This window comes from Mya arenaria, chromosome 12 (genome assembly GCF_026914265.1).
Source record: "Mya arenaria isolate MELC-2E11 chromosome 12, ASM2691426v1".
In the NCBI taxonomy this organism is placed as follows: Eukaryota; Metazoa; Mollusca; class Bivalvia; order Myida; family Myidae; genus Mya; species Mya arenaria.
Window position 1 is genome coordinate 56972694 of NC_069133.1, and position 60948 is coordinate 57033641.

General features: G+C 35.2%; 2 protein-coding genes across 17 annotated transcripts in view; both read right to left on the minus strand.

The window, feature by feature from the left end:
* The window catches only part of LOC128211964 (uncharacterized), a 21319-nt gene extending 4307 nt beyond the window's left edge, over positions 1-17012 (minus strand). Inside the window, exons 1-8 of one of the 16 annotated variants that reach the window (XM_052917137.1) lie at positions 16857-17012; positions 10428-10514; positions 9666-9752; positions 8895-8972; positions 8013-8090; positions 7117-7203; positions 6233-6319; positions 5346-5432 (exon numbers count right to left, since the gene is read on the minus strand). In XM_052917137.1, the coding sequence (XP_052773097.1) occupies positions 5346-5432; positions 6233-6319; positions 7117-7203; positions 8013-8090; positions 8895-8972; positions 9666-9752; positions 10428-10514; positions 16857-16923 (658 nt within the window). In that variant the 5' untranslated portion in view covers positions 16924-17012. Of the gene's footprint in view, positions 1-5345; positions 5433-6232; positions 6320-7116; positions 7204-8012; positions 8091-8885; positions 8973-9665; positions 9753-10427; positions 10515-16856 lie in introns of all 16 variants that reach the window. The other 15 variants (XM_052917139.1, XM_052917138.1, XM_052917136.1 and 12 more) reach the window with 15 other exon arrangements.
* Positions 17013-34305: 17293 nt separating this feature from the next.
* On the minus strand, positions 34306-59044 carry LOC128210825 (low-density lipoprotein receptor-related protein 4-like). Its single transcript, XM_052915179.1, has 22 exons — positions 58945-59044; positions 56542-57016; positions 55578-55830; positions 54058-54121; positions 53944-54024; positions 49128-49232; positions 48654-48827; positions 48117-48227; positions 47738-47891; positions 47258-47398; positions 46619-46742; positions 45157-45313; positions 44950-45069; positions 44165-44395; positions 42491-42677; positions 42075-42202; positions 38278-38437; positions 38042-38154; positions 35579-35710; positions 35179-35458; positions 34818-34995; positions 34306-34656 (listed from the first exon to the last, which is right to left on the minus strand). The coding sequence occupies exons 1-22, from the start codon at positions 59009-59011 to the stop codon at positions 34306-34308; spliced, it is 3786 nt and encodes a 1261-aa protein (XP_052771139.1). The 5' UTR covers positions 59012-59044.
* Positions 59045-60948: the final 1904 nt, after the last annotated feature.

Below are 60948 nucleotides of genomic sequence, written 5' to 3' on the forward strand. Positions count from 1 at the left end.
ACCCCAAAAAATGGTTTGACCACCTAGTGCAGTGTATAATGAATATAAATTCCCTGTAGTTGAAGTTGTTAGCACCATTTCATCATTGAATATAACAATGTATGCAGAAAGTATGAACATATTTAATTATTTAAAGTATGAGACTTTAAACTGAATAATAAACATTCAACAACAATGCATCTATAACATTTAAAAAACAAGCACATAGATTATTCAACAAAACATGAGTTATCGATATTAATATAATATATATATATATACATATATATATGTTGTAAACTTGTAAAATATTCACAATATAGCATTTTAACAGTTCACAACATAATCAGAACAAGAATGTACTATACTTATGCTTACATTAGCTCATTCATTAGCTCATTCAGTTAAAAAATCAATCCCTTTGAGCCCAGCTGTGGGGCTTAAGCCCTAAAGCCCAGGGCGATCGGTCCCATATTTCAACTCTGGTGTCCTGGATAAAACGTTACTGCTGAATACAGTACTGAAGTGATCAATCCCTGATGCGACTCTGGTATCCTGGATAAAGCGTTACTTGTGAATACGGTACTGAAGAGATCAATCCCTGATGCCACTCTGGTATCCTGGATAAAACGTTACTGCTGAATACAGTACTGAAGTGATCAATCCCTGATGCGACTCTGGTATCCTGGATAAAACGTTACTTGTGAAAACGGTACTGAAGAGATCAATCCCTGATGCCGCTCTGGTATCCTGGATAAAACGTTACTGGTGAACAGTTCTGAAGAGATCAATCCCAGATGCCAGTCTGGTATCCTGCGTTACTGGTGAATACGGTACTGAAGTGATGGATCCCGATCTGAAACAGATTAACACCAAATAAAGTAATACACAAGGGTCAATTTGTTCACATTGACACAGATGAAGAGGCTATCACACTAACAAATGAAGTCACCTTTGTTAAAAGTATGTAAATATGGCCCAAGACCACAATTGGTTTTTAGTATATGTTTCATATAAACACTAACCTGGCTTTTCTCTGGTTTTTCAGAACAGTCATTGCATATAATGTTTTTTTTTGCAATTTAAACAGACTTCAAAATCAATTTCAGGCTGTATGCAACCCTGTGGTGTTTTCTTGAAAGGCAGAAATAGCCTTTTTCATCAAATGGTTAACCGCAAACGTTTTTAAAAGCCATTGTTTCCTCATGCATTGGAATAATCTGACCAAGTAAAGTTCTCCTTGTAACTTTCAATGGTGTCTATAAAACAGCACCACAAAAATGGCCTGCCTACTCTTATAAGATTTTTCTAAGCAAAATAAGATTTTTCCACTTTACCGGCTTAGCGTTTTATATAACAAGAGCCGTCGTAAGACAGCGCGCTAGACTACGCCGCTTTGACTTAAAATACAATAACGATGTAATAATACCAAGTTTGGTCTCTTTATGTCAAACCTAACTAAAATGATTCGAAACATAAGGTGACTGATGCTGCCCTCCCACCAGCCCGCCCAAACAATGACGCAAGTTATTCAAATAACTTGAGTTCCCATTATGAAAATGTGGTTAAGAATATACAAATATGCCTTTCAAAAGAAATTAAAAAATCAAAAAAAATCAAGGGCCATAATTTGTATTTAGGCTTAAACGGAGTTATGTTACTTGGTGTAAGATGGTCGTTAATAATTTTGAATTTTATTAAGTGCATTTAATGAACGGTATAGAAGTTTTTTTTTATTAAAATTCCAACCTGCCCTTAATTTTTACTTGCCTAAAACTTTAACCAGGGGCCATAACTTGTATTAAAGATATGGAGTTATGTAACCTCATTGGGTGATGGTCCTGAACAATTGTGTGAAGTATTTGGTCAATTGAATGAGGGGTATAGAAGTGATTAAACAATATCCCAACCTGCCCTTAAACTTTAACCTAAGTTCCATAGTCAATCAGGGGCCATAATTTGTATAAAAGATAATATGGAGTTGTCTAACCTTATTATGTGATGGCTCAGAACATCAGTGTGAAGTATTAAGTCAATTGAATGAATGGTATTGGAGTTTTAAATGAAAATCCCAACTTGCCCTAAAACTTTAACCTGTCCTATAACTTTAACCTAAGTCAATCAGGGACCATAACTTGTATTAAGGATAATATGGAGTTATGTAACCTCATTGTGTGATGGTCCTGAACAACTGTGTGAAGTATTAAGTCAATTGAACAAAGGATATAGAAGTTATCAATAAATATTCCAACTTGCCCTAAAACTTTAACCTAAGTTCCATAGTCAATCAGGGGCCATAATCTGTGTAAAGAATGAAATGGAGTTATCTAATCTCATCATGTGATGGCCCTGAACAACTGCGTGAAGTATTAAGTCAATTGAATGTAGGGTATTGGACTTATAAGTGAAAATCCCAACTTGCTCTAAAACTTTAACCAGACGCCGACGCCGACGCTGTGGCGAGTAGTTTAGCCCACCTATTCTTCGAATAGTCGAGCTAAAAATAACATAGCGCCAAACTGAAATCCCTCAACTTGTCAAATTTATGCTTTTCTGGTCCAGTTATATACAAAGGTAACAGAAATTAAGTTTAACAAAAATAAACAAGTGATAATGTGTTTATGGACATTCTAAACAACACTAATTGCCAAATTAATTGCTTCCGGTACAAATTGCGCAACAAAAGAAATGGCTTAAAACCCCACCAAAACTGAAAGATTCATGACAACTGCTAGTGTTTTCATGAATGAGGTGGCTACATGATGTAGAAAATGCAGCGATAGCATTAATATGGCCTAGTTTAAAAAAAAAAATTGTATCAAGTATCTTTTTTGAAGACTAGATTTGGCTTAAATCAAGAGTACACTTTACCATTGTCTATAAGTTGCTTATTTACACCTGCTTTGCTATAAATCTCACTCTTTGGAATCATTTACACAAGCAAGTACTATATAGTTGACTTACTTTATTCTTCTGAACTATCGGATTCATAGCTGCATCTCCTGGATGCCAAGGGCGAAAAGCCGCAGCTACATGTAACTGGAGCTTATTGGGACAACATAATCTGCAAGCAAGACACAAAATCAGTATTTGACACAGAATAAAAGTATCTGCTTATACTGTTAAAGTATGAAAAATGCCTGTAAACACTCATTTGAGGCATACACAACCTTTTATGTAGGCATTTATGTGATAATTATGCAGAAAAAATCATTAATTCAAAGATTTTCATGACAAAATTATTAAATATTTATATAGTCTTTTAGACATTTTGGACATTAAATCAGTTTTTAACAACTCAAAGGTTAATCTCAACTAATTGAGTACCTGGATGCATTTTGAAAGCGTTGAAACATACATACTTAGAATTATTTCTTACTTGGAGAGGATATTCCTTTCTCGAAAATCATTGCCAAGAACCGGTATGGAATTCCATCACAAGACCACGTTTTGATCAGCATTGGTTCTTGTCCTTGAAAATACTTATGTGGCTTCAGCAACCAGACTGGCTATAGAAATAAACAAAAAAGTGTTTTTAAAGCTGCACTCTCACTGATTGAACGTTTAGACAACATTTGATTAAACAATTGTCCTGAGATTCGATACATAAAAAAGATTTTTGGTGCCAATCTGGTGTTCAGTCCCTTTAAGACATTTTGGGTGTATTTAGGTGTTTTCTTTAATGCATAAAGGGAAAAGGATCTAATCTCAATGACACCGGATCACCTTTTTTCTTTTGCCTTCAGAAATGTCAAGTATTTCAATGTATAAACTTCAAATAAATGAATAAACCCCTCCCGCACCTTCCCTTCCAACTTCTTAATTTAATAACATCTGTCACAAAAATGTAGTGTTGCAATTCAGTTACCTGGTATTCGGTCTGCAGTTGTTGCCAGTCGAGCAATCTGATTGGGGCGATTCGGTTCCTTGGGTGATCTCTTGGTCTGAGAATTATAAAAAATGTGCTGTGTACTCTATGATACATATAATAAACAAATATTCCACTTTTGGTCGTATATCTTTACATATTAAATATTTAAATATTACATACAATCTTCATCATTTTCATGGTGTCGGACCGCAACCGTCCATTGATCTTTTCAGTCATAATCTTGCGCTCCGCCATAGTTTCACTTGGCAGGAGGGGATACCCCTCCCGCACCCTCCCCGACCAACTTCTTAATTTACACAAAAGTGGTGTTGCATGGTACAAGAGTTTACCTGTCACACAATTCCTGTATATCTTTTTAGTTTCAACCCCTCAACCAGCGTGTTGGTAATTGAAAGGTGTTCCCATCCTTTGATCTCAGTCAAAACATCTCACATATCCAATGTTGAGGCTCACAGACGGTACACCCCATTCATCTTTTCAGTGACAATATCTCGCTCAATCATAGCGATTTCTGAACTGGTCAACCGCATGTCATAAGTATATGAAATTGATATCTTCATTGTATGATTAACTGAAGAGTGTTTTTTTACAAAATAATCATACTGTACCTGGCTGACGTGACAAGCTCTGCTATGTGTACTGTACCGGTATAATCCATGGTCGTAATAAAATCGGTAATCCAACAGGAATTAATTCTCCGCAATTTCTATCCGATCAACAACTGTCAAACATCTAAATAGTATCGATATTGTAAAGCCTGAAATGACAACTACTAACTGTCAAGTGTGACCTTCGTATAGAATGGTAAACAATGCGTATGAATATCTTTAAAAAACAAAGTACAGTATACTGGTATATCTCAGACAGTATATAGAAATATGTTTTATTTGTCTTTGTGACTTTACCACAAGTATTCATAGTTATTGTTTAAAAACATATTTTGAATTATTTTAATACCTAGTGGGGCGCTATTTCGCATCTCATAATTTCATGAGCCTGTTTTCTTCCGTGTCGTCACGCTCTGATGATTTTGGTGTCCGGCATGCACGCGCTCAATATAGTTTATGAACAGAAAAAAAACTGGTTCCATCACCTTTCCGTCTTTTTTTCAGGCTGATAGTATGTGCAACTTTTGAACGAAAGTAGTGCTATGTGTGACGGTAATAGGGCTCTGCCGAGCTTCGCTCGGTTTAGAGCCCGTAATAATTATGCTTTTAAAATAGTTATATTGGGTAAAGCAATACCATGTCCAACTTTTCCTTTTGTCTACAAACATAAGTTACAATACAAAGAACGATACCCACGCAATTGTGTACTTGCTTCTACACAAAGTAAAGATATTGACACCACCTCAGTCAAGAACATCATTACACATTTATAATTCGTAAAATAATTGAAAGGGAAATTTACTGGAGTTGTCAGAATAATTACTACCAACAAACAAAACATCACAAACAACATCAACACTATTTACCGAATGTACCTGATAACGCTGGATCTAAAGTTGATGAAGAATCTCCAGTATGACCATCACTGTAGTTTCCATCTTGTCCATTGGCGACTGATATTCATGTATTAACAAAAAAAACAACATGTTTTCATAATTGCATATGCTTTGTAAGGTATCCTACTTCTTAAACGAAACATGAGTGTGACATCAAGATAAAACGTGACAGGTTAATAGACTATTGTACAAGTAGAATATTGAGCGTAGTAGCTTTAAAGTCATACAATAAGACCTTTAATGTTTCCAGCGAAAATGGAGGATATAATCGATGCACTATCCGTGAAATGTAATTGATTTACGAAGGTTGTTCCATATGTAATGTTAAAACAAATGGACAACTCAGGTACTCATTAAAGTGCCATTTCTAGTATAACAATGGTTAATTGCAACACTTTTAGATATGTCTGCAGCGCTTTAGCCTTTAAATGTATTTTTAAACTAATTTTAAACACAGAATTATTATCACCGATCAACTACAAACTTTGTAAAAAAGCAGAATTAACAAAATATTGATAAAATGACATAAGCCAAAAAAGCAAATTTCACACAGAAAGGCTCATATTTCAGTACACATTTAAATAATAATTTTGCTTTTAAACAGTTATATTGTGGGTAAAGCAATACAAAGTCCAACATTTCCTTTTGTCTCCAAACATAAGTTACGATACAAAGAACGATACCCACGCAATTGTGTACTTGCGTCTACACAAAGTAAAGATATTGACACCACCTCAGTCAAGAACATCATTACACATTTATAATTCGTAAAATAATTGAAAGGGAAATTTACTGGAGTTGTCAGAATAATTACTACCAACAAACAAAACATCACAAACAACATCAACATTATTTACCGAATGTACCTGATAACGCTGGATCTAAAGTTGATGAAGAATCTCCAGTATGACCATCACTGTAGTTTCCATCTTGTCCAGTAGCGACTGATATTCATGTATTAACAAAAAAAACATGTTTTCACAATTGCATATGCTTTGTAAGGTATCCTACTTCTTAAACGAAACATGAGTCTGACATCAAGATAAAACGTGACAGGTTAATAGACTATTGTACAAGTAGAATATTGAGCGTAGTAGCTTTAAAGTCATACAATAAGACCTTTAATGTTTCCAGCGAAAATGGAGGATATAATCGATTCACTATCCGTGAAATGTATTTGATTTACGAAGGTTGTTCCATATGTAATGTTAAAACAAATGGACAACTCAGGTACTCATTAAAGTGCCATTTCTAGTATAACAATGGTTAATTGCAACACTTTTAGATATGTCTGCAGCGCTTTAGCCTTTAAATGTATTTTTAAACTAATTTTAAACACAGAATTATTATCACCGATCAACTACAAACTTTGTAAAAAAGCAGAATTAACAAAATATTGATAAAATGACATAAGCCCAAAAAGCAAATTTCACACAGAAAGGCTCATATTTCAGTACACATTTATATAATAATTGTGCTTTTAAACAGTTATATTGTGGGTAAAGCAATACAAAGTCCAACATTTCCTTTTGTCTCCAAACATAAGTTACAATACAAAGAACGATACCCACGCAATTGTGTACTTGCTTCTACACAAAGTAAAGATATTGACACCACCTCAGTCAAGAACATCATTACACATTTATAATTCGTAAAATAATTGAAAGGGAAATTTACTGGAGTTGTCAGAATAATTACTACCAACAAACAAAACATCACAAACAACATCAACACTATTTACCGAATGTACCTGATAACGCTGGATCTAAAGTTGATGAAGAATCTCCAGTATGACCATCACTGTAGTTTCCATCTTGTCCATTGGCGACTGATATTCATGTATTAACAAAAAAAACAACATGTTTTCATAATTGCATATGCTTTGTAAGGTATCCTACTTCTTAAACGAAACATGAGTGTGACATCAAGATAAAACGTGACAGGTTAATAGACTATTGTACAAGTAGAATATTGAGCGTAGTAGCTTTAAAGTCATACAATAAGACCTTTAATGTTTCCAGCGAAAATGGAGGATATAATCGATGCACTATCCGTGAAATGTAATTGATTTACGAAGGTTGTTCCATATGTAATGTTAAAACAAATGGACAACTCAGGTACTCATTAAAGTGCCATTTCTAGTATAACAATGGTTAATTGCAACACTTTTAGATATGTCTGCAGCGCTTTAGCTTTTAAATGTATTTTTAAACTAATTTTGAACACAGAATTATTATCACCGATCAACTACAAACTTTGTAAAAAAGCAGAATTAACAAAATATTGATAAAATGACATACGCCCAAAAAGCAAATTTCACACAGAAAGGCTCATATTTCAGTACACATTTAAATAATAATTTTGTTTTTAAACAGTTATATTGTGGGTAAAGCAATACAAAGTCCAACATTTCCTTTTGTCTCCAAACATAAGTTACGATACAAAGAACGATACCCACGCAATTGTGTACTTGCTTCTACACAAAGTAAAGATATTGACACCACCTCAGTCAATAACATCATTACACATTTATAATTCGTAAAATAATTGAAAAGGAAATTTACTGGAGTCGTCAGAATAATTACAACCAACAAACAAAACATCACAAACAACATCAACATTATTTACCGAATGTACCTGATAACGCTGGATCTAAAGTTGATGAAGAATCTCCAGTATGACCATCACTGTAGTTTCCATCTTGTCCATTGGCGACTGATATTCATGTATTAACAAAAAAACATGTTTTCACAATTGCATATGCTTTGTAAGGTATCCTACTTCTTAAACGAAACATGAGTCTGACATCAAGATAAAACGTGACAGGTTAATAGACTAGTGTACAAGTAGAATATTGAGCGTAGTAGCTTTGAAGTCATACAATAAGACCTTTAATGTTTCCAGCGAAAATGGAGGATATAATCGATGCACTATCCGTGAAATGTATTTGATTTACGAAGGTTGTTCAATATGCAATGTTAAAACAAATGGACAACTCAGACACTCATTAAAGTGCCATTTCTAGTATAACAATGGTTAATTGCAACACTTTTAGATATGTCTGCAGCGCTTTAGCCTTTAAATGTATTTTTAAACTAATTTTGAACACAGAATTATTATCACCGATCAACTACAAACTTTGTAAAAAAGCAGAATTAACAAAATATTGATAAAATGACATAAGTCCAAAAAGCAAATTTCACACAGAAAGGCTCATATTTCAGTACACATTTAAATAATAATTGTGCTTTTAAACAGTCATATTGTGGGTAAAGCAATACAAAGTCCAACATTTCCTTTGTCTCCAAACATAAGTTACGATACAAAGAACTATACCCACGCAATTGTGTACCTGCTTCTACACAAAGTAAAGATATTGACACCACCTCAGTCAATAACATCATTACACATTTATAATTCATAAAATAATTGAAAGGGAAATTTACTGGAGTCGTCAGAATAATTACTACCAACAAACAAAACATCACAAACAACATCAACATTATTTACCGAATGTACCTGATAACGCTGGATCTAAAGTTGATGAAGAATCTCCAGTATGACCATCACTGTAGTTTCCATCTTGTCCATTGGCGACTGATATTCATGTATTAACAAAAAAAACATGTTTTCACAATTGCATATGCTTTGTAAGGTATCCTACTACTTAAACAAAACATGAGTCTGACATCAAGATAAAACGTGACAGGTTAATAGACTATTGTACAAGAAGAATATTGAGCGTAGTAGCTTTAAAGTCATACAATAAGACCTTTAATGTTTCCAGCGAAAATTGAGGGTATAATCGATGCACTATCCGTGAAATGTATTTGATTTACGAAGGTTGTTCCATATGTAATGTTAAAACAAATGGATAACCTAGGTACTCATAAAAGTGCCATTTCTAGTATTGAAATGATTAATTGCAACACTTTTAGGTATGTCTGCAACGCTTCAGCCTTTAAATGTATTTTTAAACTAATTTCAAACACATATTTATTATAACCGATCAACTACAAACTTTGTAAAAAAGCCGAATTAACTAAATATTGATAAAATTACATAAGCCCAGAGAGCAAATTTCACACCGAAAGGCTCATATTTCGGTACACATTTAAATGATAGTTTTGCTTTTAAAAACAGTTATATTGTGGGTAAAGCAAAACAATGTCTAACATTTCCTTTTAACTCCAAACATAAATTACAATATAAAGAACGAAACTCATGCAATGGTATACCTGCTCCTACACAAAGTAAAGATATTGAAACGACATTATTAACAGAATGTACCTGATAACGCTGGATCTAAAGTTGAGTTAGAATCTTCAACATGATCATCACTGTAGTTTCCATCCTGTTCAATGGCGACTGGTATTCCTGTATCAAAAAAATGATTTTTCACAATTGCATATGCTTTGATAAGTTACCTACTTCTTCGACAAAAATGAGTCTGACAGCAAAATAAAACGTGACAGGTTAAGATAGTACTGTACAAATAGAATGTTGAGTGTAATAGCTTTAAAGTTATACAATAAAACCTTTAATATTTCCAACACAAATGGAGGGTATAATCGATACACTATCCGTTTATTGTATGTGATTGACGATGGTTGTTCCATATGTAATGTTTATACAACTGTACAATTTTGGTACTCGTATAAGTGCCCTTTATTGCCTAACAATACTTAATTGCAACACTTTTATTTTTGTCTGCAACGTTTTAGCCTGTAAATTTATTTAAAAACTAATTTAAAACACCGATTTATAATAACCGAACAACTAAAAACTTTGACAAAAGCAGACCTAACTAAACATTGATAAAATGCCATTAGCCCAAAAAGCAAATTTCACACCAAAAGGCTCATATTTGAGTACACATTTTAATGATAATTTTGCTTTTAGAATAGTTATATTTGGTAAAGCGATACAATGTCTAACATGTTCTTTTGTCTCCAAACATAAGTGACGATACAATGAACGGAACCCACGCAATTGTATACCTGCTTCTACACAAAGTAAAGATATTGAAACGACATTATTAACCGACTGCACCTGATAACGCTGGACCTAAAGTTGATGTAGACTCTCCAACATAACCATCACTATAGTTTCCATCTTGTCCAATGGCGACTGATATTCCTGTATCAACAAAAAAACAATTTTTTCACAAATTGCATATGCTTTGTTAAATTTCCTACTTCTTGTGGTATCGATCTATGATAATCGGGACGATTTGTCTGTCCATCACGTGACAGGGGTAAGGGTAGTATATGGCCTGACCTTTCTCCCTGCAGACGGCTTCCAGCAACCCCGCAGAACGGACGTGTGTTACCTGAGTACTGTTCTGACGTGGACTAGACACCTGTTAAGACTTAGGTTAATATTCCCCTGGCCCCCCATTTGCAATAAGAGCTAGTCTTATTAAAGCCAAGAGTTACCACATTGGTGGCAGCGGTGTTTGAAAAGAACCGATTGCAAAACTCTGTCTCGCTCGGACCACGTGTGTAGCTGTTTTGGCTGACACGTGTCAGCAGCAGATTTTTGCAAATCAGCTGTGGCACCAAAATTCCCCGAAACGGAAACTACGTTTTGCTGGCGCAGTTGAAAGTGCCCTGGAGGTCTCTCCGTGTGCTAACACCGTATACGGGGAACATACTGGCTCATTGGCTTTTCTGCGCAATTTGTCAAAGATCCTTACATACGATGGTTTGAATAACTTGGATGCATTTCATCTCAAGTTTACAAATTAGTGCAGGGTGGACCAATGCAGAACGGCTCAAGGCTCTCTGCTGGTGCCTGACAGGCAAAGAAGCAAACCATTATGTCCTGCATTGTAAGCAAAAGGGGACTACATCATACTCCTCAATTATGGGGAATCTGAGTGCTCGTTTTGGTGATAAGGAGAGCGCGGAGGCGGCTCAGATAAGCTTTCAGCAAGCGTACCAATTGGGACTCGAGACGCTGGAAGAATGGTCAGATAGGGTCATGACTCTGGGGAACCAGGCGTTCAGGGACTTGGATGACAAGTACTTTCCAAATGGCCATTCAATCTGTTCGCAAATACCATCAGGTCCATTCTGCTGTGTACATTAAGAGCATATCTACTCTTAGGAAACGGAGAATGAACGGGCATTTGCTGTCGGCCATACCGTAAGCAAGAAGCCGGATGTCAAAACTGTTGATACATCGGACGCCGCTTATTTTATGAAAGCCTTAGCCGATCTGGAGAGAAGGTTAACAAAGACCTTTCTTTTGCATCGACGAGGGCGAGGTAGAGGTCGTGGTCGGGCTAATGGTTGTTAAGGGTGTGGGCAAGTAGGTCACTTCTGAAGGGAATGCCCAAATAAGAAACGGTTAAATGACCAAGGGGCGGAGAAGTCTCTCCTGGCCATTGGTTTCTCTCAAATTACTAAGCCAAGCCCAAACCGTCAAATTCTCATCAAACTAAGGTATAGGGGGACGACAAGGGGAAGAGGTGGCTCCATTGGGTAACTAAGCCTGTGGTGGTTTGCCAAATAGCCTTAGCCTCACAGTTCACCATGCCTGTCAAAATAGATAATATATGGAGTACTGCTGTAGTAAATTCTGCTGCTGATGTCACTATTCTATCGGATAAAGTATTTTATTCCATAACTTACAAGCCTCCCAGATTGAGGCAGGTAGAATTAATAGCAGCTGGTAGAGATATGGCTATGGCTGGAATGGTAGTGGGGCCGATATAACTCAAACTTGGTGATCGATGATATCATGAAAAACTACATGTTGCCCCGTTTGAGCAACAAATGCTACTCGGTTGTGATATTGTAAGAAACCAAGATCAGGCGGTAATAGATGTGGTACTAGATATGGGATATAATAGTGAAAAACCAGGTAATAGAGGCGCAGGTTTTAGGGCATGTATGTGTCGTGTGGGTCTCTCGTGACAGTCCTCAAACTGATAACAACCTAAGTGAGTCTATGCCAGATCATTTAAAACAGGTATTTGCAGAAGCCTGTAATACCTTAAACCAAGATCAGCAACTTGAATTAGCTCAGTTATTAATTGAGTTTCAAAATGTTTTCGCCAAGGACGAAAATGATCTTGGCAGTTTCACTGCTGTTGAGCATGTAATTGATACTGGTACAGCTAAACCGGCTAAACAAGGCATGAGGCTTACGCCCGTTTGTTTTGCCGGGGAGGAGGGGGCTCATTAGGATAAAATACTCAAGCAATAACTCTAGGTTTTTAATGCCTAGAGTTGTTAGCAATTACGGTACAGAACCGGTCATGTGTTTAGTAAATCCGATTGACCGTTTCCGAGTGGTCACCAAAGGAATGGAGATAGGCAGAGCCTACCCGGTTGAAATAGTGAAAAACAGGTAGAAGAGACGCAGGTTTGGGGGCAGGTAAATGTCGTGGTGGTCTCTCTTGACTGTCCTCATACTGATAACAACCTAAGTGAGTCTATGCCAGATCATTTAAAACAGGTATTTGCAGAAGCCTGTAATACCTTAGACCAAGATCAGCAACTTGAATTAGCTTAGTTATTGATTGAGTTTCAAGATGGTTTCGCCAAGGACGAATATGATCTTGGCAGTTTTACTACTGTTGAGCATGTACTTGATACTGGTACAGCTTAACCGGTTAAACAACGCATGAGGCGTGCGCCCGTTTGTTTTGCCGGAGAGGAGGACGTTCATTTGGAGAAAAAGCTCAAAGCCGGAGTTATTCAAGAATCTCCTTCAGATTGGGCTTCGGCCCCAGTGTTAATTAGGAAAAGGGATGGTACGGTGAGATGGTGCATTGATTACAAAGCATTAAATGATGTAACTGTCAAAGACCTGTACCCCATTAATGACTGTCTTGATACATTATCTGGTAGCTTGTGGTTCTCCAAGCTCGATGCTAACTCTGCATATTGGCAGCTGAAGGTACGAGAAGAAGACCGTAAAAGACTGCTTTATCACAAAGTATGGGCTTTACATGCATGTCCGTATGGGCTTTGGCTTTGCGGTGCCCAAGCCACATTTGCTAGTCCCATGAACCTATCTCTTAGAGGGCTAACATGGGAGACTGTGTTAGCATTCTTGGATGATGTAATCGTATTGGGTAAGAGTTTCCAGGATCACCTTGGAAATTTAAAGGAAACCCTTGAACGATTTCGTAAATATGGCATGAAACGCAAGCCCAAGAAATGCTCTCTATTCCAAACTGAAGTAGAGTCTGTGGGTAGAAAAAAATGGCCATGATTACTTAGCCATGACTGAGGAAAATGTTGATGTAGTCAAAAATTGTCATGTTCCTACATGTTCTAAAGATGTAGAGCGTTTCATGGGACTTGCCAATTATCATAGAGGGTTTATCAAGACCTTTTTTATGTTGGCTACACCACTGTACGCTGTAACAGGGAAGTGCAAATTTGAGTGGACTGAAGAGCAAGAAAATGCCTTCAGTCATCTCAAGAAAGCACTTTCAGAGCCCCAATACTTTCGTTGCCCAAAGAAAAAGATGTATTTGTGCTAGACACCGATGCAACAGATTTAGCTATCGGGCCGGTGCTTTCACAGATTCAAGAGGGTCATGAAAAAGTCATTGCTTACGGCAGCTATGCCTTTAACAAGGAGCAACGTAAGTATTTTGTAACAAAAAAGGAACTGATGGCTGCAATGCGCTTTACTAGACAGTTTAGGCACTATCTGCTTGGAAAACCGTTCTTGGTACGAACAAACTACTCTAGCCTCAGGTGGTTGATACATTTCCGTGAACACAAGGGTAACTGGCGAGATGGCTGAAAGAGCTGTCGCAGTATAACATGATACTAAGGTATCGGGCTGGACGTGACCATAGCAACGCTGAGGCGCTCTCTCGGTTACCCTCAAGAAGAGAGTGCAAGGGTTGTTATTAAGGGGTCCAGCTGGGGGAGTTGCCTTGTGGTTGGTGTAAGTAGTGCTCAAAGGCTCAAGAAAACCGGGGAGTTTTCTTGACTAGTGTGGACTATGTTGTGCCATTGGAAGCCCGGTATGTGCAATCGGTGACTGATAATGATCAGGATTGTTCGGGAGGTCTTCGGGACCAAAGCGGGTGGCCGTCCACTGAGATGCCAGAAGAAATGACATCAATTGCTTGAGTGACGGTGGGAATCGGGGTTCTCCTTGCACCACCGTGACTGGGGGAGAACGGTTAGTTTCAGATAAGTTACAGGAGGAAGTGGGTAAGTGGAGGCCAGGAAGCCCTGTTGATAGTGTAGATATGGCTATGATGGAAAAAGTTGTGAAACCATGGGAGGTAGACAAAGCCGACCATAAAGACGCGGTTTCCATGTACGTGGTGACTAGAAAAGGTACCGGGTCACTTGTTCAATCAGGTGCTTCTGACGACCCTACTAGAGCGCCTTTACCTGCAGGGGTAGATGGGACAAAAGAGTTGTCATCAGTTAAGAGCTCTAGCTGGGGCTTCTCTGTTTTTGAACTAAGCAAGACCCAAGAGGAATATGATGACTTAGCTCCTGTCATAAACTGGTTGAGACAAGGGTCTGTTCCTAGTAAGGCAGCTCTATTTAGAACAAGCCCAGCTTGTAAGCACTTCTGGTTAAAAAGAGACCGACCCCGTTTAGGGGATGAGGTTTTGGTATGAGGTAGAGCCTCATTCTGAGGATTTGCGGTTAATTTTACCACCAATTCTAAGGAATAATGCACTGGATCTCAATCACAATTTGCTCTCGGCAGGGCATCAGGGAGCTTCACGAACCAGGGAACGAATGAAAGAAAAGTTCTCATTGTTTGGCCTTAGTGGGGATGTGGAAAGGTATGTGTCTGGCTATGAAGTATGCAATCAAAATGAAAAGGGCATAAATGAGGGATGGTGCCCTCTCACAGAATACCAAGCCGGGTGCCCTATGAAAAGGGTGCACCTGGATTTTAGGTCATCTGCCTAAAACATCTAAGGGTAACGAACACATACTAATGATGGTAAACCAGTTCACCAAGTGAGTGGAGTGCATCCCTCTACCAACTCTATCCGCTGAGGCTACCACGAGAGCAGCGGTTGACTATTTCTTTTCGAGGTTCGGCGTTCCTTTTGAGATCTTTGCAGATCAGGCCGCAACTTTGAATCGAAATCGCTCTCTCGTAAGGTGCTACAACTTCATGAGGCAAAAACCACGCCGTACCGACCGTCTGCCAATGGGCAGGTGGAAAGGTATAATAGCACCTTAATGGTGTTTTATGTCCCCCCTCCTTTATAATACGATGGGAGAGAGTGTGGTAGCGACCGATGATAATCGGGACGTTTTGTCTGTCCAACACGTGACCGGTGTAAGGGAGGTTTTTGGCCTGACCTTGCTCCCTGCAGACGGCTTCCAGCAACTCCGCAGGACAGACGTGTTACCAGAGTACTCTTCTGACGTGGATTAGAGACTTGTAAAGACTTAGGTAAATATTCCCTGGCCCCACATTTGCAATAAGAGCTAGTCTTATTAAAGCCCAGAGTTACCATATTCTTACACACAAAATTGAATCTGACAGCAAGATTAAACGTGACAGGTTAAATGTACGAGTAGAATGTTGTGTGTAATATTTTTTAAAGTTATACAATAAGACATTTCCAGTGAAAATGGTGGGTATAATCGATGCACTATTCGTGAATTGTATGTGATTTACAAGAGATGATCTATATCTAATGTTTGTACACCTTTGCAAATTAGATACTTATTTAGATACGCGTGCAACACTTTTGTTTTTAAAAGTTTTATTAAATTCAAATTAAACACCATTTATCATAACCAAACAGTATCAAACTTAACCCCCACCCCAACCCCCTCCACCCATAGAAAATATAATATTGACAAAAAGTGTCATAATCCCATAAGAGAGATAATCTCGCCGCATGGCTGATATTTAACTATGCATTTAAATGTTAATTCTGCTTTTAAAATAACCGTTTTTTGAAAACTGATTTTTTCGCGTTTTATCTTGACTCCGAATGTAGTTTGCGATAAGAAAACAACGAATCCGTCGGAATCGGGTTCCTCCAAAGCTCTAGTATTTTAGTGTTTATTTAAACGTTTTTTAAACTCTGATTTAAAAACACAGAGACAATGAAAAATTGGCAAAAGAAGATGATAAATGTTTAACGGATAAAATGACACAATTTCATTAAGCATGATATATTATTCACGGCGTATGGCTCAGATTGAACATTTTAAAATAGCTGTAATTAGTAAGGAGATAAAATGTATCGCATTCCTCATTACTCTAATCAAATTTTGAATGCTAACTATAAGCGACACCATTCCATTGGCGATGTGTTTGTCGTTTAACTGTTTAGAGGTTAATTCACTTAAAATTTATTAAACATATTTGGAAGTGTTGGACATAATCCATTATTGAAAGCAATTGGACATCTAGTACATCTTTCCACATTTGTAAATCATTTCAGTATTATCGAGATTAAACGCTTTAAAAAAAGCATACAAAATATAAAATAAAATGCAAATATCTTACCAATAATTGAAGAAATAATCAGATATTCCGTAATTACGAAAACCAGAAATATGCTTGTAGAATACATTTTTGGAAAAGCAACAACGGCAGGAATGGAATCAACCTTCTATGTAATTTATTTGCTAGAAGTTTTAAATGAGTATCAATAAGGAAATTCTCAAATTTAAAATAATCCAGTAAACAAGTTTCCTTATATTTTTTCTCTTTACCTAAACAAATTATGTAAAGTGTTAGTGCTTGAGAAGAAAAGGGGAACTCTAACAAAATAAATACAACCCACGTATATAAATGTTAGCTTGACAATTTTTACGTTTTTTATTGGAATTCAAGATATTAAAGGCGTACAACAAGTGTTTATAATATTGAGAGCAACGCCTATGTAGTTTTAAACAAAGTAGAAACTATAATAGGAATGATTTCAAAATATCATAAGCCGGATAAGCGTGAAAGTTCTTTAAGTGCTTTAAACATTGAGCTACATCATTCGAAACATTCGAAAATGAAAAAGTGCCAGGAACTTCAGTGTCAACTGAGCTTATTGCTAGAACCAATATAATATTTCCAATTAAAAATATAAATGATCCCGCTTAATGGAAGTTCCGTACCTCACTCAGTGTAGTTATGCTCTGGTCCGTTAGAATGACGTGTTTAGGTTTTGGGTATCCGATGTGTTCTCGAATGACCGTTTAAGATTCCTTAAAACACTTATATACAGTACAAAATATATTACGCTTAGATAAGTTTTTTTTCCTGTGATACTAACGGGTGGGTGGTATTCATATCTATTCTGTACATGTATGTAATATATACACTCGTATGTGGTTATATTATGTGCGTTGAAGGGCGCACTTATTACTGTAGAAGGAAACAGTTAAATAAAACAAGTGGTGCTTGATTAAATCCTTTAAAAGTTTTGTAAGTAAATTTCGAGTGGAGAATCAAAATTTCCCATTCATCTCTGAAGAGGTTATTCACATTTTACAGAAGTTTGTGCTGAGACAACACTTACAATAAAAACTATAGAGACCAGCCCAGTAGGTGATTCATAAACACAGAGTTTGTGCGTGAAAATAAACTATTGCTGTATAATGAGCAATTTCTAACAAATACAGAAGGAAAAGAAGATATTATTTAAAGAGAACAAACATTATGTATTACCAATATCCCATGAACTCATTGCACAAATAGCCTTATTGTGGACTGATAACTGGCATATGCGGGTGCTGTACGGATATTTTGAGACGCATTTTAACAATAAGTACTTCGAGAAGTTTAAATTCCAACACAATTAGTGATACGAAATATTTGCTAATTACCTTGTAAGTTCGAAATTTATATCGTCAGCCAAAGTGGACCACAAAGCTTTGATCACGAGTGGCGTGATCGTTGCCAGCTATTTTTAGAGGGTTGAGAGAGAGAGAGAGAGAGAGAGAGAGAGAGAGAGAGAGAGAGAGAGAGAGTGAGAGAGAGAGAGAGGGAGAGAGGGAGATAGAGAGAGAGAGAGAGAGAGAGAGAGAGAGGGGGGGGAGAGAGAGGGGGGAGAGAGAGAGAGGAGGGGGGGAGTGAGAGAGAGTAGGGGGAGGGAGGGAGGGAGGGAGAGAGAGAGAGAGGAGGGGGGGGGGGAGGGAGGGAGGGAGGGGGGATGTAGGGAGAGAAAGAGGGAGAGGGATTCGAATTATTTTACCAGCAAATTATACTTTTAAGCATGCATTTGAAAGAAACGAAATGTTCAAAATTGTCATTAAATTACAAAAAAAATAATGCATGCCTCTCGTTTCTAAACACAGTACCCAGCCCAAAAATCATACAAAAAAATTTATCTCACCAAAATTGAAATAGTGATCAATGCATTGCAGGTTAAAATAACAACACTACTTTGTACTTCTCAATCAATTTTGCTATACATCAAATAGTGTCAAAAATCACAAATAAGTATACATATTCAATATTAAAACAAAACAAAACAGTTATTAGTATATTTTAACCTCCCCTTACCAACACCCATCCCGATTTCGAAGCTTTTATGAACCCGAATCGGGATCGTTATTAGTTCCATTGTTTTCCGAAAAGAGGTAACAGGGCCCGGCATATACCCCAAAAACTTTTATTTTAGTTTTTATTTGACAATGCAGTGTTATTGTGGGGTAACTGTCAAAGCATATATTTTATATCTTTATGAATCAGTTGACTTGTGGCGTTAGGGGAACATAATGAAAGTCCAAATGTTAAAACAGTTCCCTTAACGCGCATTGTAAAGGGAGCATAATGGATGTCCAAATGTTAAAACAGTTCCCTTAACTCGCATTGTAAAGGGAGCATAATGGATGTCCAAATGTTAAAACAGTTCCCTTAACGCGCATTCCAAAGGGAGCATAATGGATGTCCAAATGTTAAAACAGTTCCCTTAACGCGCATTCCAAAGGGAGCATAATGGATGTCCAAATGTTAAAACAGTTCCCTTAACGCGCATTGTAAAGGGAGCATAATGGATGTCCAAATGTTAAAACAGTTCCCTTAACGCGCATTCCAAAGGGAGCATAATGGATGTCCAAATGTTAAAACAGTTCTCTTAACGCGCATTGTAAATGGGGCATGATAGATGTCCAAATGTTAAAACAGTTCCCTTAACGCGCATTCCAAATGGAGCATAATGGATGTCCAAATGTTCAAACAGTTCCCTTAACTCGCATTGTAAAGTGAGCATAATGGATGTCCAAATGTTAAAACAGTTCCCTTAATGCGCATTCCAAAGGGAGCATAATGGATGTCCAAATGTTAAAACAGTTCCCTTTACGCACATTCCAAAGGGAGCATAATGGATATCAAAATGTTAAAACAGTTCCCTTAACGCGCATTCCAAAGGGAGCATAATGGATGTCCAAATGTTAAAACAGTTCCCTTAACGCACATTCCAAAGGGAGCATAATGGATGTCCAAATGTTAAAACAGTTCCCTTAACGCGCATTGTAAAGGGAGCATAATGGATGTCCAAATGTTAAAACAGTTCCCTTAACGCGCATTGTAAATGGGACATGATTGATGTCCAAATGTTAAAACAGTTCCCTTAACTCGCATTGTAAAGGGAGCATAATGGATGTCCAAATGTTAAAACAGTTCCCTTAATGCGCATTCCAAAGGGAGCATAATGGATGTCCAAATGTTAAAACAGTTCCCTTAACGCGCATTCCAAAGGGAGCATAATGGATGTCCAAATGTTAAAACAGTTCCCTTTACGCGCATTCCAAAGGGAGCATAATGGATATCCAAATATTAAAACAGTTCCCTTAACGCGCATTCCAAAGGGAGCATAATGAATGTCTAAATGTTTAAACAGTTCCCTTAACGCGCATTGTAAAGGGAGCATAATGGATGTCTAAATGTAAAAAAAGTATTTTAACGCGCATTATTGTAGCTACTTCTTTTAAGTAACCCATTGTATGTGTTTCACTATTGTCATTATCGTTTACAGTAGTTACCCCAGTAACCAGGTTAACAGACACCATGAGTGGGAGTTGAGAGACGTCCAGTGAGATCACTTTGATCCATAAACGTGTAAGTTTATATATAGTTGTTGATGTCATGTATGTTTTGTTGTTGTTGCCATTACTGTATTATCGTTGTAAGAAATGTTATTTATCTCATTAGTCGTTTGCCCATTCGGGCCACTAAGCACATGATTATATTGACAAATTGTTTAATAATTAAATGTGTTGATGCCTGTTACTTAATGTCGTTTATATTATATTTGAATTATGGAAATCCGCTTTGTTATTCTTGCACACTAGACCATTACTCATACTACATAAGAACTATTATGCGACCTTCATGAAGGTCAGGGTAAAGGCTAGACTATTATAAATGAATTCTTCAATTAAAAAAACAACAATAACACAGTTGTAATCGTTTATGCGAATATACCACTTTATTTAATATACCATATATTAATTGGGTAAATAACCTCAACCCCCCCCCCCGAAACACCACTTATCGTAATAAAAGTAATAAGTATAAAACTGCAAACACCAAACATCCAGTATAAGTGCATACTTGTTATCGTTTAAGAAATATTGATTAATTTGAAATATATTACATATATCCTCATTGACTCAGGTAATAGGTTAAAGCGTTTCCCCTAGAGTCTGTGCCCAAGCCACTTAACAACCGCACGCGGGGTGGTTTTTGTTAGAATCCTTTGTGTCTCAGGTGTACCATGCGTCAAATAAAACCTTTGAAAACATCATGTCAGTTCTTCTTTTTTCCAAATGAGAACTTGACCGGGAAAGTTATACAATATCACTGACCTTTATGTTTGTTAAGCTTTTGGTTGGGAAAACTCACTTGTCAGACTTGGTAGCACCAAAACCAAACTTACATGCACCCAGGCCGGTTATCGAGATAATTTGGAAAGACGCAATTGCGCTAACTGGACAACCAACATTTGCGAATGGTAGGTGTTAATATATTTTTCATATATCGCACATGATAAATTATTGAATGATTCATGTCAAATATATATACTTAAAATATATCTTGAGAAGTTGCATTTTCGCAAGATTGTTTTGGTCGTGTTTTGATTAATACAAGTACCCAATTCGACGAATCATTGGATCAAATACATGTTTATTGTGAAAAAAACATATACAGTAGGCATAAGCCCATGAGTACAGTATACAAATACAATGGTTAATACATTCATATGGTTGGCGATGAGAATTATGTACATGTAGTAAGATACAGCGAAAGGAGGGTAACTTGCAATACAATAAATAATAATTATTTCAGGCAGAACTCAATGTTTGTGTTTTAGCAACGCACGTACTAGTATATATATATATATATATATATATATATATATATATATATATATATATATATATATATATATATATGCTCATATATTACTAATTATAAAATAGGAGGTTTCTTGCAGCAAATGCTTTATGACAAAATGTTGCTATTTTTTTCAAAACAACACAACTTTCTGATTGTAATAAATCTTTGAACTTTATAGCGTTAGCGTTGGTACGGTAATATCTATTTATTAGTGTTTGTCTTAGTTCAATGAAACATTCACATTCGAAAATAAAGTGAAATTCATCTTCTAAAGAGTTACAAAATAAACAGACTCTTTCATTAACTGGAATAGGTGTAGGTTTGTTCCATCGACCTGTTTCTATACAAAGTCTATATGACGAAACACGCAATTTAGTTAATGAGATTATATACTTTTAAATGTTAACAATATCTAAATATGGTTGAAATTTAAATTCAGCAAACAGTCTATACGTTAATGCTCTACTTGAACTTTGTATATCTGCATTCCATTCTTGCTTATATTTGTGACAGGGTGATATTTTATAGTATAATGTAACCTTAGTTAGTTTTACTTTGGGTTCATTAGAAGAACAGCTGTTTTCCGGTTTCATGTTAGAAAGTACAGATTATTATTTACAGTAGTCGAAAGTATCGAGCTATATCAGCTCTTTAGAAGCTTTTGCATTATAAATTAATATTGCAATAGATTGCTAAGACATCTATCTGGATGTAGAGATATGTAAGTAGGATGTAGCGTTTGTGTGTTGTTGTATGTCTGTCTTTATTCGTGATGGATAATTTGGGTTTCGTCTTTGACATTTTTGCGGGCTGTTTGAATATCGTTTTAACATTATCATTAACATTTCATTCTTGACAGTTTCACATCATCTCTATTGTCACATTAACAAATACATGGTTCTTTACAGCTACAGTTTAACATTTCACAGAGGTCACGGAGAGAGGTGTAACGAGTGTGTTGGAGGGTGAAGTCTAGAGTACCAAATACTTTGTAAGTATTGTATTAGTATTGTTTATTGTTTTGTTTATTCTATTATTTAGAATATAGGCAATGCAGTCACTCACCCTGGGTATATTCATTATTTAAATGTATATTTCACTCCATGATAGTTTTAACGTTGTCGTCATTGTTTACAATACATCATGTAAGATAATATGTGATTCGATAATGTATATCATATTCTGAGACATTGTTATTGTTAATTGCAGGACGTTTCATCTTTCATCGTCCTTCACCATTGTACAGCTATATTTGAGTTGATATTTGTGTGTGCAATTATGCATGAATAAACATATCGAACTTACCAACTTTTGTCTACACCCAATCATTATTTAAAATGAAGTAGGCGCAAAGTTACATATTGGTCAATTATTCTTAGTTTAACATGGTATAAAAACAAATTCACATTTCCTACGGTCTGGAATAACCATGCATCGTTCAGTCCTAATCGTTGTAATATGTTTCTGACATGCTTTGCCCAAGATGGCTTATTTGGATATATATCTAAGTCATTTAACATTATATTATATACAAGTTTAGCATACTTTATATCTGATGTACATATAATCTTAGTCCAATATCTAATGACATTGTACATAGTTTTTACATGGCATCTTGCCCAATTTACCATAGACAAAGACATTTTGTGTCTCCAAGTAACTGCTTATAAAATCTAAGGTACAATCTCTCTAAGACTGGTGCATTAGAATATCCCCAGATTTCACTACCATAACATATCACTGGGTCGATAAGTTTATCAAATAAATCTAACCTGTGACTAACAGAGATGTATGGAAATTTAACAAGATATGACTTCATCGTGTAAATTGCTTTCATGGCTTGACCAGCTATACTTTCAAAGGCCGTATTAAAAGACCCACCTGTGGTGAACACATTTCCCAAATAACTAAATTTATAAACAATTTCAATTTCTTCATTGTTATAAGTAAATATAATGTTACCTAATATCCGTCCACCTTTTTTAAATATCATGATTTTAGTTTTACTGACATTTACTTTTAGCTTCCATCTATTACAATATTCTTCCAATAGAGATAAACCATTTTGCAGTCCCTTTTTCGTTTCAGAAAAAAAAATACATATATCATCTGCATATTAACATACCAATATCAATGCCATCATGGCCTTTCATTATCAAAGTTTCTTCTAAGTCATTTAGATACATAGCAAATAAAAATGGGAAAGGCTTTCCCCTTTCCTTACACCTAAGTTGCAACTAAATTCATCACTAACCTTATTATTGCTTTTAACTCTTGATATAACATTTTTATACATATTTCTAACAATATCATATATTTTTCCTCTCAATCCTAATTTGATAAGCTTGTAAAAACGAGTTTGTCTTTCAATATAATCAAAGGATTTTGTAAAATCTATAAAGGCAACAAATAATCTTTTATTTTGTTTAACATATGCTGTAAGAGTCCATGAACAACAAAAATATTATCCACAGTACTCATTTTCTGTCTAAAACCAGCCTGTGCTTCAACATACACATTATAATTCTCTGCCCAGCATGTTAGTCTGTTATTTATTATCTTGGAAAATAATTTTCCCAATGTACTAAGAAGAGTGATTCCCCTATAGTTTCCAGGGTCTTTCCTACTTCCCTTTTTGAAGATTGGTACAATATAGCCTTCAGTCCACAAGTCTGGAAAATATCCTATATCAAACAATTTATTAAACAACTAATGTAGGTATTCCAGTACATTATTGGGGGCATATTTAAAGAATTCATTAATGACATAATCAGGACCTCCTGAGCGCCCAGGATTCAATTCTTTACAAGCTTTAACAATATCTTTTAACAAGATCTCTAGATTTAGTTCATCAAATATACATATAAGTTCTCCATTCACATACCTTTCATTAAAATACAATATGTCATCATCTGGTTGGTCAAAAGGAGTCTCTGGGTTATTAATGGCTTTAAAATAATCAGCTAAACTATCAGAGCTTGGCATTTGCTTATTGTTAGTGTTCAAATTGCATAGACTCTTCAGCATTTTCCAATATTCTTTGGCATTATGTAATTTGGCTTTTTCAAGCTTATTTGTGGTTTCTTTATCATAAGTATTTCTTTTATTCCTACACAAACATTTATAAATTGACCTAGCCTTTACCATATTTGATCTATTTGTATCTGATTTGTCTTTTCTATAAATATTTAGAAAGTAATAAAAATCATTTCTACTTGTATTACATTCAGTATCAAACCAGTTTTCTTGACTGTGCTAATTGCTATTATCTTTGTTTTCATGTTTAACATTTCTTTTAAACAAAGGTGAACATACAGTATCAATTAATTCATAAAACTGACTGAGATTAACATTTATATCTTCATTACTATTACAGCTAGTAACACTTTCTAACAGTAGTTGTAAGTTGTTCATGTTTTCAGTGTTTTCAAAGGTTTCCTTATATATACCTGTTTTATCTTGATCACATATATACTTATATGGTATTTTTGTATTATCATTGGTAGCATTATTCACATCATCTAAAACAATGTTTGCATGTAATGTAAATTTAACACAGCAATGGTCACTTAAAATATTGGGTTCTTCAACAACAAATTTATCAAAAAGAGAAAACATATCTTGTCTACATAATACATAATCAACAACAGATGACCCATTTGACTTAACACAAGTGAATTGTCCAATTTCTCCATCCTCACAGCATCATTAACAATCCTTAACCCAGAAGTCTAACAAAAGTCCAATAAAAGTCTGCCATTTTCATTCACTACCTTATCCTGGCTCTTTCTAGGTAGGTTACAGTCAATCTCATACTCATCTGGCAAAAGTTCTAAATTATAAATGTTGTCATCTTGTACAAAATCACATCTCAACCCTACCCTGCTATTTAAGTCTCCAGCTATAAGGTAATTACAATTTTCATATACATTATCAAAGTAACACATGTCATTTAATATGGTGTCAAAAATACACTGTTCTGACATTATTTCCCAGCTTGACCCATAGGGTATATTATAACACAAACAAAGCAATATGTCATTCTCAGTACCTACAATGTTTTTATTAAGGTTTAATCAAATATGGGCTATAAAATTTCGATTTCAATAAAACTGTTAAAAGTAAATAACTGATTGTTTATTAATTGCTGTTGTTTATCGCATTTCATTTTATGCTTTCAATATTTGTAATGTTTGATATAAAGGAATTTTTACACATTTCTGTTAATGCAATTTGTTCACGACCTTTGCCTCTCACTTTTTCTTTTTAAAATAGAAAAATACGCGTTACAATAATAATATGTACTCAAGATCAAACATTATACATACGGTAACTTGCCTAATTACATGATATGAAATACAGATGTCGATACTCACACATTGACGCTGATGGACGTCCTTGTTTAGTTTTAACGTTGCCCATAGCAACCGACACCAGACACACCAGAATCCACACGGCGGTCATCTTGCACTTTAAAAATGTTTAATTATTTAAGTGCTTTTGTTGTTAAAATATCTTGGCACCAAAGATGATTAAACGACACTGAAAACAGACATAAGAAAATAATGTTTATGCCTTAATTGAGTTAACGTTTGAATAACAATCAAAGCACATATTAGAAAAGTCAAAATTAGAGGTTAATTGAATAAAACTTAATCAACATGCTTCGGAAGTGTAACTAAATAATCTAAAAGCTACACTCACTACAAGCTTATCCAGTCAACACTTACAGCTATACGAATTCTCAATATATGTACTTACATCAGAAATTGGAATATATATATATATTAAAATGCCCATTGGCTTTTCATCAAGATTACTCACTTTAATACATTTATTTGTCATACACATTAAGTAAAGTAAGGAAATAAGAAAATAAATTATGTAACAATATGCCCATTGGCTTCCTTACTCACTTTAATACATTACATGTAGTTTTAAAACTTATATAAATATAGAATACATGCTATAAATGAACGCAGAGGGATTGTAACTGTAAACATACCGCCTTTTCCCCAAGCACTTTGACCACTTTTGTGTGTCAATATACAATACATTCTAAGCTCTTTAGAACAACTTCAGTCTGCTCATTGGTTTATAATAATAAATATGTAGAAAATCTTATTTTTCGACGAATATATTAATGATGGGCATTTAAATAAACTTTATGGAATAGACCAATCCAGTTCAATTGAAGGTCTATTATAAAGAATGGTTATAGACCCGTGTCAGTCGGATTACGGTCCCCTGTTCAGGGGCATAGAGCGCGACCTTTGCAGCATTCAAGATCACCGTCCAGCAACCTTTGCCAACACAAATGGATATCTTATATATTTATTTTATACTTAATGCATATTTGTCACTTAAATCATTGATTGCATCTTTACAAATGCAATAAAGACGATGAGATGTATGCCCTAAAGCGAAAATAGAGGGGGTTTGCACTAATTCAGACGGATAAATAGTGGTTTATCCGTCATCTTTTCCGGCTGTTGCAACTAGAATTTATGACAGGCAGGCAGGCAGTCAGGAAGTCAGACAGAGAGATGGATAGATTTTAATTACGGGTTATGGACTACACTTTGTGTGTAAAGAAATAATCGGACAATCATCCGTCAATATCATTTTTCATATTTTGACTTTTTTTATCCAGCAACTGTCCCTGAGAAGAAATAAAACATATCTTAAAGACCAGCGTGTAAAACGATAGCACACTAAATTAAATAAGGCTCTCCATTAAATGTTGCGTCTCCTAGTCTAATTCACAAAACAGCAGCCATTGTTCCGTTCGTTTTATTCTAACAGGCATGTTTTTTGCAGCAAGCACTGTGAATCATAATGCCACACTGTTGTACTTAAGTATTATAGATTTGTTAATTTAAAGTATTTTGTTAATTTGGTCTTTATCGCTTCATTTGATGTGTTTATCAGTCATATTGAAATAATGTAATATGTAATTTATGATTAAAATAAAGCTTGTTATAGGTTGTGGTGTTTTCTTTTATTTATAACATATTTGTACATTGAAGCATACATATTGTGTCTGCCAAGTAGTGTTTTCGCGTTGGGTATGGGAAAAGGCGACACCAAGGGTAAGTAGCTTAAGGCATGCGTTATGTTATCGGAAGACTCTCGGCTAGTATTAAAATAAAAACCGATATCTTTAAATTTGAAAATCCGCCGAGATTGTTCCGAGTATTAATGCTGAACCTTTAGATTGCGTGTGTCCTGAAGCTTTCACCACTGGACGAACAACAACTTTTACTTGTGGGACGAACACGCTAAAAATCCAAACAAATAAATTAACGGCAAAACTGAGAAGGTTTCACTTCTGTACAGTTATGTAAACGGCTTTGGCAAGCGTCGAAAAAAAAGATTCACATGATTGTGTAACATAACGTGCACTTCTTGAGCGACTCGTATACACCTACTGACTTTTCACGACAATTGACTATAGGAATAGTTGTTTAATATGTGAAAGCTTGGCAAATCAAACCGTGAGTGGAGCCCTTACGCACACAATTGTCTAAGGTGATGATACCAACAATATTACAATGGAACCTAATGGATCCATTTTCACTAACGTCTTGTGTTTAGTTTGGGACTCGAAATGAAAACGCACAATATTTTACAATACTTTACACATACTTCGAAAATAAAAGTAGAGTAAATCTGTCTGGACATCAACAATGAGCATGTATAAATGTGGGGGATATTTACGCACAAGGATTCCAAAATAACATGGGAGAGTGTTTTGACAAATGAGAGATGCTTACACACATGGTTTGCATGGTAATGTTGCAAGAGTTGCCAGGTATTATCAATGGTAACAGAATCCTTTACGCTGATTGTAAACGCTTAAAGGACACAACGTGTACGGCTCTAAATATAAGAATTTTGGTGCCTGCCTGCCTACCTGCCTGACTGCATCCTATATGTTTGTTGATGGAAGTTGACGAAAGCCTCAAGTAATTATCCATGCATTATCTTCTGTTTGCGAGCTTAAAGAAACCAAATAGTCCTAAGGTAACTGCTTGTACATGTGATAGTTTCACAATCTTAATAAGACAATACATTATCAAACGTAGTTGCGTTTACAGTTTCTAATTGCTTATAGACTGTGAAAACAAACAAAAAAATCCCCCAAAGCATGTAAACGTTTCTTTGAAGATCCGAGGACCATTTCATCAAGAAACCTAATCGAATATTGATGCAATTCTGAAAAGCTGACATTTCTATATCGACATCGGCGATAAGATCGACTGGTGAAAGCAGGAATGTCACTTTGAATTAATATTTTATATCCGTGCCATCAACCTGAGACTTGAAGATTTGCCTTTCGTGGTTTCAAACACTTATCCACATCAAAGCGGTATCGAGGGAAAGTTAGAATAACTTGTTATCATAAACACTATATCAGGCACATGTAACAGCAGCACAAGCTTATTATAGATAAAAGTGAATATTTGAGCCGAATGGAAATACGTACATGTAAAAATTCGAGAAGCAGTTTATGTAAAATACTGGTTTGGCCGGTTCTAGAGTCTACAACAGTGTCAATCAATCTAAAACGGCAAATTTTCGTTTGAATGTACATTTCGGGCTGTTGAACGATGGCCTTTGCCATTAGATGGATTTCACTAAGACCATTGCTGACTGAACAGCTCATGAATTATTTAGTGGGGGCAGAGCGCTCTGCTGCTGATAATCCCCATTAGTAAATTCAATACATTGGTGTTTGTATGGTCAGTTTATACATGTTTTCTGTAAGTTAAGTTGGTGAAATGGTTTATAGTTGTTGTGTTGTTGGGTGTGCAAATAGACAAGACAAAGAAAAGGGAATATCTTTGTACATATTTCCTAAATACCCATTGCAGAGACAAACACATTGAAGGCATGTGTAGGCTGTTGCAGTCAATACAGAAAAAAATGAAAGATTCTGAAGTAACATTTGACAATATAGACAACACCAAGGTGATATTTTTTACAGGTACATCCCTTGATTTATTTTTGTGGATATATACCCAGATAGAACCCTATGTACTTAAAGTTGCACTCTTACTCCCAAAAGAGATTTACCACAATTTATATACATGTTTTAATATACCAAAAAAAAAGATAAATACATGTCGAAAACAATGGTTCTTATGAAGGATAGAGAGTTGACTTTCAAAGAGCGGTGCAGAAAACAAGGGATTTCTACCTTATAAGACAAACGTAGATCGCAGTGAATCTTTTAGCACTCGCCAATCATTTAATATGTTTGCGTTTTCAAATATTAAATACACGGTTACAATCTTGTTATCAGTTATTAAAATTTTCCATAAACGCATCATTTAGTAAGTAGTTAAAGGTTTATCAATCAAAATTAATGTTTGTTATACATGTGTATGTATTTGTTTTGAATCAGAGTGTCACTTTAAAAAAAGACTGGCAAGACGTTCACTCAAAGACCACCTCTTGATTGTGAAAATGTCCAGAAAATTGTCACATGTAAGAATGAGGAAGTCTGTTATACTGGACTCGAGTATTCCTGTTAATCAACTTACTTTATTGAATGACATTGAAGTTGTAGCCCAAATTACGATTTGTTATTTTCACTCTTTTCTATTTATATACTGTATGAAAATACAAATACTGAAACTTGTGTTAGTCTGACTCAATTTTCTTTATTATCCCTGGGATAATATCTGACACAAACACTTTTAGTAGTTTTGTTGTTAATCTTTCAATAAAGTCATTGTCTCTCTGAACACAAACTGCTAAATTGTTTGATCTACTCACTAATACGTGCAGTTATTTTGTAAGGATCATGTAAAGTTCCTGCCCCAACAGATAATTTATCAAAATATATTGCTACATCACTGGAGGATAACTTCCCTGCATAATCTGATAAATCAACATGTTTAAATGACTCGAAATCATTGATGTCTGCCATTACGTTCTATCATGTAAATGTTTTGCCCCCAGCTAGTACACGGGGTCAGTTAACGATATGCAGAATCTATTTTTAGGTTATCTGAAATCCGTCTATACAGCTGACCTCGGACAATTAACTTGGCTAATATGAATTCACCTGATTAACAACATTATAATAAACTGTTAAAATTCGAATCGAGCAAAGACATACAATGAACGTGTTGATCAAGAAGCTGAATTATCAGTTGGAATATTCATTTGTATGATTCTATCCTTACGCATGTTTCAGTAATCAGAATACACATACAAAGGTTTTTATATATAACGTTTTGTTTACGGAACTAAAACCATGTATTCATAGATAATGTATATTTTATTTAACCAAATATAAACATAACGAACACAAAAAAGTCGCTTGTTTAACAAACTCTGTACGGATGTAATTGTTATTTAAAAAAAACATGTATAATTTCACATGCATCGAATTGTTTCATGTTAAGGAATGAAATGCCGGGTTCATGTCAACGTATGAACAAAGTTGGGCTGGTAAAAGTGTGTGGAGTCCGTACTTCAACATATCATAAATTAACACTTTCTAAAATGTTGATGTAGCTTTCGGGGTTATTTCAGGTTCAATAATGGAATAAGTCCTAAGCGAGTGTGGCTGGATTTGTTCCGATTACCATTTAAGGCAGTTAAAAAAGTTCAGAAAACAAACACAATGTTCCTCAGTAGCTCAGTTTTTAATCCTCCAACATTTACCAATGTTTTACAATATATCTGAGCATCCTCGGAAGATAAATATTAACAATCATAAGATAATGAATAATAAAACATTTATGATTTTAGTCTTAACATCTTGAACAGTCTAATATCTGAAATAATTCAATCTTGATTTAATCAAATGGCTTAAACATAGAAAACACATAACATATCTAATTCAAATGATTAAACAACAACAACAAAAACATCAACAGAACAGAACATCTTTAAACAACACATCAACATGGAACTGATTTATGAAACCAAACACTTCAATTCCCCTGGTTATCCCACGGTGACTGTTATCCATGCATAATACCAACTGTAACCAAACACACATATACGTATTAGTATATGGAAAGACGCTAACAGAGTTTCATGGAACTGCCATTTCGATTTAATTACAAAATGTGCTTATGTCATGAAAATACATGACGAAACTAAATAAATGCAGCTGAATGAAATAATGATCATTCTAATACATTGGTAGACCAAGACAAACACAAAAGATAACAAATGCAAACCACTCCTGACCATTGATTTCCAGTAAAATAATCAAGTTTCCTTAAACAAAGGATAAACAACATGTCTTTAGAGTTCAACAGTGCACAACACTAAATCAAGCTTGAGATTTCCCGCTTCTTAAACAAAAGGCAAGGGAAAGTAATCTGATAACCAAACTGCATTCTCTGATAACAGAATCATCTCTCATCAGATTGTAATTTCGCTTGGTTACATTGATTAAAATTTTCCTTTGCCTGCTGACACAATACAAACAATAACAAGATAAACATTTTTCAATTTTCATGTATATTGATAAGCGATGATTCGCGATCCGAACATATCCGAAGGTGTTGCGTTCATCGGAAAATATTCGAAATTGCCGAAAGGCAGTTCATTTAAGAATGGAAGTTGAGGTGTAAATATTTTACTATAACCATCACATATGCTCCTGTATTACACATGTGCAATATAGCAACATGTGCAATACAGCAAAACTTTATTTATTGTGGTCGGAAAATAAATTGTTTCCCATATTGGTAAGCATTCTAATTTGAAAAATGGCGGGTTTATATGAAATAAACTAGCTAAAATACGAATAACGAGGTAGAGTGTTTTGTTATTTTTATTATAAAATAATCTTAATCCTTTCGTCACATAATGAATAAAGGCTCGCTGAGTAGCACATTTTCTGAAAGCTTTGAATGAAATTATGTTTTATATGACGAATAATATATACATAGCTAGAATAGTTTCACACAGATAGGCAGTAATATACAACGCGTTTATAAATTCATGGATATATTAACCTAACTATCAAGTCTCTGAAACTCGAGGAAAAATAAAAAAAGAATAAAATAAAAATAACACTACACTAAGGTCCACGAACAATCAGTTTACTAGCTCAACATACAATATCGCTTCTTAAATGTTAAAACTGGTAAATATTTACACCCAATGCTTTGAAGTATTTTAATATTTCACTTAATATTTATGCAAAAAGCTACAGAAACATGCTCAGTAGCAAAAAGTTTAAACATAAACCCGGTTTAGTGGCAATATTGATTTTATGAATGGTACTATTGTTTTATAAATGCGACGATAATTCTAAGCATCTGTTAACTTGTGCACAATGTCTAAGAATGTGTGTTTGCATAGATGCTTTTTACTCTGTTTAGTATATTTTAAACTCTGAACGGTCGCCATAATTAAAGTGAATCTCAGAAACTTGTACGTCTGGTTATCCCTGACATCATAAGACTTATTGTATTTTTCTGAAGGATTCTTCTGGTTCCCGGCCAGGTATTTATGACCCTTGGCCCGGTTTTGCAACATCGCATTGTTGTTGCTTGAAATGAACTTACACTTGTTTTGCATACATTACAAGTGGGATTAGATATGGGAGTTTGATCCTTAGTTTCACCAAGTGACTTTGGTTTAAGTGTTTGTGATTGACTTGACTTGGATATTTTGATTGTTGAATGAAACAGTGTTGGTTAAGGAACATTCATCGGGCGGACAAAATTTTCTTCCAAAAAAGTGTATCTCATAAAATTAATGACTTGATATCTTGGGCAACGTGTGTCTGGCTTATATAGCCTTCTTTATAGAACTATTGCAAGGCATATACGATGCCCATCAAGTTATCAAAAGCAATTTTATGCAACTTATATCGAGTAAGAAACTGTAGATCTTCGTGGCGTGCAAAGTTATTCAATTCTGAACGGATATTCTAGTCACTTAAAAAAATAACACATATCTAAAAACAGATGCTACACCTTTTTTCTTGTTTTATAAAACCATCACGTATGTTTGGGAAATACACATGTGTTTTACAGCATTACTCTTATCCATATGGTCTGAAACTATATCGCCTCTCATATTTGTAAGGATTTTAATTGAAAACAAGTGTCTTAATATTCAAGATAAGATAAAAACAGTGCTAAAATAGGAGCTTATAAAGAATTAGTCAAAAATCAGATTTATGAGAATACAGAATATATTAGAAGACATAGGAAAGAAAAAAATATATTTACTCTTGATTGTCCAATAAAAACACTTCAAAAACGTTCAGAAGTTAATGGTTCTTTCACTAGTGACGTCATGGAAAAAATGAAACATTATGGCCTCAACTAAACCAGAATGATGTTATATAATTATACATACATGTAACTAGTAAACTTTTACACATATAATAAACAAAGCATTGATAAATGAACCTACATATCATGTGTGTGAAACTTAAGCAACAATCGTTATTAAATCGAATCTATAGGTACATTATCTAGAACCGTATTATTTTTCTATAAATAGCATGTGTGTTATAAGCGTCACCTCACTTGTAAACAATGTCTTAGTATATTATGGTTTGCATACATGCTATTAAGTTTGTTTTATAATGCAGAATGTCGACCTAACTTGACTATGAATAGAATCACAGGAATTGTTTTATCTGACTATCCGCGGCTTCACAGGTTTCTTCTGGTTCTCGGCCCGTTATGTATGGGCACTTGCTCGGGTCCTCACTGCTGTCCGAGCCGACAAAGCTATCTCCCGATTTCGTTAGCGAGTTGGCATGCATAGTCCCCGCCGCTGGCAGGTTTGAAAGGTACGGCAGGGCGCTAACCTCCGCGGTGCTCGGCAATGTGTGAAAGTGGGTTTCAGGCAGCGTTTGCGTGTGATCCATCCTGCTGGCCTCATACGGAGGGATTTGGGTGATGTCGGCAGGTATCACATCGTACATGCTGTCTCTTTGGGGGAAGTGAAGGTAGTCGTCATTGTGTATCTGCAGTAGAAACAGACAATCATATTTTGATATGGATACGAAAAGGTAATTATTTAATATACGCAATGCTGACCAACTTTAACTAAACTGAAAAGAAGATAATTACCCTTCGTAAAATGCGATACATTTAGCATTATTGAAAATATTTACAAAATTCGCACCACACTATATTCCTGGTTTGTTTCTTCGCTAATGTCCGAAGCAGATTGTGAAGGTTCGTACTGATGTCTCTTCAACCCGCGAATGTTGACGCTGTCACCTTCAAAGACGGCGGTGTTATCAAATCCCTCAGTGTCATTCAGGTAACGGGTACGGTCATCAGCTCTCTTTCTTTTCCGCCTGAAGTGCCAGACCGACGTATGCTCATCATTATAAGGCTTAAAGATACAAAAAACTAATACATGACACACTTGTATTAACTCTCTTTTTGAAATCTGGCTTAATGGTCAACAAAACATATTCTATTGATTAAACCTAAACTGCATCTAAAAGGTCAATTATTTGTATAATGAGATTTTGTACACAAAGCAGATGGCACAGACGATGACGATGGCGACGATGAGCACAAGAGCACCTCCAGCACCAACGCCAATATACGGAAGCATGGTAGCGCCCTTGAAAACGTCAGTCGGCGATTCCTGCCAGCTTGTACTAAACCGTGAAAGTGAACTAGTTGTTGTCCTTGCTGTAGAAGCAGTACGTGTTGTTAACTTTGATTGGACAGTTGTTGTGCTTTTCGTTGCTGTAATCTTGTTTGTTGTAGACGTTATTGGTGTGGTAGTTTCTGTAGTTGTAATTGAAACTGTAATGACAAAGTTAAACTTTACATCGCAATTCATTTTCAAAACAGGAAGTGCATACACTTTCGTTATAACTTATTAAATTTCAGAATATACTAAATGTTATCATTTTAAGATCTTACCATCCGAGCATGTCTTCCCATCTGATAATAAGGACACACCATTTGCGCATGCGCACGTATATCCATCAAATTTGGGAAGACAAAATGTGCTGCAATTAGCCCTGCCGTTGTTCGGGCTGCAGTTACTGGACACTTGAGACAAACGTAGACAGATTAATATAATTGTACATGCAATTAAGACAAACATCATGTGTTCATTGAAAAATTGGGGATTGTAAGAAGAGGAACGGTTATTACTTTTTTTTATCCTAGGCGTATCAACGGTAAAGCTTAAAAAAGTAGTAATCTGTGTTATATTCGTCGTTATATTGTGCAATAGATATGATAATAAATCTGAAATATTATTGATAACAAAAGGTTGGAACGAGTGACTTTGTCTACTTGTTCAATGTTGATTTCGTCAGGTGGACTACCAAATAATGACCTTATGTCTGTTAATTTGTTTAACTGCAATTCTTAACGATAAGGCTACACAAATATTTTGGCTGGAAATATAGGTTAAAGGTATTATATTATAAAAATGCCAATTGCCCGGATGTGGCTCAGGATCCACTTTCTTAATTAAAGAATGAAAATGCTACTTAAGGATTTTATTTGCCATGTTTAAGTTATACAACTTATTAATAGTTGTTTGACTTAGAATTCAGTGCAATACTTACAATCAAAAAGAAAAGAAAATACATGAACATTTCAGAGAATAATATGTTGTCTGCTAGATTAAAATTTTGCTAAGGGCGGGCTAAAAGAAATGGATTATTTGGATAATTAACGATGCTAAGCTTCAAAATGAGTGCAATATCCTAGGAGAAACATTTTGTATTGCTTTAATCAATTGGAGTTGAACGGAATTTTAAGGACACGTAAGGTTTTCATACATGTAAAACAAATAAAGCATGTGTTAAACTATGGCTGGAAATTGTTTGGTTTTACATACTAACAATAAGAGCGTTTGGTAAGTGCACTTGCGAAAGGTTTTTTGCGAAATGTTTCATCAACGGAAAACCACATTGATAGATTTTCGATCTTTACATAATGCGCTAAAGGTATCTGATACACGAGCATTTACATATTGGATGCATTTGTTGAGAAAGTGACATGACAAATGCACTGTAGGAAATGAGCAAGGAAATATAAATTTGCATTGTTTAAAGTTTCAATGAATTCTTTCGAAGATTGCATTATGAACATTAAACAAGAGAAAAAATCATCTACTGTCAATGTTTTAATCCATTTCTTCAAGTATTTTTTTGTTAAATGTCTGGTTAAAATTAACACTATCAAACAATGAACAGGGTAAGAAAATTCTGACTTAAAGTGCACACGAGTTAAAATTGTTCCAGGGTGCCCAACTCTACATAACTATCTATCTATATTCCAATTTGCAATCAATTCCCTTCAGTATATATTTAGTTAGGGCAAGGACAAATTGTAAACTATAAAATTAATAAGATGAGATAACACTGAACTAAAGTGCTCCATAGTTCTAATTATTGCAAGGTACACACCTTCACATTGCTATCTATCTGTGTTCCATGTTTCAATCAATTACTTCAGTAAGTGACTGTACAAAGTTTCATTATAAAAATTAGCAAGAGGAATTAACTTTGCAATAAAGTGCCACAAAATTATAATTCTTGCAGTGTGAATAACTTCACATGGATTTCTATCTATGTACTGTTGCTTCTAGCAGTTTTTTTTATGTAAGTTCCAAAACAAAGTTTGCATTATCAAAACAAATTAAAAGACTTAATAACTTTGTTAGTATTTATCCTACTTTGTTAGTAATTGTCCTATATTCATCATTCTTGCAGGGTTTATATGGAAGCAAGGATTATAAACGAGAGCTTAGTTGAAGAAAAAGGGGGTAAAATTGATTTACATCATTTTCAAGTATTTTTGAAGTGAGTGTCTTGACAAAGTTTGCATTATAAAAAATGAACAAGGGAACAACTCTGCAATAAAGTGACCTTGAATTATATTTTATACAAGATGCACAACTTTCGATCAATATATTTTTTATATCCATCCATCCAGCCATCCATCCATCCAATATAATAATTGCCGGGTGCACAACCTCGAATTGCTATATACAAGATATAGTCTTGACTACTTATGTGAAAACTACAGAAACAAGCTCAGTAGCAAAATGTTTAAACATAAACCCGGTTTAATGACACTGGGTAAACGCCAAAGACATAGAACACATGTACCTTAGCTTTAATTATGTATCAAAGGAACCCATTGGAAACTGTTTCAAACTTTAAATTATCTGCTGTAGTGGACAAATGAAGGGTATTGAAAAAGTTTCCATTTAATATTTACTTGGCGTAAGGGAAAAACGAACAGTCTAATATTTCCAGACATTACCTTTCTTGCATACAGATAAAGGAAAAACCTTAAATCACAATAGACCGGCGTTGGGAAAAAGGTAAAATAATTGAAACTGTTCCCATCTTTAAATACCTGGTACAGACAAAGTTGAGCTGTACACGGCGATGGCATCCAATCTGCCAAGTTCGGCGTTCTCAGCAAACTTTACCACCTCCTTAGTGTGGATATCTAGTCGTGTAATGTACCTGCAAAGGTCAATGTACATCAGGTTAAAGTCATCGAGAAATCACAAGGAAGACACATTCCCTTTTACATGTATTATTGTATATACTGTTTTCTAAAAGCACCGGACTAAAACATCTACATACACTTTATTCCAAGCGGAGTAAAACAGGAAGTCGTCCAACAGCTTTATATCCATGAGGTGCGCCCCCGGATCCTCATGAAACATGGAACACAAACCATTGAACGTGCAGGCGTATATCCGGTTTGAACTAGCATGCCCGTCCGTTACAAAGACGGTGTTGACTGTGAGAGATGATCGCCAAATAAACAAGCATAAACTCAGAGAATTATTAAGTGAAACAGGGAAAGTTTTTTTTCTGCGATTTTGACACCAATTAGTTGGAAGGGGTTTATTCTATAATATTTATGTTTAATTGAATCTACTCTTTGTTTATATGACCAGCAGCGGATCATAAATGAAACAGAGGTTGCGAAACACTACATGAAATTGTACGTTAAGTTACTAAAAGTTGCAGTTGGACTAAAAAGTCGTTTTACCCAAACTCATGCCTGCGTCGAAAATCACACATTTCCCATGTGTCCTGGTTATTGACTTCATAAGATGTGTTGCATTTAAAATAAGACCGCCTGTCATCAATGTTTATACTTGTTGTCTCATTAATTTCTACATAAAAAAACAATTATGTTTTGAAAGGTTGTAGGTTGAATAATGTTTACACTGTATATTTGTATCTACATATGGTCGTGTTTGATCTAATATAGTCATATAAGATATAAAATACACATAAAGTTCACATTTGTTTGTAGGTCTTGTATTTGCCATGTTTAATTGATATCTGTTCTTTATATTAAATTCTTAGCTAAAATAATATTTTATTGTGACACTTCGCTGAGTTATATGAATTGTCACTAATATAATTCGTGTTACAATAATTTGTGTGTTTTTGTCCTAACTATCAACAGTAAAGCCATCTACGGTTATATTTATTGTCATTGGTGTACTAAATGTATTTAATGTGTTTTATAATTGTTGTAATTTACTTCAATTCCAATATAAATGCCCAAATGACTCTACATTCGAGTAGCATACTATAATGTGCATAGACTCCAATAACGAGGTTAAATTTATACAGATTTGTTGTGGGTTTTATTCTCATAAGAAATTTACAATGAAAACAACGCACGGTTGTTTGTATTATTGATTTGTATTTATTTTATGCCATATTTTGTTCCAATCTAACTGGTCATTTTCAATTTCCATGTCTTTGTTCCCTTTTGCTTCAGTCAGTTTTGAGTAAAAATTGTTTGTACTGTTTCAACCTTTACTTTTTTTGGTTTGTTTTTCTTAAGGGTTATGCCGCCTTAGATTAATTGCATCTTTATTTGTTGTGGCACTGAACGAATAGGAGTTTGATATTTTATATAATAAAATATCATTTATATTATGAATATACCTCTGTTGATTGTAGTTATAAAAATGTTTTTTAAGCTGTGATGTAGACCCCTTATATTTTTGGTTATGCCTTTTGTTCTTTTGCTATTGAAACTGATGTTTCATGCGCCTAGTTCTTGTTTACGAATAAAAACTGAGAGTAATTATTTTTCGTTATTATCAACAAAATGGCGGAGGCGTAGTTTACTTCGGGAGAAGTCTTGCTTTTATACGGCCAATGAAATTGACACGAATATTGATTGGTAGATAATAAGCATTCGGCGTTTTCATTATGTCAATAACGTAAACTTGTAAACTTGTTGAATATATCTAGCTATTATTTGTTATACAGGAAAATACAACTATGTGACAAGTAGTGTAATATATATATAAAAGGAGACAAGTTCAAAAGCGGATAAAATGATTCATAAATTAGTAATTATCTGGGAATTATTTCTCCCCTTTTAACTTGTTTACAATTATATTTTGAACACTTCTTGTCAAATCGTTGAATTTGAAGCATGATACTATTTGTATAACTAGTTGTTGATAGTCATTTTCGAAGGTGATTATGAGTCAGTGCATTTGATACCGATAGTTCATTAGTATTAACAAAGGCATGGCATTCCGAGAGATTTGTTTTGTGACCAACATTACTGAAACATGTGGGTTATCATTAAGCGCACTTCTCCGTAAATAGCCAGTCCATTCAGGGGGGTGGGGTGGAGGTCTGGGCATGCGTTCTTCTCACCTTTACAAACAACGTTAAGGCCACACCAAATTGAAGTTTCGTTTCCGCTTCTAGTATTTTGAAAATGTAAAAAAATAAAGATATAAATTGTGCGCCCGCTCCTATACTTTAATCGCCAACCAGACTTTTTGTGTTAATCATTTTTTGAAAGGCTGAAAAATAATCAAATATTATTTTTCTACGCTAGTTTAAGTGTTTTTGTAAAGGGGAGTGAACGATGCGTGGTGTTTAATACTGTATATCGATTGGTTTAGCATTGGCTTCAACAAAATTAATCAAAATGGCGCCTTCCGGTTTAAACAACGTCTACCGAATTTCGGAAATGTAATCTTATTTTTGAAAATAAATGTGTTTTGACTATGCTTAAAAGTCATTATTCATCGTCTAATGCCCTAAAGGATCATTATTGAATCAAAAAATTGCAATAAAACATATATATCTGATACTGGTATCTTTAATATTGCGTTATTAATGAATATTTTTGGATGGAAATCGGAAAGATGAATAGTGACTCAATTACTTGATTCAAGTCATAATACAAGTGACCAGAATTTTACCTTTTTGGCGTCAATGCTTTAGAAGACAACTTTACATAACAGGGAAAAAGTTCATTGTTTGGTCCTAATTGATATATCAAAGTCTTTTTTTCACCAAATTTTGACAAAACAACACTTTCGAACAAATATCTTTTCACTAATAGCAATATAAACACCGGTCCAGATAGACAAAAAATAGGTTAGGCGAACCTTAGTTTGATACCTTAATTTCTTTTTTTTCTTTTTGCAGTAAAAGTACTCCGAACATGCCCTTGTAATTTTCATTTATATAAGCACATGCCATTGAATTTCATTCTGTGATAATCAAAACGAAATTAGGTGAAGAAATTTAATTGTATAAGGAGTCTGATATTTGATAATTCCACTGCAACACTTCATTTTTAAAAATCCGAAATCAATCCTAATGAAAGTCTAAATACAGTTGCAATTGATGTTAAAGTGATTCAGATAGATATATATATATATAAGTTGTTTCTCCCTTTTTCGTAAAAGCAGCGTTATTTTTTATAATGAATAATCGTTATACTTATTATATGTTTTAATTATATTAGAAATAAAGTTGATCCCATATAATGTGTGTACTAAAACAGATGAATAAATAGTATGTATTCGGACATTTTCCCATTGCCCATTCAAGGTTCAGTTCAAGGTTGCATTTAAATGGGTTTAAGGGCAATTATATTGAACCATCTTTCTTATTTATATTGATTATAAAAGAAAATAATATCGTTTTCGCTCGCTCCAGTTTTAAGAAAACTAACAAAATTGAATTTTTATTTTTTTTCACGCTCGCTCGCTCCAATTTATTTGGCAAATATCCGAGGAACAAAACATTAATTTGGGGTTGCCTGACTACTCCATTCACAGACGAGTGTTAGAGATAATAAAATGCCAGCTTTTACGATAACACTTAAGCAAGCAGCTGTTATTAAAGAATATAACTATGACGCCTCAGTAATACTAAAACGGACGTTTATCCGTGAATAAATGTCTACGTCACCATTTCGTTCATAATAATAAGGATTCTTGGTCTATATTTAAACAGTTAATCTGCCCCGGAGTCACTTTGTCCCTGGGTCACATTGTCCGTAAGTTACTTTGCCCCTGGGTAAAGTCAAAGTTTGTCAAAATAACGGGTTAATATACCTTCAATAGTATGGTTGTGCTTATATACCAGACCTTTTCTGCTGATTGCAACGCCGTTTGGCCACACAATCTTGTCGTATACAATGGCCATATCCGACCCGTCCATGTTAGCTCGCATCAGGACAGCAGGTGTCGTCCCGTGGTCAGTCCAGAACATTATACTGCCACAACATTACAAATTCAAACCATCGGCATACACCTTATACAATTTATGAAATACATTAATGTTATGTCCAATGTCATAATGTAAAAGGCTGCTCGAAATTCTCGGAAACTACTTTTATAAAGAGGTATACATCTGCTGCTTTAAAAAAAAAGAGGTAAACACATGCATAGTAACTTTCTTTCCAAAGACGAACTGTCGATCTTAACCGTTTTTTCCATACGAGTGTTTTATTTAAAAACAAGTTTCATTAAACGGTTAAGGTAGATCAATAATAATTGTATACCCCTGTTCAGGGTCCAGCGCTATGGCCCGTGGTTTTTGTCCATACTCGACAATTTTCTTGTGTACTCCATCTGGCGTTACAACGGCTATCCCCGAAAACCCAAGGTCGTCTGTCCTAACAGCTGTGTAAAAGATGTTCCCTGTGCTGTAGTCAATCGCCATTCTGTCGGGACGTGCGTTATACATTCCTGAAACATGTGATATATTGCAATTCACTGAAATTAGGAAGTATTGTTTATGCTTGTATTTTTGTAAAGCTTGTAAATGATAGAAGCTTTCGCCTCATCAAATTGCAACACATAAAAACCAAATAAAGTGCAACCTCTATTGTTTGCCAATCGACTTCACAAACGTATTAAAACCAATTGCTGCCGTCAGCGATTTGGCTAATTCTTGTACGTAGCACGTAGTTCTAACTACTGAAAAGGTGGACTCATTACCACGCGTCCATACATGTTAGACGTGCTTAACTTCAACTGGTCGATCGTAGTTTTACGCTCGCAAGAACTCGACTCAACTCAACTCATTTTTAAAGGTAAACAAAGGCGACCGGCCCAAAACATACAGTATCAATATAATTTTGTAGCTGCAATGCATGCAATATATAAAACAGTTTTAACATTAATATTACAAATACTTATAAATTGACATATTCAACAAATGATAATTATATACAGATCGTTTATTCCTATTATTACATAGTATCTTTGTTGAAAGGATCTATTAAAGAGGATACATCATAACTATTGTTTTCCACATGTATACCAGTTAAAATATATAGTCTTCGATTAATATTGAATTTATAACATTTCAAAAATGTATGCTATTTACAAAAAAATGAAACGTATCTTGTGACATATATGAATGTCTTCAGAGTTCAATAGTTAATATTTGAGCATATAAATTTCGCAAAATCTTTCCTGCTATTTCCAAATGTAGGTTTCATTATATAATCAATAATATTTGGTAATATTCGTAATCGTCAAATATTAAGGAATAATCATCATCTTTTTGCCAGTTTTAGACAAAACAATCAATGATTCTTTGTTTTAAAGCATACATCCTAAAATAATAAGTAATCCTATAATTAGTAATTAACAATGATTTGACATTGCAATCGCACTTGTTTAAGAGGTGATTTAATTACAAACAATAATAGTGTACCCTCAGAAATAGAGTTTAAGAACTTAAACCCTTTTTCCAAATAACGTGTGTAGTAAAGCATAGGCATACACTTACTTTTCAATATTCGGACTTTTATTCAGTTCAAAGCTGTATGTTAAAATTAAGATTGAACTCAATCAACAACGGATGGCAGATAACATTTGAAATTTAAGTCAAATCACATTTGACGTTAAAATAACGACTTAAACTCAGCTAATATTGAATGTGAACAATATCACTTTCTGAAAGTTAACGTTGGATGGTGTTTTAAAAACTTTAACTCAGTTCAAGTTGGATGCTTACATCAGACACTTGAGCAGTTACCAGATGATATTAAACTGGACTGTAATTTACCGACATTGACCAAAACCTCATAAACGGTTCCAGATATGACTTTTCAAGAGCCAGAACAGCATGTTTTGCATGAATTTCATGCATGTTTGGAATATATTTGCTCGATTACTATATATTTTAATCTACAACTGGACTGTTGGTGTTAAAAGTAGCTTACCGACATCGACCAAAACTTCATAATCGGTACCATCGAGGTTGGCTTGTTGCAAGAGATAGTCGCCTGTATCTCCCCAGATGACCTTTCGGGTAAAATGGTTGTACTCTAGTCCGTCAGTGTTCTGTATCATATCAGAGTCGAATCCTCGGACCTCGCTATTCAACAGCGATACCTGGTATATTTTGTTGTGTGTCCAATCCACAACGAGTATGAAGTCGTTCATAAGAGGCTCTTAAATGGAATGAGAAAATAGCAAATTATAATTAAGATGTCACCCAAAACTAATTGCATGTTCAAGTTTACTTTTTATTGAGTGTTAAGTCATCCACTTATATGTATAATGTTACACGTTCTGAGCGCCAAGCCGGTATCGAGGGCACATGTAAAGTGTGTTAACTTGTTGACACAGTCTTGTCCTAGTTTAATATGTAAACATACAACGGTAATGATTTTTTTTTAAAAAGTAGATACTGACAAGGAAAACATAATACTACACGAACAGATACATTTACACGGGGAACGTTGATGTCGTGTTGCAACTGTTACTTGAACGGGTACAAGAACAAGTTAAATAGTACAAGGAAAATTTTAGGAACAATCCCACTAATCAAACGCATGTATCCCAATAGTTACAAGAAGTGTATCGCAACCTCTCAAACAATAAGAAAGTTCAATTGTATGTTCAGAACTAAGTGCTGACGTTTAAAAAGGTTGACATTTGGTCAATATTTTGTTGGAAACAGTACATATCCTCAGTTAAATTGACATCTAAAACTAAATCTTACCCGAGGAGCATGTTTCTTTGTTTGCCTCCAGGGTAAAGCCGTATTCACACTGACAAACGCGATTCCTCCCGATCGGAATGCATATGTGTTCACAATCACCGTTTGCTACATCGCATGGTCCTGTAAAAGAAAGACAAAAAGGTAAAACTCGAAGATTTCGATAGGAAATACGTGTTTGTTTAAATATGAGATAGCGATATTTGTTACCATAAAGTTCAATCTCCGTCGTGATATCCAGTATAGCAATGTCAGTAACATTGATTAGAGTCGAAAGTGTTCCTTCCATCGACACGTCGAGCAAGTCTATAACGTCAATTTCCCGCTCATTTGTGTAGAAATTTGTATCAACCATGAACAGGTAATTCTGAAATATGAGTGCGCATCATGTATATATCTAAATCCGTCTTTTCGCCAGTGTGACCATCTATCAGCCATCCGGCCACCAATAAACCCAGATCTGCCTTCAAACTTATCTGTATAGATTTAAAGAGACTTTAAAAAGTTGTACATTGTAACATATTAAGGTTGTTTTTAACAATCTATTTTCATTTTCACATATATTCATTAAATTTAGCTATGTTTTCCCAAATACTATATTTAGCATGTGTTTGTCAGGATTTGTTAGAATGTTCTAGGGTTTTCTGTTTATTAAATGTTTAGAAAGTTTATGATAAGCAAGAGGCATGCATAAAATTTTTATGACAAGTTTACAGTTTTATTATACACTAAGCATATACAGTATGTGAAAAGAGGAAAAAACATGTAATACAAATAAAATTTGTAATATAGAGCAAAATTGGATTCAACAAAAGAGAAAAAATGAGGGTTTCGACAGCCTATGGTAATTTAGCAAGCATTTTTTATAGTTCTCAATACCCGTTTTAGAAGAACTAACGCTGCGAATTAAAAGTGAAATGTATTAAAATTGCGCTCAAAGAAGCCTCTATAACATCCGTTCCGAAATATCACATCGATTTCTCACAGACGGTGCTGTAAACATTGACAAAATGGAGTTTCCGGCAAACAGCGTTAACATGTCTCTACAAAAGTTTCACCAGTACTAAACCTTTTCTTGGATGTAATAGAATTATTCTGTGAAGGTAACATTTCAACTTCTGATAAATGTTCTGAATGTGTTGTTGAAATCAATTAGTGCTTATATTGTGTATTTATTTCTTCATGTGATTTAAATGTTGGATACAAAAATACCAGGACCAGTTAAAATAAGTTGTTAACATTTGGACAATATTTTGTTTTCAGTTCAAGGTAACCATTTTTTCACATAATGTACTTGATATTACGTTCGTTAAACATGTAATAAATAGATACTGTTATTATTAAAGTGTATTGATGCTTCCTCTTTCTCTGTTGCGTTTTGAGGTCGTAACAATATGTTAAATAGAGTTCTAAACGATACCATTAAAACTACCTGCATAAGCCAAGAACTCAAAATATTTAGCAGAAACGCTGTTTAGTACCACAGAGCAAGAGCCCAAGAGTCATTAACGAGAGACACAAAACAGACAGACAACACATGCATCAAAACACTTCATGATTCCTTGGAACGGTCAGTGCAGCATAAGTTCACCTAATTGCGATAACAGAAGCTAAGTGTTCGCTCTTTAAAACAAGACAGAAACAACAGATGCAGAAACAAGAATGTGCTTACCTTATACGTTTGTATTCGCGACGGCGAAGGAGTAGAGAACCTGATACTGCGTGTTGACAGGACTTTATGATCGGTCCCGTCCAGCCGAACGGTTTCTATTAAGTCGTCATTGATAAAATATACCCTGTGAGCAAATGATATACAATGTAATATGGATCTTTTTGTCAGATGTATGTATCATTCCTTTATATATGACAAAGACATTCTTGCAAATTCTCCTCCCACACTGATTTCTTAGTTTCGATGAATCTTACGCGTGCTACTAAGGTAAAAAAATTATTGCTATAGTCGCAAATTTGTGTTCACATTTGCTGGAATAAAATGTTTTGATATGCAATCATAAAAAGGCTTTATTAAACTGTTCTATTTCAATGTTGACAGATTAAATGTTTAATTCACCGCATATGTAGCTTTAAGTCAATAACTTGCTGTGTTTAGGTTCACCCAATTTTTATGATAAAGTAACCATAGCGTTTCTTTTTTTTGTTTTTAAGGCAATCCAGGTCCACCTAAAGTCAGTGGATGCAGACAGTGGACGATGACCACGTGCACACGGTATTCCCGACCTTACACTGTAATACTGGCCAATTGATTTGAGATAAAATTCTAAAACATTACAAAAATAAATTAAAAGCTTACAAGTTTGTATTGAGATCAACTGTAAGATCCATTGGTGACGTAAGATTGTTACTGTCGACTAAAACTTGTATATCGGTGCCGTCAAGCTGCGACTTGAAGATTTGGCTGTCATGGCCTCCGCCAGCTATCCACAACAAGGCGCTTGCGAGGGAAAGGTGGAATTACATATTATCAAAGGGCGAAAAAAAGAGGAAAACCTTTGCAACGCTTAAATAATAATGGTTGATAGAAAATGTTTGAACCGAATGGAATATAATGTATTAATGAAGGTTTGACAAGTATTTAGGTACGTTTGTAAGCGTCAACAAAAGTTTCAATCAATACAAGACTGTCATTGTCGAAAGAATGTTCATTGCGGACTGTTGATCGATGTCTTTCTGTGAGACTTCAACACTATATCTTTCGAGTCGCTCAAGGTAGACGTAGATTAAATATTGAAAATGGCAATAAGATGTAACTTAGGAAAATAGGAATGTATACCTTTCAAGCCCAACAATGGTTATTGAGTTCACATTGTCAAGATTTTCGACCAGTTTATATGAAGTGCTTTCTGTTTGTGAGAAGACCCAAATCTGCCCATATAACTTTCCTTGGCACCAATATACGTTCCCGTCTCTCCAATCGACAGCAAGACCTGATGCAGGTTTAAGAAATATTTATTTAGAGATGGAACCTGGTAGAATTATTACATTAATTATTCCTATTTTATGGCAATAACAAGCTGTAAACACGTACGAACACAAAAAGCTACAGCTAGTTTTAATTGAAAACAATTACTGTTGAGTATTACTTTAAGCAGTGTTCACAATCAGTTCACTTAGACGATTACATAATCGAATAAAGAGACCACCCTTCAAACCTGTGATTGTGTCTGTGGCAGTAAAAAGCGTCCGTATAATACTCATGTCGTCAACGTCAATTGCCTTTACACTGTTCTTGTCTGCGTAAATTACTTTACGGCCATGTGAATCTGCAAGAACGTTTTTGTTAAATGTATTTACATATTGTTGAATGCACAGTGATATAGATTTCCTCTAACGGGCTTGTGTTAAGGAAAGTTTTATGCTGTTCTTCTATGTTTCTTGTTTGTGATTTTATGTTCTATGTCTTTGGCGTTTACCCAGTGCCACATAACCGGGTTTATGTTTAAACTGTTTGCTACTGAGCTTGTTTCTGTAGCTTTTTTGCATAAATATTGTTTCCCATTTGCCTGTTAAATTATGCCATTATTTATGATAACTTTATGTTTAAAACCCTTTGCCAAGTTTTAATGTTCATCAACAGTGTTGATTTAACTAACTTAAGGGAATCTCTTATAGTTTAAAAATTAAAACCTCTTTTCTTAGAATATGAATTATAAGTCAACATATTGTTGAAAATAAGACTTTTTACCAACCAACAACGACATAAGAGATGGCTGTTCCAACGTCGTATTTACACGTCTTGTTGGTCCCTAGGTAGCGATCTTGGTCGCCGGTACCTCTTATATCATTGATGCCTCTTATATCCGCCACACAAATGGCCGTCGTGGTTGACCATACGAGCGCTCTGTGAAAGGGGCCCGTGTCTTCTGTAATAAAATATATATTATATATGTACTTCTGATCATTAACCCAACCTTGCTGTGTTGTAAGTGATTATAACTCACAAAACGGTTACTTGCCTTTGCCGTACAGTTAACTGTTTTATAACCAACTAACGTTTTAGCAGAAATCAAGCGATTTTCGTACGTGGTGACAGAGATAATCTCAGCTAATGAAGGGACTTCAACACTTAGGAGGTTGTATCATTTTTTCTTTCAACTCAAATTAAATATACCAAGAATGTTTATGGTGAATCAATCAAATGAGTGCACGGTAAAAAACCATACCGACACAGATGCTATCTTGAAGCATGAAGCCCTCTCGACATAGACAGACGTGCCCAGCTGTGCCGCTCACACAGATATCACTGCAAGGATTACTCGCGCAGTAGTCTGTAACGAAATGATCAGAACAAGGCGTTATAGGTAAGGTTTAAGGTGACCCATCGTTATGAAAAACTTTGTTTTAACGTATGTGTTTATACCAGCTAATGCAAATGCAAAACAAAATCGCAATATGCTAACAAAGTACATGCTTAATTGGTGTCTGGGTGTTGTTTTCTTTTCAATGACGTATTACCACAGTAGAAGTTATATATAATTACTGATTTTGTCAAGACCGATTCGTCTTCTACCTAAAACACACACACAACAAAATACCTCCAGATGTGAAACATGTTTTGCTAACATTTTATTGATGGATGAGCTGTGACACATATCGCCACAATGTAAAATGTTCTGAATGTGACATATCGCCACAATGTAAATGTTCTGAATGTGACATCTCGCCACATTTTAAATGTTCTGAATGTGACATCTCGCCACATTGTAAATGTTCTGAATGTGACATCTCGCCACATTGTAAATGTTCTGAATGTGACATCTTGCCACATTGTAAATGTTCTGAACGTGACATCTCGCCATATTGTGAATGTGCTGACATCTCGCCACATTGTAAATGTTCTAAATGTGACATCTCGCCACAGTGTGAATGTTCTGAATGTGACATCTTGCCACATTCTGAATGGTCTGAATGTGACATCTTGCCACATTGTAAATATTCTGAATGTGACATCTCGCCACATTGTAAATGTTCTGAATGTGACATCTCGCCACAGTGTGAATGTTCTGAATGTGACATCTTGCCACATGCTGAATGTGACAACTTGCCACATTGTAAATGTTCTGAATGTGACATCTTGCCACATTGTAAATGTTCTGAATGTGACATCTTGCCACATTGTAAATGTTCTGAATGTGACATCTTGCCACATTGTAAATGTTCAGAATGTGACATCTCGCCACAATGTAAATATATGAATGTGACATCTCGCCACATTGTGCATGTTCTGAATATGACATCTCGCCACAGTGTGAATGTTCTGAATGTGACATCTCGCCACAGTGTGAATAAGCTGGCATCTCGCCACATTGTAAATGTTCTGAATGTGACATCTTGCCACATTGTGAATGTTCTGAATGTGACATGTCGCCACATTGTAAATGTGCTGAATTTGATATCTCGCCACATTGTAAATGTGCTACATGTGAAATGTCGCCACAATGTAAATGTGCTGAATTTGACATCTCGCCACATTGTAAATGTTCTGAATGTGACATCTCGCCACATTGTAAATGTTCTGAATGTGACATCTCGCCACATAGTAAATGTGCTGAATTTAACACCTCGCATCATAGTGAATGTTCTGAATGTGACATCTCGCCACAATGTAATGTGCTAAATGTGACATCTCGCCACAGTGTGAATGTGCTGAATGTGACATCTTTCCATATTGTAAATGTTCTGAATGTGACATCTCGCCACATAATGAATGTTCTGAATGTGACATCTCGCCACATTGTAATTGTTCTGTTTTAATCATTATGAATGGACTTGCATCTTTTGAAAGCAGACAACCATATAAGCCGATGTTTCAGTAAATTTTGAACCCGTTGAATATTGACCCCATTTTTCAACTGATCAATTTTATTCATTAAAAATTGACCTCGACCGTTGCGTGAAAAGTTGACCCCTGGTTCAAAAGTGATCAAGAGAGGTATTAAGTCATACTTCATTTAATTTGTTTATTGTATTTGTTGGTTATTAATACCAAGCATTTCGATTGGCTATATCAATCTTAAACCGATTAAGACATATGTTAAATAACACCTAAACTGTAATCGGGTCATTTGTCGACGTTGAAAAGTGACCCTAATAGTCGTATGCACGATATGTTTTACCATGCGATCAACATTTCAATCGATTAACATTCTTTGGGTTCCGTTTCGAATAGAAGTAGAAGCGGTTTTTTTTCAGTTTTAGGCAGTAGTTCAATAGAAAAAAGGCACTTTAAAACATTACTCTTTGTAAAACTGAATTATCAATAAAGTCCCATCTCCTGAAACATTGTGGCTGTGTATTCTATTATCTTCATTAAGAGTTAGATTAACCGACTAAAAATGACATCACTCGTACACACATCATTCGTACAGACATAAATACATGAACATGATACATAAGTAAACGATTTATAAACTTAACATGAAGCGAGGCAGGAAGTATTTAAGAAACGAGCTTTTTAGACTAAATATTCACATGATTTAATTCTGCAGATAATATTTTCGGAACACATACACACTGTCAGGCGTAAACGTATTTTGTATATATTGAAATCATTGGAAGTCATATGTCGTGAATTCGTGGTCGAATAGTAGCGCGCTAGAACTCGAAAGTAACTCGCTTAAATTGTTGGTTCCATCCACCACTCAAATAATTGGGCGCAAACCAAGGTCACATTGGTAGTATTCGTTTGAAATAAACTAGTGGTGTGTATGAAATAGGGACACATTATGTGACATTATGTTAGTCGCCACATCATCTGTTGCTACATTCTTTGTCATCTAAAACATTTGTTTTCTCATCTTGTACACCGTGGTAAGTTTTAGTTTGATAAATTTATGTTGCGGTGTTATGTAATGTTCTGTTAAGGAATGCGATACATAAGCACAGTGGCTTGATGACAGAGCTCATATTAGTCCATCTATCCATAACAAATAAGTTCAGCAAGCCAAAATGACATTTTACGCATACGTGAACATGTAAATCATCAATACAATGTATTGCTATACACATAAAATCATATTACAGTATAGGTTACTTTTAATTTTTTGTCAAATCTCATTTTAAGCTTATGGCAGACACTATATTGATGCTATACATGTTTAAGTATGTGATCTATTTTTGGCGGTATTTATCTTACTTTTTGGTAAGGTGTGGGTAGGATTAGAGTTGTGCCGATGACGATTATAGGCAACGTTCTACTACATTATAATCGACAATTGTTTGGAAAGGCATCCGTCGGCGACAATCGATATTGAAATTTGAACAATCGATTATAGAAAAAGGGACCTGACCACTACATACTTTTTTACTGGTTAATGCTAGTTAATGTTGAAATATTCTTGTAAAACATATAGAATATTCAACTGCTTGTTGTACTTGTTATTGACTGATTATGAAAAAGAAATTGACATCTTTCATTGTGTTTATTTTACACATGTATACAATACTAAATGTAAGACAAAAATTATAGCCTGTGGTCTTATGTTCTGTAATAATAACTTGTAAACACTAAAAGATAGTCGCGTTCTGAATAAATAATGTAATTTATACAAAGAATGTACAAACAATATTGTAAGGGAACATAGGTGCTTAAAACTTGTGCATGCACTGTTCAGTATATGCATGCCTTAATATGATGACTAAAGATAATTAAATAATGATTAAATCGACTAATAATCGATCATTGGTCGGTTTCATAAACCGATTATTGATAGTTTTTTTTTCTGTCCGATTCCCAACACTAGGTAGGATACCTTAATTTATTTATACGCACCATTTTTATGCGCTATCGTTCACTTAATTCAGTGAAGGGGATAAAAAGATAATGGGACTAGTAAGTCAGCCCGTTATATAGGTTGTAAACTTGAAATCATCTTCCTGTTTGCCCAATATATAGATTGTGCGCTGTAAATGTCCAATCAAAGTAATCATCGTAGTGCAGTCATACGAAACAACATACGTATACACTTGAGCATTCAACTGTGGTACATTAATGATACAGTATATACTTCCTCAAATACTTAATTTTATATGGGAAAACTGATACGGAATATAATCATTACGAATCTCAAACAACATATGCAATATATTTAAGATTTAAGAATTCATGATTAAAATCTTAGCCTGTTCAAATCTGAGTTAAGTAGTCGCTTGCGTACGCATTACCTAGAATCTGATTTTAATCAATGGGAAATAGTTAATAAATACGGCATTACGACTTCCGGCATAACCAACAGAGTAAAAACTGCATTACGACTTCCGACATAACCAACATAGTAAATACGGCATTACGACTTCCGACATAGCCAACATATTTGTTTGGATTTGATAACGTTCAAACCATAGTTTGGCGAGATGTCACATTCAGCACAGCCATACGTATTTCGAACCATTGATTGAGGGTTTCTTGTCTATGTCTTCTCTACTACGAACAACGCTACGGTCAACACCGTTTGTGCATGTTACGAAGATAGAGGAAACTGTTCATGATAGCATTTAGTATTTTGATATTAATGCGAAAAGCCACAGAAACAAGCCCTGTAGCAAAAAGTTTCAACATAAAACCGGTTTAATGGCACTGGGTTAGCGCCACAGACATATAACATAAAATTACAAAAAAAAAACGTGTCTCAAAGTTATGATGAAGGCGTTTTTGACTGTGGCGGTTTCGCAGTTACAGTTACTATCAACGTCGTTCTTTCATTAAAATAATAAAGTCACACCATTATCTATAGCAGCGATATATATATGACTGAACAATGTTGAAGGTATGTTTTACCTGCGGAAATACGGAAACCCTGACGACAAAAAAGTTGTTCTTTGCATTTGAGGAAGACAGTTAAAGCATTATTTATAACATATTTGACTCAATAGTGATCAATCCACATTTCGGACGCCATTACCAACGACTTTGCTTGCATTTTATGACGGTTGTCAGAACTGTTCCAACCGTTATATTCAAATAATAGGTGTTTGACTTACCTGTGATCAAAGGCTGTTTTTCCTGCGACACCACTGACAACGCTATGACTTCTAGACTAACGCCAAGGTATGGCAGGTAAAAATTGGGATGATTAATGTCCTAATCACCCGTTGTTTTGTTCATAATTATTACCTGGTTCTTCCCATCTGAGATAAATGCCGTGACAAATATAGTGTCCTGAAATCAAAACAACAATCTGTCGTATTGTTTTGTTTTGTTGAACATGGCATTGTTGTATCTGCTTTGATAAATAAATAATATGTAAATATTTCGGACTTAATACATCTAAATAACAACAATGGAAAACAAGGCTATGAGCCTAAAATGAACCTAAACAAGAGACACCGCCCTACAATGTTGCAACCATTAACTACCCAGGTCAAAACAAACAATATATAAGTAAGACCATGAAGTGGGATACGGCGTTAAAGATAACATACATTACACAACTAAGACCTTGAAGTATGACACTGAGCTACGGTATAACACTCATAACACAGCTAAGACCTTGAAGTATGACACGGAGCTACGGTATAACACTCATAACACAGCTAAGACCTTGAAGTATGACACTGAGCTACGGTATAACACTCATAACACAGCTAAGACCTTGAAGTATGACACTGAGCTACGGTATAACACTCATAACACAGCTAAGACCTTGAAGTATGACACTGAGCTACGGTATAACACTCATAACACAGCTAAGACCTTGAAGTATGACACTGAGCTACGGTATAACACTCATAACACACCTAATACCTTGAAGTATGACACTAAGCTACGGTATAACACTCATGACACAGCTAAGACCTTGAAGTATGACACGGAGCTACGGTATAACACTCATAACACAGCTAAGACCTTGAAGTATGACACGGAGCTACGGTATAACACTCATAACACAGCTAAGACCTTGAAGTATGACACGGAGCTACGGTATAACACTCATTACACACCTAAGACCTTGAAGTATGACACAGAGATACGGTATAACACTCATTACACACCTAAGACTTTGAAGTATGACACTGAGCTAAGGTATAACACTCATTACATAGCTAAGACCTTGAAGTTTGACACAGAGATACGGTATAACAATCATTACACAACTAAGACCGTGTATTGGACACAGCACTACAAGAAAACGATCATTTATTAACTAAGACTGTAAAGTTTGATACGACAACAAGACATAATAAAAAATGCAACATAGACCGTGAAATGTGTCAAAGTAAACTTTACATTTAAGTGTTTTTGTGCTCTTTGTCTTTGGCATTTACCCTGTGCCATTAAACGGGGTTTATGTTTAAACTTTTGGCTAATGAGCTTGTTTCTGTAGTTGTTTACATAAGCATCGGTCTTTCGACTTTGCGGCAATACACTAATTCAAGATTTGTCTCTATAGATTACATTTCATTATATAAGGTAAAGTCTAAGTCAAACCATTCAACGCGATTTAAGGGTTCGAGGAACATTTTTAAAGCGGAAAAACCATACGATTCATAAGCAAGGTTTTTTTTGCAAAGTACGTTGCTGAATACGTTTACGTTAAGCAAGCATCCAACATTTAAATAAAATGCCCAAACTATGCACGTATGTTAAATTAGCGAAAGAGTAATTTAATTAGTACCCGAAAAAGTGCAATATCGTAGAAATATGAACCAGATAATCTCCTGACAGTTTTTCTGCCTGAGCCGGTGAAGCTTGTCATCTCAACTGTATCCCGGCTCGCGTCCGTCCAATATAGTTTAGAGTTAGCAACGTCGACGTCGATTGCCGTTGGATACAGGATTCCGGTAGAGACGATAACTTTACGGTCAGTTCCGGTCAGTGTTGATCGCTCAATTTTAGGAGTTGATCCTGCATCGCTCCAGAACAAATAGCTGGAAAAGGTAAACATTACATAATGCTTCTAATAGAAGATTCGTATTGATAATGTACATACTAATGAGGTTAAATAGTCTTCTTTAGACTGATGTAAGTCAAAGCAAGAATGGTTCGTTAAAACATTCAGTATGGCTTCATCGTACCAAATAATGAAAAAAATAAAAATTGCCTCTCATATGACAAGAAATATTTGATATGTTTATTACATACTGTTAATCGTGTAATCCTTTTTTTCTGCATACTTCACTAAGTAGTAAAATAAGAAATTGTAACATAATTTGTAAATATATAAATGTTAGCAATGGGCCGGTTTTGTAGATATGTTTATAGATGTATCTATATATCATTGGCATTGTTATAATAATGCACCGCTTCGGTGATTTTGCGATGGATTGTAGAAGATAAAGAAAATAAAAACACATCTTAAATCAAACTAATTCAACTATTCTGTTCAAGATAACATGCTTTTCGACAGACAGAATGACAGATTTGATTGTTTTGACACAAATGTGTGAGATTATCATAACTCGTGTAGAATTGTAATGTTTTGGACTGTATTGGTGTCTATTGTTACCCTCTTTTGGCTTTAATAAATTATCTTTGTGCCTTAAAATAATATCGTTCCAGGTTCATGGGCTTGTCCTTACAGCTTCAGATGCAATTTGTACGAATTATGAAAAATTACTAAATTGTGAAAAAATACTCACTTGTGAATTGGGTCTACAGCGATTCCTAAAGGATACTCAAGGTCAGAATAGAATAATATTTTGAACATTTCATCATTGTCAAGCGACTGTACAGCAATCCAGCGATACATGGGATCGGTCCAGTATAAGTTGTTGGAAATCCAGTCAACAGCCAACTTTACAAATCCCCTTGAATTACCGGCATGAAGTTGGTTCCAAGAAAAATTACCAGGCACCTGATCAGCCGTAAAGTTACTCATCATGTAAATGGCAGCCGTATATCGGTCAGAAACATACAGCTTCTTCCTGTTGACGTCGACGTCAAGACTCAAGATTGAATGACTCATGGACGAAGGAAAGCCGATTTCGTATCCAAGTGAGACATTTGTTCTATCATGGAAAGTTTGGAAGGATGCTATGGCAACGTGTTTGTTGCCTGTGGTGGAAGGACCTTCCATTACTGTGCTGATCGCTAGATGGCCCGAACTTTGACCATCTGAAACAGTTTGATCAATGTATATGCTATTCAAAATATACTCGATATCAGTTTCCTTGATAGTTTTATAGTCCGAATAATTAAATTTCAAACCCTACTACACCGATGGCTTCCTTTAAAGAACAACTTAGAAATCTTTGACAGGCTTGCATTTTGACAAAAGGGTGAGCCGGAATTCATAAAGCATGCTACGTCATCTCAAGTCATTTTCATAATATCAGTGTTTCACCGGTCTTATGATGAAAAACTTGGGCTTTTCTGAAATTCATTTCTATTACCTTTAGAATAAAATGTTTTATAAAAATATAATCATTATACACTTGTTGTAAAAATAAAATACACCTTTCTTTAAATTTGACTATGAACGTTTGAAAAATTCGACTTTAGTTAATTAATGACCGAAATATTTTATGACTTCTAAATAAAACAAGACATTAATTACAAATTTACATCATCTAACAAAATGGTATGACCGCGATGTGTGTGAAATCGTAATGGATGTATCTTTTGATTGTTTTTATCTATTTTCTTTGTTTGAATCGGGCAGTATTAACATCGTTAATAACTGATTATATCTTCATAGTATACCTACACTTTAGTAAGAGAGCAAAACATATTATGTTTATACATTTGTTTAGCTGGTTATGTTCTGGGTATTAACTTTCAAGTTAAAAATATATAATGCGGAAGTTTTATTCTAATAGTATTGCGTTTATATGTCGAACATTTGCTCAAAACACCGTGACCGACGAGAATGCTCCGAGCGATTTAAAGGTCGACCATGCAGACAAAATACTCAGAGCACGGTGAATCTCAATGAAGCGTTTTATTGTTTTTGTTTTGTCAACATCATTGTTGAGTTTTAAATTCCGGGTAACATTAACGTTTTAGAGACTGCCTGGTTGTTCCGATGAGTCTGTGCCATTTATTAGCTGAACTTAATTTGCATTGTACTGTCAATACCTTATAGACAACAATAGCTGTGTTTACTAACTCTTCTTATAGTGCCAACAAAAACTTACTAAGGAATAATCAACTATTAAAAAACGTATACAAGTAATTCTGCTTTTTCGAAAATGTTATAAATACTAGATAATAGCTTTTTTATTTACACGCACGTTTTGACCAATATATTCAATTAAACACATTGAACAGTAGTCGTTCTATGTTAAAATATATAATACAAGCACGGACCTTCTTTATTAGTATTTATTTTTTAAACAGGAAGTTTTTACGCTTCTTTTCTTCATTTTTTTCCAACTGAATAACTAGATAGGAAGAGGAATTGTTATGCAATGAAGTGTTTCTTAAAACTTAATAAAGATCCATTATTCTATTATTTAATAATAATTTCATTAAATATTTAATCGTTATTGTGTGTACTAACCCGGGTAATTTTAAGCATATTTTTAAAGTATTACATAAAAAACATGAATTATTTTAAACTGCCTATTCCGAAAGGCGAAAATACTAGCTGATTATAGATCACGTACCCGTCAAATTGGCCAACACTCTGAAAGCCAAATCAAACCAAGCACATTCAGAAAGAATTCGCTTTTTCAAATAATAAAACAACAGGACTGACCTTCGTTAATATACTACCTTTTTGGCTAATCTGAGTGTGTCTCTTGACACTGGATAAGTAAATCAACAAGCATATGACTGCTTATACAATGAAGTATATATTGATAAAAAAACATATGCTTTCGTTTCAATGACGATATTTTACCCTTGGGTGCGACTTTTGGCAATTTTACACTACGGTCAAATATCAACATGTGCATATCAACGCAAATGCCAACAGGGGTAAACTTACCTCGGGGACAAATTACCCAGAAGGTGGTACAAATTTACCCACGTAGATATTTTATGTAATTTGCCCTGTGGATTTTTATGAAAGCTACGAGTTGATTATCAATTTCACTTACCTGCCGTGTTTGTCCAACATACTGATAGCACAATAAGACCAAACAAATTAAAAAGCAATCGATCCATATTTTCGGGTTTAAAACATAAGCACGGACCTTCTTTAATATACTTCTTTTCAAAACAGGAAGTTTGAACGCAACTCTGAGTTTTACATCTGACTGGGTAAATATACCATCATGCGTTGACGGTGCACGCATTGAAGTGTAATTTTATGCTAAGTATTGATGTGAAACGCACAATTAGTTTCAATCAGACGTTCAGTTGCTGTTTTGGAGCATGACTGCGCATTTGGTGATATTTATGATGTCAATGCGCATGCGCGAGGAATGGTGGCAAAAAAATTTAAGAGAGTGAAAATTTGGATATTTATTAGTGTAAATGCGTGATTTTATGTTTGTTTTGGATTAAAATGAATGGAAATGTAGTGGTGTAAACGATGTTTAAATGCCAAACCGAAAAGCAAAGAGGAACAGGGCGAAATCATCGCCAAATGAAAATCACCTCCGGACGCCTAGTAAGAGGCGGGAAAAGGATAATAGTAGCGGTCAGTGTTTTGACTTTGGTACAATGAACAATCAAATGTATGGAAGCAACCCCCAGTTCTCACCGGGTCCTTTTACCCAAGCAATGAACATGAATAGTGGAAAATACACATGTTGGGCCCCAGTGGCTCAGGGGGGGGGGGGGGGGCACCCCAATGACCCCAATAACACCTGTTCAGACTTCACCAGGTGCACAGGTAAACAACGACATGTTTACACGGATTATGAATCGGTTTGATAGTATGGATAAGAAACTGGTGCAGCTTCACTATATTCAATCTTCAATTAACAATCTTACGGTAAAAGTTCAGTCGATGGAGTCACGGATCAGCGAAATAGAGTCAAAGGTCAAAGACATAGAACAGAGTCGCCAGTTTGATAGTTCCTCAATCGAGAAGATTGATCGACAGCAAAAAGAACTTGATTCTCTCATACAGAAAATGAAGTCGGTCGAGAGCCAGCAGACTAAGGAAAAACAAGATTTCAAAGATGAAATCCAAGATCTACGATGCCGCAGTATGAGGGACAATTTAATGTTTTTTTAATATTCCGGAGGACGCTGAGGAAAATTGCGAAAGTAAAGTACTGTCATTTATTGACGAAAAACTCAAGATCCCTAACGCTGCGGAAATTGGGCTGCACCGTGCCCACAGGGATGGCGCTCGCAAGGACGGCAAGGTTCGCCCACTAGTCGCAAAATTCGTGCTGTATCCCGATCGCGAGCGTGTTCGGCAGGCCGCCAAACAGTTAAAGGGAACGAACTTTGGGATCTCCGAACAGTATCCCAGAGTGGTAATGAAGAAACGCCGGAAGCTCATCCCGATCATGATTGATGTCCGGAAACAAGGCAAAGATGCGTTCATTCGAGTGGACAAGCTCTTCATAGACAAACAACTATATAAGGAGAGTGACTAGGGAGACAGTGAGAGTGTTCTCAAATTATTGTCATGGAACATTGAAGGTCTTAGTGCTGAAAAACGATCATCACCAGAGTTTGTTGATTTTATTTCTAAGTATGATGTTATATGCTTAATCGAAACATGGACAAATTCTAGATCAAATATTGAATTAAAAAATTATAGTAAACCAATTCATTCATTTAGGAGATTTCAAAACCGCAGGGCAAAACGTCCGAGTGGTGGTATCATCATTTATATCAAAGATAATATAAGAAATGGGGTATCTGTTGTTAGAAATACTATTGATTGCATAGTATGGCTAAAGTTCGATAAGTTGTTTTTTAATCTCGAGTCAAATATTTACATTTGTGCTACTTATATAAGCCCGGAAGCAAGCCCGGTAAATGCCATTTCTGATATTGATATATTTATGCAGTTAGAGCAAGACATTACATATTTCAGTCAATTTGGTAAACTTTTTATTACAGGTGATACAAATAGTAGAGTAGGTTATAAAAGGGATTACATTGAGTTTGATCGTAGCCTTGACAGCGATGACGTA

What these genes read in the sequence shown, in the direction of transcription:
- LOC128210825 (XM_052915179.1), bottom strand. Translation starts at nt 59,011, where the DNA reads ATGGATCGATTGCTTTTTAATTTGTTTGGTCTTATTGTGCTATCAGTA. An exon ending in TGCCACAGACACAATCACAG is followed by an intron (nt 47,892 to 48,116) that starts GTTTGAAGGGTG and finishes AACCTGCATCAG; the next exon opens with GTCTTGCTGTCGATTGGAGA. An exon ending in GCGCTGGACCCTGAACAGGG is followed by an intron (nt 42,203 to 42,490) that starts GTATACAATTAT and finishes ATGTTGTGGCAG; the next exon opens with TATAATGTTCTGGACTGACC.